At 40.9% G+C, this 72,089-nt stretch overlaps 1 non-coding gene across 1 annotated transcript; it reads left to right on the plus strand.

Moving 5' to 3' along the window:
- Positions 1–44,992: 44,992 nt before the first annotated feature.
- On the plus strand, positions 44,993–45,095 carry LOC133252191 (U6 spliceosomal RNA). The gene has a single exon (XR_009737820.1). It is a non-coding gene; the product is annotated as a U6 spliceosomal RNA (small nuclear RNA).
- Positions 45,096–72,089: the final 26,994 nt, after the last annotated feature.

A 72,089-nucleotide genomic window follows, 5' to 3' on the forward strand; every position in this document is an offset into this window, starting at 1 on the left:
CTGGTTGGATCTCCTTGCAGTCCAAGGGACTCTCAAGAGTCTTCTCCAACACCACAGTTCAAAAGCCAGCTTTCTTTATGGTCCAATTCTCATATCCATACATGACTACTGGAAAAACCATAGCTTTGACTAGATGGACCTTTGTCAGCAATCATTCAGTTCAGTTCAGTTCAGTCGCTCAGTCGTGTCCGACTTTTGTGACCCCATGAATGGCAGCACGCCAGGCCTCCCTGTCCATCACAAACTCCCGGAGTTCACTCAAACTCATGTCCATCGAGTCGGTGATGCCATCCAGCCATCTCATCCTCTGTCGTCCCCTTCTCCTCCTGCCCCCAATCCCTCCCAGCATCAGAGTCTTTTCCAATGAGTCAACTCTTCGCATGAGGTGGCCAAAGTACTGGAGTTTCAGCTTTAGCATCAGTCCTTCCAAAGAAATCCCAGGGCTGATCTCCTTCAGAATGGACTGGTTGGATCTCCTTGCAGTCCAAGGACTCTCAAGAGTCTTCTCCAACACCACAGTTCAAAAGCATCAATTCTTCGGCACTCAGCCTTCTTCACAGTCCGACTCTCACATCCATAGATGACCACAGAAAAAACCATAGCCTTGACTAGATGGACCTTTGTTGGCAAAGTAATGTCTCTGCTTTTCAATATTATCTATGTTGGTCTATGTTCAAAATTATCTATGTTGGTCATAACTTTCCTTCCAAGGAGTAAGCATCTTTTAATTTCATGGCTGCAATCACCATCTGCAGTGATTTTGGAGCCCCCAAAAATAAAGTCTGCCACTGTTTCCACTGTTTCCCCATCTATTTCCCATGAAGTGATGGGACCAGATGCCATGATCTTAGTTTTCTGAATGTTGAGCTTTAAGCCAACTTTTCAACTCTCCACTTTCACTTTCATCAAGAGGCTTTTGAGTTCCTCTTCACTTTCTGCCATAAGGGTGGTGTCATCTGCATATCTGAGGTTATTGATATTTCTCCCGGCAATCTTGATTCCAGCTTGTGCTTCTTCCAGCCCAGCATTTCTCATGATGTACTCTGCATAGAAGTTAAATAAGCAGGGTGACAATATACAGCCTTGACGTACTCCTTTTCCTATTTGGAACCAGTCTGTTGTTCCATGTCCAGTTCTAACTGTTGCTTCCTGACCTGCATCTAGGTTTCTCAAGAGGCCTATCTAATTCCAGGACACTGACATTATCCTGAAAAGAAATATCATACCCATTAGCAGTCAATTCCCAATCCCCTCCTCCCTCGGGAATTGACTGCTAATAGGTATGAGATTTCTTTTCAGAATAATGTCAATGTTCTGGAATTAGTGTCAATGGTTGCACAATGTTGTGAATATACTAAAGACCACAGAATCTTATCCTTTCATAATGTTAACTTTACGTTATATGGGTTACATTTCAATTTCTTTGAAGCACATAGGAGGGAAATTCAGGAGGAGAGGAACATTTGTATACCTGTGGCTGATTCATGTTGATGTATGGCAGAAATCAACACAATGTTTTAAAACAATTATCCTCCAATTAAAAATAGTTTTTTTAAAAAAAGTAAGCATAAAAAAAGCAGTGAGAAGAATCATCTTCTAAATGAACTTTCTTTATGTGTGTTTGTGTGATGTGTGTATCTGTTGAAAGTCAATATTAATTAAAAGACCAAAATAGAAATATGGAATGTTTGTGTTTCAAATAAGTACACCATTAAAATCACTTCTCTTTTCCTAAGCACTATAGCTCAACTTGCATTAAGCTTTTAAGGATTCATCATCCCTAAATAATCAATAAAAAAGATACAAGAAACTAATATGCAGTGAATAAACCTTTTCTGTAGAATGTTACCAGAGAGACACACATTCTCTCAGGTACATAGTTTATCTTGCCTGTGTTTCTCTGAAGCTTTGTGTTATCCAGGAAAGGGGAGAGAGAGAGGAGGTGGGGAAGGAAGAGAAGTAAGGAGAGGGAGCAGGAAAAGAAATGGAAAAAGGAGAGGAGAGGAGAGAGTCATTACTGCTCATCCCTGAAATTCAGGTTTCTGCCTTAGGGCTTTGAAGCTGCTACTGGTTTTCTCCAACACCTTCTTGAGATTAGGCATTTCGGCTGCATTCCGTAACATATTTTGCAATATTCACTTGTAGCTGTTGAGTTACATAGCCAATAGTTTGGAAGGAGACTACAAAACCAAAGAGAAAACTGCTTTGCATAAGAAAGAAACGAGAAACTCATGGGTGAGAGACAAGCGATTAGAAATAGCCTAAGGAAGGATGGAAGAATCTATTGAAAAGACAGGTTCCCAGTAAAATGGCCAACTCCACAATAGGGATTAGCCAATGAGAGGGCAGAGGGACTTTTTAAGAACAGGATTACCTAATACAATTGAAAGTCACTTTCTGTGTGGTGCTGTAATAAATACCACTCGTTCTCCCTTGAAGTCTGTCGAATGCACACAGCCTTGTGCCTGTAGTCCTCTGGAAGGTGGATAAATGCCAGGGCTCAGGAAGGGACTCCAGTGTACAGGGTGAGGTGATGCTGTGGGCTTGCAAAGGAACCACTTATACAGTGAGGTGAGAGACTGGAGCTGTGTAGAATCAGGGGATAAGCATGGTGAGGGAATACCTCTGCCATGTCAGAAGGATCCCCTGTGTTTCCCACTCTGTGCTCTGTCTCTTTATTCTTTCCAGAAGAGACTGTAACAGGCCCTCCTCGGAGCTAATGGAGAATAAAACAGAAAATATTAAGTTTATGTGTTTCTTACCCTTCGGATGATTGTGATGATTTCTGGTCTCATCTTGAGTAAAGACTTGTAAGAATTCACTGTGCAGAATGTCCCATAGAGGGAATGACACAAGTCCTTGCAAAAGACACACTTGAGCTGGTTCACCATGGCCTGATTATCTTCCCATATTCATTAGGCAAATACAGAGTGTTAGAGACCTTGATATGTGTTCTTGCCTAAAGATCAGTAAGGGATGGTCTCTGCTCTGAAGGAAACAGTTGATACCTGTTTAAAATGCAAATGTAGTATTAATAGTCCTCAATACAGTACTGCTGCTGCTGCTGCTAAGTCGCTTCAGTCGTGTCCGAGTCTTAGCGACCCCATGGACTGCAGCCCACCAGACTCCTCCATCCATGGGATTTTCCAGGCAAGAGTACTGGAGTGGGGTTCAATACAGTACTACTCAAAGTATAATCTGTGCACCACTGCAAGTCCACAAGTTGTTTATTGTGGTAAGATATGTACAGAAATTGAAAGTATTTAAATCTTTCATAGTACATTTGTTGCAGGAAGGCGGGCCCCTTCCAGGGCCCGAAACTGGGCTCTTGTCTAACACTCGGAAATGAATTGTCCGAGGAGACACATGCGCTGACAAAGCAAGAGATTTTATTGGGAAAGGGCACCTGGGTGGAGAGCAGTAAGGTAAGGGAACCCTGGAGAACTGCTCGCAGGCTCAGGTTTTATGGTGATGGGATTAGTTTCCGGGTGGTCTTTGGCCCATCATTCTAATTCAGAGTCTTTCCTGGTGGCACACGCATCGCTCAGCCAAGATGGCTGCTAGCGAGAGGGAAGTGGACGGACACGCGGTGTCTCCTTTCGACCTTTCCCGAACTCTTCCGGTTGGTGGTGGCTTATTAGTTCCGTATTCCTTATCAGAATCTCCTGTCATAAAACAACTCATGCAGATAGTTACTATGGTGCCTGGCCAGGGTGGGCAGTTTCAATCAGTGTGCTTCCCCTAACACATTGACAGAGTAACCTGCTATCTGTTGAATCTAATTATTCAAAATTGATATTGTGTTTTATATCTTTTATTTCTAGCACTTTTCTATTAATTTATTTGTATTGCATTTCATAAAATTCTTAGTCCATGATAGGTTAGAGTGAAATAAAATACTAGTCCCTCACCACTGATAAATTGAGAAGTTCTGTTCTAAAAAAGAGATATGGGGTGCATTATAACTAAACTTTCCCTGGAGTGTCATGGTAAACCTCCCAGAGGGGACAATTCTAGAGGAGAAACCTCAAAGATAAACAGATTTGTCAGACAGGCAAGGAAAGGAAGACATTACAAGAAAGGAGTGCTTATGTCAAGGCAGAGTGTCATCAGACAGCAAGTAGCTCAACATGGTTTATATGGGTGCTGGGTTGGGGGTGAGGGGGATTACAAAGGTGAAATTGAGAAACAACCTTATAGCAGTCTGAATTTCACAGGACAGGCAATGGGAGAGGTCACAGGTGGGGAACGTAGCTTGGTTTAGTCTGCTTGGGCTACCATAGTGATATACAGTAGGCTGGGTGGGTTAAACAACAGGCACTTATTTCTCCTAGTTCTAGAGGCTAGGAAGTCCAAGATCAGGTTGCTGGCAGATTTGCTTCTTGGTAACAGCCCTCTTCCTCGTTTACAGACCACTGCTTTCTCACTGTGTCTTTACATGGCAGAGAGAAGAAGCTTTGGTGTCCCTTCCTTTTCTTGCAGAAGCACTAATCCCTTTAGGTGGAGGGGGTGTTCTATCCTCATTATCTCATCTCACAAGGGCCCCTTCTCCTAATACCATCACCTTGGGGGGTTAGGACTTTAACATGTGAACAGAGGTGGGGCACAAATGCAGCTCTAAACATTCATTCCGTAACACAGCGAATGAATTGGCCACGTCTTGTTAGAGTAGTAATTGTACATCCAAAACTGCCCAGCAGGCAACTGCTGCACCAGCCCAGTTCTTTGCAGAGACTCACGTAGGCTCAAGATTTGGTTTATAAAGGCATCAACCTCAAGGTGGTTGTTAAAGTCAAGGAAATACTAAGATGCTACACATAAAGAATATAGAGTGAATAAAGAAGAGGGTCAAAAGTCGTGGGGGCTCCAAGGTGCAGACAAAGAGGAATGTGCTTAGGAAACAATAAGACTCTGTTTGAGAGGGAGGGGGAGAACAGGATTGCAGAGTCAGAGAAGCAACTCTAAGAGAAGAGAACTCTAAGGATTGGGAAGGGCTATCCAGGAAGCACCGAGAAATTGATGTACCCCCTAGGCCTTCCTATTGGCTGTCTCAGTTGCTTAAAATTTCATCTGATCACCCCATATGATGGCAACCTGGTGGTGGAAATACGCAAGAGTATCTTGACTCAGCTTAGTTTTGGTTCAGATGTTCTGCTTATCATGTTACCACCAGCAAATTCTGTAGCCCCTCAAAACCATAATGTTGTCATCTACAAAAGTCAGGATACTATTTCTAGCCACATCTTCTCCTTCACAGGGTTGTTGGTATTGAATGAAACCATATGTGTACTTATTAAAATGCTATGTCTGCAAAGTGATAATAATTTAAAAGTCTCCTGCTAAGCTGCAGCATCCTGACTGAGAAGAGTTTATTATCATCCATAATCACATTTACAAATGATTAATTCTCATCAGCTCCTCTCAGTGATGGAACGTATGCTTGGCTGATCCCAGGGAAAGTCCATGGCAGGAAATAAAAGCTGGGCATCAGAAAGACACTCAGGAGACGGGTGACAACAAAGAACAGGGGCTGTGGAAGAGGAAACTTGTCCTGGGCCAGGCTTAATGGAAATAGAACCGGTCATGAATTCACTGCATTCCAAAGTCACTGCAATCTTTGTGAAAGGAGAGGTGGCCCTTTGAACTTAAGTTACAAAGAAGTTACATTTAATCGGCACATGCAATAGAATAGGCCCTTTAAAAGAAATAATAGCTTAACTGTTGGCACAATTACCAGCAGATTTTCTAGTGTTAAATATACATTCTGAAAATAGAAAGGACATTTCAAAAAACTTCTAGCCAAACAATCAAAAGCAAGTGTTACAACTCTCAGACCTTTGGATGACAGAATCACTGAACTCAGGGAAGAAGAAACATTTCTCACCCTGGGACCTCTTGGTAACCTGACTGTGGAAAACGTGTCAAATAAACAAAAGCACCAACTTCAGACAACATAAGTTGCCAATTTCCCCTTGAAGACTATCAAATGTTTTAGACTGAATGGACCAAATGTATGCTCTAGTTAGGTAAAGAGAGTATGTTGTAATAGTTTTCATTTCTCTTGCTCTGCATTCATTATTAATGTATTACAACAAAAATGAAAGTGATAAGTAGGACAAAATATATACTACATGTCTTGATGGTCAAATTAGTTCTGACTAAGGCAGCTGCTATTAGGGAATTTCCCATAAAGGGATTTAAATCTTCCAGCCCTGGGCATAAGAAGACAAGGAATTATTGATGTAGAAATAAATAAAAGAAGAATAGGGAGATGCTCTGCCAAGTGAAAGATTCTAAGCAGAGCCAACTTTTCTTGAAATCATGTATTCATTCATAAAACAAATCCACACTGCAATTATTAACTGAGCCCTTTTATGTTCCAGACATGTTTCCAAAGCAGGGGAGAGAGCAGGAAGCACTTTGGAAGGGGCCCCTGCTTTTATGAAGCTCATAGTATAGTTGGGAAAGCTTAGATCATCAAGTTATTAAACAAAGCATCACCTGATTGGACAGACAATGCAGTGTTGGATGGAGATGAATGAAAGGTCATTTGAGCCTGTAAATACTGCTAGTGTATTTAGCATCTCCTTTCCCTTTGTTACTTCCCTGGTGGCTCAGATGGTAAAGCATCTTGCTTACAATGCGGGAGACCTGGGTTCGATCCCTGGGTCGGGAAGATCCTCTGGAGAAGGAAATGGCAACCCACTCCAGTACTCCTGCCTGGAAAATCCCATGGACGGAGAAGCGTGGTGGACTACAGTCCATGGGGTCTCAAAGAGTGGGACACAACTGAGCGACTTCACTCACTTCACTTCCCTCTGATTACTTCTTGTCTCACACATATGTGCATTCTAAGTCGCTTCAGTCTTGTGACTCTATGGACTGTAGCCCACCAGGCTCCTCTGTCCGTAGGATTCTCTAGGTAAGAATACTGAAGTGAGTTGCCATGCTCTCCTCCAGGGGATCTTCCCAACTCAGGGATCGAACCTGGATCTCCTGTATTGCAGATTCTTTACCATCTGAGCCACTAGGGAAGCCCATATGCCCCATACACTGTGACTCCATTCCAGCCTTCCTTTGGTTTTAAGAAAAATATTGAAAGGTTTGAGTTGATTGTCAGAAACTGAAGAAGCTCCTTGACTCAGCATAGAATCAAGTGCAAATTCCATGGCAGCCAAAGTTAATCCATCAAACTAACGACATGTGTAATCCATATTGTGCTTCATTGTAATTAACCTAAATGGTTCAGGTAAATCACTTTAATTTGTATTATATTGAAAGAATCTAATTACATTTTTTTCTTTGCTTTTCTCTTTGTTGTTGTTGCTCAGTCGCTGAGTTGTGTTTGACTCTGAGACCCTTTGGACTGTAGCATGCCAGGCTCCTCTGTCCTCCACTATCTCTGGAAGTTTGCACAAATTCATGTCCATTGAGTCAATGATGCTATCTAATTATTTCATCCTCTGCTGCCCTCTTCTCCTTTTGCCTTCAATATTTCCTAGCATCAGGGTCTTTTCTAATGAATTGGCTCTTTGTATGAGCTGACCAAAGTATTGGAGCTTCAGCTTCAGCAACAGTCCTTCCAATGAGTATTCAGGGTTGATCTCCTTTAGGATTGACTGGTCTGATCTCCTTGCTGTCCAAGAGACTCTCAAGAGTCTTCTCCAGCATCACAATTCGAAGGCATCAGTTTTTCAGTGCTCAGCCTTCCTTATGGTCCAAGTCTCACTTCTGTACATGACTACTGGAAAAACCATAGCTTTGACTATACGCACTTTTGTCAGCAAAGTGATGTCTCTGCTTTTTAATGCACTGTCTAGGTTTGTAATAGCTTTCCTTCCAAGGAGCAAATTTAATTTCATGGCTGCAGGCACCATTCACAGTGATTTTGGAACCTAAGAAAGTAAAATCTGTCACTGTTTCCACTTTTTCCCCTTCTATTTGCTATGAAGTGATAGGACTGGATGCCGTGATCTTAGTTTTTTGAATGTCGAGTTTTGAGCCAGCTTTTTCACTCTTTCACCCTCAACAAGAGGCTCTTTAGTTCCTTTTTGCTTTCTGCCATAAGGGTGGTATCATCTGCATATCTGAGGTTGTTGATAATTCTCCCAGCAGTCTTAATTCCAGCTTGTTATCCAGCCAGCCTGGCATCTCACATGAGGAATTCTGCATACACGTTAAATCAGCAGGGTGACAATATACAGCCTTGTCTACTCCTTTCCCGATTTTGAACCAGCTCGTTGTTCCATGTCTGGTTCTAACTGTTGCTTCTTGACCCTGGTTTCCATGGTGGCTCAGTGGTAAAGAATCCATCTGCTAATGCAGGAGATATGAGTTCAATCCCTGGGTTTAATCTTCTCTATTGATGACATCATAGCTTATGCTAGAAAACATCACTATTTCTCCAATTTTTTATACTCTCTGAAATTCCTTCCAAAATGATATGAGAAGGGAGTGATGCTTTGTATCCCCGTCAGCAGAGCTGGAGTGAATGAAGGTGGAGTCAAGACTCTATTTGCATGGGCTCTTTTCAAGCAACTTTTTGGATTTATAATTATGTATTCTTTTTTCTTGAAGAAGGGGGTCCCCCAAGCTGGAACCACCCTCAAAAGAGATTTAAACTAAAAAACTATATACCCATGAGAATAAAAAAGTTAACTAAAGTATGTTCCTAGTATATCATCATGGCATCACAGTACAAGACATATTTGTTTGTGGGACGAGACTGTCCAGGGAGGAAGGGAAAAGTATATAAATAATCTTTACTGGTCTTTTTTACTTTTGCTTGGAGTGGACATTGTTTAAACGTTCAGTAATTCAACAAATAGTTCCTGTGTGCTCAATCTGTGCCAATAGTGTTCTAGAAAACTGGGATTTATCAGGAAACAAAACAACTAATAATACTCCACTTGTGGAGCTTATGATCTTATGATCTAGAAAGAGGGGAACGGACAATATACAGTAAGCATGATAAGTAAATACCTATTACCTTAGAAGGTGATAAGTAACGATGGGGGAGGGGAAGGTCAGAGCAGGATAAGTCAGATTGAGAGTGTAGGGTGAGAGAAAAGTCACACATTGTTAGAAAAAGACAGCAGTCTCTTGGAGTAATCTTGTGTCTACCAGTGAATTCATGCCTCTGAAATTCTGCCAATCCTTAAACTTCATGTTCCCCCACACTATACAAGATTAATCTAAGAGTCTGTTCTCTTCTTGGCTTGGAGAGGCTGTGTGTGAGCTGCATAGCTCTCTCTCTCTCTGACCATAGAAAGCAAAACAATTCAGCTTGGTCTTTTTAATCTCTGAGATGCTAAGGAATTGATACGTGTACAGTATCGGGTAGTAGACAGTTGGACAGAACAGAACAGCATTGAGAAGATGACATTTGAGCAGAGACAAGAAAGCTGAAAAGTTGGTCAAGCAAATAACTGGATACAGTTGTAAGAAGGGATGAAAGAGGACTTCACTCTTCCCTAGATCAGTTCCTGAGTGCTTTCTCAGTGTGAAGTTAGTGTTTAAAAACATGACCTTCTTAATGATGTATTCCTTATATCGTACTTGGTATTTGATCAGGGAAAAAGGAATTTTTGTTCCAATACAAAAGAAAACTTGATGGTACTAGACATACTGAGAGATGGGCTGTGGTCTCCCAAAAGATACCTTCCTGAGGAATTTCAAGGAAAATTTGATTATATTCAAATATCACTTTACTTACTGATGTTCAAATCATATCATCAAGTAGCATGCAATTCCACTTGTATACAGGTGTAATGCTACTGGGCTTCCCTGGTGGCTCAGTGGTAAAGAACTCACCTGCCAACTCAGGAGACATGGGTTTGATCACTGGTCCAGCAAGATCCCTTGGAGAAGGGAATGGAAACCCACTACAGTATTCCTTCCTGAGAATCCCATGGACAGAGGAATCTGGTGGCTACAGTCCATGAGGTCACAAAAGAGTTGGACACAATTTAGCAACTAAAACAAAATTTAAAAAGTTAATTTAATTAATACTCATAATAACTCTATAAATTTATATACATGCATCCCTATACACATGCATAGAAATTATATAAAATTTTTCATTTTACATATGAAGGACCTGAGGAACAGAGGGGTTTAGCAACTTACCAGAGTTATACATTTGGTAATAGCAGAGCCTGGGTTTCAAACTCAGGGAGTCCTGCTCTGGAGTCTGAACCCCACAAGAGTAGGATACTACTCTATGAATGCTTTTATGATTAAATACTGACATTTGCAAACTCAAAAATAGTTACTTTCTTCCAAGCAAAGGAAAAGTTTCTTCTCACCTTCTACCTATTGATTTGAAGTCACTGCATCACTATGTAGCCAAAAAAGTGGTTAAGTGTTGAGTGATTCAAAAGAAATGTCGAATACACAGACCCCTGATGTTGAGAAACACGAGACACTCTAACACGATAGACAAAACTTCCCTGGCCTTCTCAGGTACACAGAGTTAGCACTCTCTGGGAATTAATGATTTGCCTGTTGCAGGAAGGTAAGGGGACTCAGAGGACTGCTCTGTCACATGGCTTGCAGTCTCAGGTTTTATGGTGATACCATTAGTTTCTGGGTTGTCTCTGGCCTGTCATTGTTATCCAGGATCCTTCCTGGTGGCATGGGCATCACTCGACCAAGATGTATTTCAATGAGAAGGATTCTGGGAGGTTGGTAGGACATATGTACTGGCAGTTTCTCTTTCCTTTTGACTGTTCCTGAATGATACCGGTTGGTGGCAGCTCATCGGTTCCACGTTCTTTATCGGTACCTCCTGTTGTAAGCGGAGAAGGCAATGGTACCCCACTCCAGTACTCTTGCCTGGAAAATCCCATGGACTGGTAGGCTGCAGTCCGTGGGGTCGCACAGAGTTGGACACGACTGAGCGACTTCACTTTCACTTTTCACTTTCATGCATTGGAGAAGGCAATGGCAACCCACTCCAGTGTTCTTGCCTGGAGAATACCAGAGAGGGGGGAGCCTGGTGGGCTGCCATCTGTGGGGTCACACAGAGTCGGACACAATTGAAGCAACTTAGCAGCAGCAGCAGCAGCAGCCTGTTTTAAGAGAATTTATGCCAGTGGCTACTTGCCTGGCCAGAGCAAGCAGTTGCAGTCAGTGTTAACTAACACGCTCATTCACCATTCTCCATGCCCTTCTACACGTGCCATAACCAGAAGGGAGCATCTATCATAAGATCCTAGGTGCCTAGTATGATGCCTGGCACATAATGGTGTCTCCAAATTGTGCCGAATGAAGCAATTTAATGAATGGGTAGGGGGGAATAAAATTGTTATTTACATGATGGTTGACCTTTTGTTCCTTTTTCTACCTATGTATGAGTCAAACGTGCAACCACATATTATTCCGTAACCTTGAGGCTGCTGCTTATCACTTTCCTGGAGCCTCAGGTAATTATGCTGTCCTGAAAATGCCCATTACTTATGTAAAACCTTCTGATGTTTATTTCTAGGGGCAGTCAACTTTAGGTGACCTAACGCAATTTTTGGAGGCAGTAGCTACTAAAACTAGTAGAAAGTAGTCGTTCTCTTTTATGTACATGGGAAATTTGCTGCCTTTATTGTTGCTTTCAGAGTAAGAGAAAGTATACGCTTTCAGGCTGAAGAGTGGAGATAATGAAATGATGAGGGACAGGCCGAATTCTTTGCTGGCTTCTAGTGATTAGCAATAAAGACAGTTTTAAGTTCAAGGGTGTGCCCTAGGAGGCAGAGTTTTTCACCTCAGGGCAGTCTTTGCTTCTGTGAAACCAAACTGGCTAATTGGTATCCTCTTCAAAAAACTCCCACATTGGGGTCCCCAGAGACCAGTAAGTATCTCGGCTCGCAGCTATCTAGCAATAATGGGGACGAGAGAGGAATAAATTATCATTAAAGACTCGTTGTCCTCCAAAGCTGGGAGTTTCAGCATTTGGAAACATAAAAATGTGCTAGGTCATTTAATAATTCACTTCCTGAAGTGCAATCTAATTCTAATTGAAATGTATGTTCTAATTAGCACTTTGTGGGAAACTTAAAATAGAACCACACTTCTAAGGGTATCTCTTTGAGAAAGGTTGGCTTTAGTTTTATTGAACAGTTCTCCCTTCATCTTCGTAACTTTGTAGTTCGCATAGATTTTATAAAGATAACTTTTCTTGTAAATCTGGTGTAAGGGTGGTTCCCCGCCCCCCACCCTTAGGATTTGTTCACTCTCAGAATTCAGATGCCCAACTCTGGAACAGAAAGTGAACATGACTGCTTTGCTGATGATTCTTACTTATACATATGGCTATTATGGTGTACATTTTAAGTATATTTAATGCAGTGAATTCAAGTGCTTTCCATGTGAGTTAGTTCTCCTTCTACCACTTCATAACCCTGTTCTATGTGCCGTGTGCTCAGTCGTGTCCAGTTCCTTGTGACCCCATGGACTGCAGCCCGCCAGGCTTCTCTGTCCGTGAAATTTTTCAGGCAAGAATGCTGGAGTAGGTTGCCATTTCCTCCTCCAGGGACCCAACCCAGGGATCGAATCCAAGTCTCCTGCATTGCAGGTGGATTCTTTACCCACTGAGCCATCAGAGAAGCCCCTCATAAAATGGAGGTATGTGTTAATAAGCCAAAGAATGACCACATACCAGCTTCAAGTTGTATATAGTTAGGATTCTTTAGGCTGTAAGTAACACATGACAGTTTAAACCATTAGGACAAATATTGTCTCAATAAATTTTAAAGCCCAGAGTCAGGGCAAACTCCAAGTTTGATAAGGAGCCCAGTAATGTCACCAAAACCATAGGTTCTTCCTTTCTGTCCTCTCTGCTGAATTCACCGTCAATGTCGTCCAAAGGCTAGCTCCCCTTGTAATACCAAGAAGGCTGAGAGTGATAACCAGGCCTTTATCCTTTCTTCTTCTTATCTAGGAGGAGAGAAATAAGAGAAATTCTGCCCACTTTGCTGTCAGCCTGGCTGGGAACCTTAGGCAACAGACGAGTTACAGTTACCAAGGGAATACAGTCAACTTAGACTCTCAGTGATCGATATGGTGGCTGCTAGCCACATAAGGCTGCTGGGCACTTTGACATTAGGCTACTGGGTGCTTTGAAATGTGGCTCGTCTAAGCTGAAATGTGCTGCAAGTGAAAAAGATACTCTGGATATCAAAGATTTAGTATCAAAAGTACATAGCATCTCATTAATAATTTATATATTTATTATATATTAATATGTTAGATAAGATATTAAAATGAATTTTATCTGTTTATTCTTACTTTCTAAAAATTTCTGACTACTAGAACATTTTCAATTACATACGTGACTTTGTATTTCTATTGGATAGTGCTAACTGATCTGGGTTCCTCTTGGAGGGGTGAGGGGCAGATACACATTCAAACAAAATTCAAGGATTTTTTAGAAAGAGAGAGAATTGGTGTTCAGAATATGGCCTACTACATCTGGAGAACTATTTCTTTAATTACTCTCTTGCTATTTTGATTCTAATTTTTAATTAGTGGCTAGAGGATAAGGCAATGGCACCCCACTCCAGTACTCTTGCCTGGAAAATCCCATGGACGGAGGAGCCTGGTAGACCACAGTCCATGGGGTAGCTAAGAGTCAGACAAGACTCGGCGACTTCACTTTCACTTTTCACTTTCTTGCAATGGAGAAGGCAATGGCAACCCACTCCATTGTTCTTGCCTGGAGAATCCCAGGGACGGGGGAGCCTGGTGGGCTGCCGTCTCTGGGGTCGCACAGAGTCGGACACGACTGAAGCGACTTAGCAGCAGCAGCAGAGGATATAGGAAAATCGATAGCTATAGGTGGGCTTTGCTTTGGACGAGACAGTTTTCTCTAAACATTCTAGGAAAAAAAAAAACCACTGCCTTGCCTGAAAGTTCTGAGAGAGCAGAAATTTCCAATACTCTTCCTCATTTCCCTGCAAAGCCACTTACACTGGGATGAAAACTGGATTGATCTCAGGCTTGAGTTCTCTTCCACTACTCAGTCTTAAACAATTTTATTTTGTTTTTATGCAGTATTTATTATTATTATTAGAGCAATATGCCCTGGCAGCCCCAAATGCATAAAGCTGATTGTAAAGCTGTGGGGACAGGAACATTGTTGAAAGCATTGCTCCCTGCATTTCTGCTGGGCACTGTTTCTCTTTCTCCTCTTCTGTTTGCTCTCTCACACTCATAGGAAAAGAGTTCTTTTCCACACTCATTATGAGGTTATCCTTGTCTCTCTGACAGCTATTTGCACAACTCTTCCAAGAACAAGGATTCAAAAGGATTTGTAGAGTGATCAGGAGGACTTTAGAAACTGGCAAAGAAAAATCAAGGTGAATTCTCAACAAATTTTATAGTCGAGGTATCTCAGTCATAAAGTGAAGACTCTTCCTTTGAGAAAAAGTTTCCTTCTCTCTTCATTCAAGGAGTGCACGTGGGGCAGAACTACCTTCTACCTTAGAGTCAATTACACCCAGAGCTGACATTCCACTTGTGCAGAATATAGCATAGGCCGTAGCATAAGCTACAGTACTGGATGCTTGCATGGTAATCAGTAAGCAACCATAGCCTCAAAGCCCCAGATACCTTTCTCGCCACCCTGGCTCTCCTGGTCTCTCCTCTGCAACCCTGTTTTTTTTTTTTTCCCCCCAAAAAACATAATTAATTTCCAAAATTAAAAGAGATCTAGTTAACCATGTGCATATGAAGGCTGTATACTCAGAACATGAGGCCATAATGCCTGGGTGACCCTTACCTGCTAAAAGCTTCCTCAAAGAGCAGGCAGACAACTCTAAGTACAAGAAAAGAATCAAGCTCTACAAGTGTGCATGCCAAACTAAAGCTGCAAAATGATGGCCGGCATCCCAACTGTACTTTAGCTTTATAGTTGGATTGAGAATGAAGCAGTCCTTTGTGAAAGCCAAGAGCAGAACAAAACTTTTTTTTTTTTTTTTTTTATCATGCTTGATGTAGATAACAAAAGAAATGAATCCAAACTATAGCATTCGGTTGCCAGTTTTTGGGGTGAAGGTGAGGATGGGAGTTGTTGAGCATAGGCTCTCCAAATGCGTATTTGTTGCTTAGTAATATAAAAAGTGGCTTTTTACTGCAAGGAGAGGAAGAGGCAGGTGGGGACGGCTTGAATCTACTTTCCATAGGAACAGACAGAATGTGTCGTCTCTGACCTCTTGCTACTCTATTTCTGTCAGGCCTTTTGGGTGATTGTGCTCAGATTCTTATTTAAATCCAATTAAATCTGAGGCTTGAATAAACACACATGTATATCATCCAGAAGATAGTATTAAGGGATTCTACACATAGGCCAGAGCAGCTGTATCTTTTCTGCTGTTAAAGATTTATTCTTGTTCTTAGGATCTTTGGAGGGGGAAGAAATTGGCCGTAAATATTGGAGGTTTTAATTTCATACAGAACCAAAGTGTCCCTCTTTTCTGTTCTTTCCTCTTTTTTGACCTGGGCCAGACTCATTGTCTTAAAACAGTGTGGTCAGGCCTCTCTTTCCAGAATCTCTCCATCACCCACAGGATAACATCCAGCCTCCCAGGGGGACTTCAGATCCCTTTTATGATCTGATCAGCCCTGTCTAGCTTTATGTCCGGCCACTTCTCACATAGAATATTCCATCAAATCTAGACTCTTGCAGTGTCCCTACCTCAGAGTATTTTCATACCTGCCTGCTTTACCAGCCTTGTTTATCTTGCCCACGTTATCGCCATGTGTTTGTATGTGATTAATCCTCATCTAGCTGGTGAGCTCTGTAAGGGATGCTCCTCCCTCCTAATGACCTTGTTCTCCTTACTGGGTAGCACAGTAACCAGCATGTCCATGCCACTATCTATGAACATCTAATGAAAGAATAAGGAACTGTATTCCTGAGATATAGGAACCTATCGACCCTCTTTCATTATTATTGAGTAGTTTCTAGGAAGATGATTGAGGAATATGCTGTGAAGGGCACGACTGAATTTACATTTCTTGCTTACTCAATCTGTGCCAAAGTAAAATGATGAAAGGTCACCAGAAATTATAAGACTTTACTTGGCATACAACAGTTTTGCCCTTCATGGACATGGATGTGGAAGGCGTCAATTAGTTGAGGACTGAACTGGGAGCATAACCATCCTGAGAACCAGTGAGGTGGCCATAGGCAAACTGCTTCATCTCAGTATCATTTAATTTGTAAACTGGGAGCAATAATAGATTATTTGCATTCCCTACCTTAGAGAGGTTTTAGAAAATGAGAGAATATAATTTTTGTGGACATTTCTGAAAATGTAAACTAAAGACTATAAGGCAGTTCCCAGCAGGGAGTGACTTGGCCTCATCCCTGCCCCTCAGGAGATCTTTGGTAATTTGTGGAGACATCACTAGTTGTTGCAACTGGGGCGGAGGTGGCTCTTACGGGTAGTAGTCACTGGTGCTGGTAAAAAAAAATCTACAATTCACAGGACAGTTCCTAGATTCTCAAGAAATAATTGTGTGCTCAGTCGCTCAGTCATGTCTGACTGTGCAACCCCATGGACTGTAGCCTGCTAGGTTCCTCTGTCCATGGAATTGTCCATGCAAGAATACTGGAGTGGGTTACCGTTTCCCTCTCCAGGGAATCTTCCAGACCCATGGATCAAACTCACATTTCTTGAATTTCCTGAATTGGCAGGCAGATTCTTTACAGTGGCACCTGGAAGCCCCAAGAAACAATTACCAGACCCCAAATACCACTATGCTAGGACTGAGAAATCCCTGTGTAAAGTACACTGTGACATTTCTTAGCATTTGGTTCTGTTAATTTTTTCGTACATTTTTATTGAAGACAAAAAGGATGATATTAGTACTTAAGTTCTACAAACTATAACTTGGAGACTCACAATGGATTTGTTGAATTGTGGATAATCAACATGCCACTCTCTGCCACCTTGGTTAATTAGCTGCTATCATTGAGCCAGGTGCTGTGTTAAGCACTTTACCTGTATTAACTCATGTAATTCTCACAACAACCCTATGAGGTAAATTTATTACTCCTATTTGACAGATGAAAAGACTGAGGCAAAAATGACAAAACCAGATTTGAGCCCAGTCTTGCTCCAGGCCTTGTGACAAAGATTCAGCTAAGACTAAGCCTCTCCATCCTCCCCTACATATATCTCACTTCTGGTCTTAACTTTTTTTTTTTAAGCATGTGTGATTTTCTTTTCATTGTCAACTTTGGCAGGGAAATTGACTCTGGTTTCTTGGGTCTTCTTAACAGAGGACTTACTGGTTTAGATGCTAGACAACCGCTCAGCACAGAAAAGGACACAAGGAAACAAATCTCTCGAGAACCTGGGGTTTGAGCCTGGCCATCTATGGAAAAGCACTTGGCAAGTGACAGGGCTGTGCTTTTCAAAAGAGAGCATATTCAAGAATTACCAGGGGAGCTTGTTAAAAATGCTGATTTCCCAGCATCACCCTAAAAGCTTCTGACTTAGAGGATCTGGGAGGCTCCCAGGAATCTGCCTTTTTAACAAGCTCCCACGTGAGCCTGATGCAGGTGGTCTAAGTGTACACCTTGAAAAACACTCTGGTGCAAGTGGGGATTGGGGACAAGCACTGGCGGATCCCAGAAGAAGATTTGGGTTTGCCTGCCCGTTAATTCAAACCACTTGCGTGGGAGCCTATGCGTGCTGTTCTGATCCCTGTAATTTGCTAGCTTCAGGCCAAGGAGCTTGATTGAGAGGGCAGGGATGGGGAGGATGGAGAGGAGAAGAGAGGGGAAGGCCAATTACAACCACTCCCAGGGAAGTGATTGTTTCTCTGTGGACAGAGGAGGAGCTGTCACTGGAGGCACTTCTCCCTTCAGTGTCCCCCTAATTGGCTGTTGTGACTATCATTCCGCCCCGAGGGAGTTTAATAGAATCAAGAAAAGAGAAGAAAAGGATGCCAAATAACTTGGAGCAGGAACAAAAGAGGAGTAGGGCTCATTTCCACCAGCGCAGAGAGAAGCCCTGATTCAGTCCCTTTCCCCAGGGTCCTCTTTCACACCGTCTCCTCGACCTTTCCCCTGCCTTTTTCTTTTGTCCCTCCCAGAGCCCAATAAACTCAGGTTGTCTGGATAAGCAGAGCTTTATAATTATCTAGGGAAGATTCCGATGGCCCAGAATTCTGCCATAAAGTCATGTTGTGCTGTTGCAGCAGCAAAGCAGGGATGTTTTAACTTTCTCAGTGAATCACATTCTTTTGCAGATGAACACCAGGCAGAGGCTCTTTTATTCTGAGCATCTTTCCAAGGGACCAGTTATTTTGATTTTAATATCTGAGCATTATGCCTTCACAATGTAGTCAACTTCTCTGTCCCTGAACTGAGTAATTTAAATCCATTTCAGCAATATAGTGTAGCGTAGTGATTAAGATTGCCTGGCTTCATTCCTAGCCCTGCAAAACCACCAGCTGTGTGACCTTGAAGGTTACTTTACATCACTAAGCTGCAGGTACTAATCTGTAAAATTGAGATAATAATAGGACCCCACTCCCAACACACATGCACATGCATATACACCACACACACATACACACAAACTTCAGTGGATGGTTGTTGACCACCAGATGAAACAATATATTTAATATTTTGCCTCTTCCGCAGCAAACCCACAGTGTTTTTCTCCACTGTTCAACTTTGTTTTCCCTGGATTATTAATGTTTGATATTTTAAACCTATCTCTGGACAAAAATCAGCAGAAAAACACAAGGAAAAGAGAAACCAGGGAAAAGATGTTTCCACTCTCTTCACATTGAATTTCAAATGCTTGTAAGTCACTGTGAGCGGGACAACAGATGACTTCCATCCGAAGGGAAGTACACAGAACTCGAGAAGCAGACAGAGGAGAACAAGATAAATCATTCAGTTGCCTACCACACACGTTGTGAGATATTAAACGTGGATTAGAAGCTTCTTACCAATAGTTTGGCCTCCATTTCTCGAGTGGTTTATGTTACCAGACTGCAAACAAATGATTATATGTGTGACAAAAATATGTAATAAGCTGGAGGACAGATTCAAGTAAGCCAGGCTCTGGAGTTCTGGTCTGCTCGCTTGCAGCTCTCTGCACAAGAAATCCTCCAAGTGCAGCTTTGCTGACAGGCGTCTTCTTCCAGGCAGCTTCCTTGGGGTTGTAGCTCTGAGAGTAACAGCCTCAAGTCCGTGCTGGGTTACCAAGCAACTCATTTCCCACTGAGGTATTTGAGGAAACAAAGTCTTGATTTTAAAAACAAAAGAAAACCAAAAAGCCCTGCTGAGCAGACCTAAACACACACACACACACACACACACACACACACACACACCCCCTCTTTCTCCTTAAGCCTCAAGGTATTGTACCTTTACCAAACAGCACAACCTCCCAGAAATAGAAAGCAAGCTGCAATTTGTAAAGTAACTTTAAGCACTGTTCTAAATTACTGCTGCTACTGCTAAGTCGCTTCAGTCGTGTCCAACTCTGTGCAACCCCATAGATGGCAGCCCACCAGGCTCCACCGGCCTTGGGATTCTCCAGGCAAGAACACTGGAGTGGGTTGCCATTTCCTTCTCCAATGCATGAAAGTGAAAAGTGAAAATGAAGTCTCTCAGTTGTCCCCGACTCTTAGCGACACCAAGGACTGCAACCTACCAGGCTACTGCTAATAAATTTTACTTTATAGTGAAACCTTTTATAGTAGAACCTCTTATAGTGAATTATATTGTATGCCTTGTCTCTCAGTTGGGTGCCTGAATGAAAAGCAACTATCATTTGAATAAGTCTTAGCAAATAAATTACGGAGAAGGCAATGGCACCCCACTCCAGTACTCTTGCCTGGAAAATCCCATGGTCGGAGGAGCCTGGTGGGCTACAGTCCATGGAGTCGCTGAGGGTCGCACACGACTGAGTGACTTCACTTTCACTTTTCACTTTCATGCATTGGAGAAGGAAATGGCAACCCACTCCAGTGTTCTTGCCTGGAGAATCCCAGGGATTGGGGAGCCTGGTGGGCTGCCGTCTGTGGGGTCGCACAGAGTCAGACACGACTGAAGTGACTTAGCAGTAGCAAATAAATTGGCTAGTTTTTCATACAAGAGGTGATGGAAAGAGGAATGAGAAAGCTCTTAATTATTATGTTGTAATTTCCTGCATTGGAGAAGGAAATGGCAACCCACTCCAGTGTTCTTGCCTGGAGAATCCCAGGGACGGGGGAGCCTGGTGGGCTGCCGTCTATGGGATGGCACAGAGTCGGACACGACTGAAGTGACTGAGCAGCAATAATTGAAATTACTAGCTTCAAAGAGTCAAGTAATAGTATCACTGTTGTAACCTTTCCCAGGATAGGGCAGGGGAGCAGCAGAGAGGAAGTTGAAGAGCATTAGAACTCCTAATTAGAAGTGAGCCTGGGCCTGACAACAGGCTGTACCTTCTGACCTTTTCCACATCATAATATATTATGTGAAACAAACAAAAAAACTATAATTTCATTTTTACAAAGCATCAGACGGAAGGACTTGTGTTGGAGAAGATTGAGACATCGGTGACCCAGGTCTTGTCCAGATGCTTGTAAGTCACCTCTGGAGCCAGACATACCCATGGGAAGCGCTGTGCTTCTAAGACATGCTGTTTACATGGCTTTGCCCACTGGGGAGCTAAGATTTTCTTCATAACATGAAGGAATGTTGCCCCTACAGAACTAACTACAGTCTGTGGGATGTAATGCGCTTGGCTGGACAAACAGAGCTGTGGTAGAACCCCAGCCTGAACACTCACTAGTTTCCATGAAGGTAGCTCACATCTCTAAATTTAGGAAAATAATATGTAGTGCTTTGTTTGGCCATGTTGGGGCCTGAAAGTAGAGGAAGAGTACACCCCTCCTCCTGCTGCTGCTGCTAAGTCACTTCAGTCAAGTCCGACTCTGTGTGACCCCACAGACGGCAGCCCACCAGGCTCCCCTGTCCCTGGGATTCTCCAGGCAAGAACGCTGGAGTGGGTTGCCATTTCCTTCTCCAATGCATGAAAGTGAAAAGTGAAAGTGAAGTCACTCAGTCGTGTGCGACCCTCAGCAACCCCATGGACTGCAGCCTACCAGGCTCCTCCATCCATGGGATTTTCCAGGCAAGAGTACTGGAGTGGGGTGCCATTGCCTTCTCCGACCCTTACTCCTACATACACTTATAAACACACAATTCCATATTTTGAATCACGTGAAAAAAAGCAATAGAAGCTCTCCAGCAAAAAAATAAATAAATAAAATTGTTGTAAAAATTCTGTGTTTCCCAATCTGCTCACACACCATCACCAACTCTAATCAAGTGGCTGATGTGGACAGGCTGACCGGGAGTGACTGTTTTTCTGTTGCATAATAGTACACGGTTGTGAGACACACAGCTCATTTTTACTTCAAATTACTTTTTATTCTTCATGGAGTTTTGGTATTAATTTGGATTTTTTTTAAATATCACATTAAAATATTTTGTTGAGTACTGAGTTTTTTGATGCCCCCTTAAATTTTGCTCCTATAGTGATTATATCACCTGCCTCACCTTGGTCCTGAAAATAGGGACTTTGAAGGACTATTATAATTAGGAGTAAAGATTATAAAGTACCTTCACAAAACTGATACTTAAAAAGGGTAGCCATTGGGATCGTATTTTTACAAGACCTGCAGAGAATCCGTAGATATCACAGGACATGCTGGCTGGGAATCCCTGAAGTGGTAGTATGAAAACCTGTGGCTTGTTAACAGGTTGAAAGATAGACAGTGAGTTCTGATCAACCCCCAGATCCTGCTTATCAAGGAAGTGATAATCCTTGATCAGAATGTACAAGAGAAGGGTGCTGGCCCACCTAGAATTTCTCTTCGGTTCTGGGGAGTCCCTTGTGGATCTCACCTGTCCCTTGACACCCAAATGATTACACTCAGAGAGTTCTCAGTCTTTGTCTGCAGCCAAAACAGTCTTAAGCACTGAGTTTACCAGTAGTTAGTCACTCAGTCATGTCCAACTCTTTGCGGCCCTGTGGACATAGCCCACCAGGCTTCTCTGTCCATGGGATCCTCCGGGCAAGAATACTGGAGTGGGTTGCCATTCCCGTCTCCAGGGGATCTTCCTGACCAAGGGATCAAACCCAGGTCTCCTGCACTGGAGGCAGATTTTTTACCATCTGAGCCATCAGGGAAGCCCAAATTTACCAATAGACTTCCATAAAAAGCTCTGCTTCTATCCTTCATGTTCAGCAAAGTGCCACCAGCCTGCTTGGCTGTGCTTTTGGGTTTCTGTCTCTTCAGGTAGAATTCTTCTCTGTAGCCCAATGTTGGATCTCAGTGGACAGACCTGGGGGTTTTAAATCCCTCTCTGGCAGGAAGAACAACTTCTTGCTGGGAGTCTGCCCCTAAACCTTCCCTGTTAGTGACACTGAGCAGTAGAAGCAGCAACTCAGCAGCTCTCCTGTCAAACAACATCACTTCCGATATTGTGAGACCTACAGAAAATAAACTGACGTGAAACACCACTCACCTCTGCCTCTGAGAATATATTCTGGGGGAATTTGATGGCAAGCACAGTGAAAGCACCAGTATACAGTTAAATTCAACAAACACTGAAAAATTAGCACATCGACTGCCTCAAACTATCTCCACTTATTCTATAATGTGGTGTCTAGCAGAACAACTCCAGGGTAATTTTGCTGTGTGTTACTTTCAGCTTAAGAAGGAAAATAAATAGGTACTTTAACTTTTTCATTCCCTGGGTTGTTCACAGAGAAGGGGAAAATTAAAACAAGCCAACCTATTCAACATTGAAAAAAATTTAGTCATCAAGAGAAAGCGCTTACAAAAGGAAGGTCTTGACAAAAAATAATATCTAGACACAACACAGGGCTTCTCACTTCTGATGCATTTGTAGCCTAAATAGTAAAATATGCTTATTCCCATTTCACCTTGTTTCCCCAGAAATCAGGCTGACGAACAGCCCATCACCCACAGTTATCGCCCTTTGTCTGCCCTGGACGCTGAAGGCTCTGTGAGCAGACAGTGAGCAAATGCGAGATAAATGTTAGCTGCTGTTTTCATTCTCACTCAAAACCGTCTCTCTCTCACTTCTGAGTCACTAAGGAGCTCTCAGATTTGCCTCAATCTGACTCATTTTACACCCTGGCTTGTCTTTCTACTTTTTCCCCTTGCTGTGCAGTAGAAACAAAATGCCCTACAAGATGCTGCTGTGTTCCGCATTTGCTTGCTTAGATTTTCAATTCAAGTTCCTTTATTATTTATTCTCATTACAAAGACAATCTATGTGCTATAAGCTCCTCTAATACAGAAAGACGGAAAGCAAAGCAAAAAATGAAAAAAAAAAAAATCACTCATACTCTCATCATCAAAAAATAACCACAAGTAACATTTTGATGTGACTTCTTTCAGATTTTTCCCAGCTTCCCCTTCATTTATTTATTTTCTATCCATTTTCTTCCCCTGCTTATTTGAAATGTCAATTACGTGTGTGTGAGAGAAAGTTGCTCAGTTATCTCTGACTCTTTGTGATGCCATACAGTCCATGGAATTCTTCAGGCCAGAATACTAGAGTGGGTAGACTTTCCCTTCTCCGGGGGATCTTCCCAACCCAGGTTTCCCACATTGCAGGCAGATTCTTTACTAGCTGAGCCACCAGGGAAGCCCAAAGCCAATTATAGTACATTGTAAATTCCCAAAGATTTGTCACTGTGTTTTCTAGACTCAGTCCCAGGATATCTTTTTGTATTGACTCAGAGTTCTGAGGGTTCTTCAGAGCCTTTGAGGTGTGGTTTAAGAAAGAGAGTGTGCAGTGGGCAGGAAGCAGATCTGTCTGCTGAAAGATAGAGATTCTGGGTCTCCCAATTCTCCTTTTACCAGGCCAATTTTTTTTCCCCAGAAACGTGGGCTTGTATGTGAAATTTTGTTAGAATAAAGAATTATGTGGCAAAAACAAGATCAAATTCAAACTTCACATATTCTGTTCCATTTCCCTGTCAGGATGGAAGATTCTGATACTGTGCTTTAGAGGCAGTCATTTTAGTGTGACTGTGTTTATATGACTGTTTTGAAGTGAGAGTATTTCCATACGACCTAAAAAACAATCATTTCATGGGTAAGCAATCATTTCATTAGTAAGTACTGTGTGAAATAGACATCCTCACCAAATTCCTGAGCCATCCGTGATCATTCTGATGTTCCCTGTTGGTGCCTCAATCCGTCCCAGGGAGAGAACAGGGTTCTCACAAGGTCTCTATTCATTCCTGGCTGCGCTCTCCTCCCATTCATGGTGGTGTGAAAGCTAGACATGCTGTCTAGGACTAGAGAGCTCCACGATGGCTGAACCTGACTTGCTACCTAGGGACTGCCCACGTAATATGCTAGAATTCTTACCACAGTAGCTGCTTCCATGCAAAGATGGAGCCACAGTGCCCGCATAGCTCCTTGTCTGCCTTTATGGGCCAGGAGAGCTCACCACCCTCGTCCAACCCTCCCCCTCACATTCCCACACACACTAATGAAAGCTCTCCGTGATTCACATCTGCTCCAGGAGTAACCATTTCCCAGGATTGCTGAGAGTAGGAAAAACCCCACTTCGATTAATCAGGATGTGGCCTGGCCTCATGACCAAGAAGGAAAATAACACAAACATTTTACATTAGTATACAATATATATTTAAAATGTGGGTTGTCTGTCCTACTCATGACTACTTCATCATGTAAGCAAAGTAAGCAAAAAGTTTGTGCATTTTCTGAGAATTCATTTATATATTAAATGATCTGCCTTTCAATACTTTCATTTTTCTATTTACTATGGCCTTATTCATAAATCAATGTAAAGTGGATACTATAGGAGACTAGGTGTGAGAAGGTGGGGATGTTCAGACTTAACAATAACATTTATATAATGTTCTCAATGATATATGTGGGTTATATGAAACTTACAAATGTAATTAGTAGAATAGGATAAATTTATTTGGGGAGGCTGGCTTACTTATAACAGACTTTTGAAGTATTTTATTGAATTGATATGACTGCAAAATTAATGCAGTGATTAATTAATTAACATGTGATTTAAAAATCCCAACAGAATAGCACTGTATAAAATAAAAGTTCATTTTTGCTGTCAGGTTTAGAAATAGAATAAGTGTCAAGGACATCTTTGGTTCAAGTTTCTTGGAAGTTTTTAAAAAATGTATTCATACTTTTGTAGGATCATTTTGGTGTGATTATGCAAAAAATATCTCAGATTAGAGATCTACACAAAAACCACAGTTTTCATTGCTATAGCTTTATAAGACAATTCAATATGTGCCAGGTCAAAGGCCCACTGATTATTCTTTTTTCCTCCCTCCAAATTTTATTGATGACTCTTTGTTGTTTATTGTTCATTTGGTCAAGAACTGAATTAAACTTTGACTTTACTGAAGCAGCAGTTTTAGCAGCTAAGAGAAACGACAGTGTCCAATGGCATGATCTTTCGATGCAACTCTGTTATACGCTGTAGTGTTTTGTTTCTGCAAGGAGCACCAGAAACTATGTTGACCCTCAATGCTTAACATTTGTCCTCGTGGCAAATTAGCATTTGTGAACACACTTGGTTCATTCTATTTTTACACTTCTTCCCAGTCGTTGGAGGGGGGGCAGTCTGAAAGGTGTGAATGTGTTAGCTGATCTATTAGTACCTTATTGGAACAGAAGTCAAGTGCAACTCTCTTAACAGGAATGGTACGGTATAAATGATGGTTAAAAAAAGAGACAAGTAGTTGTGAGAAAGAGGAAGAAACTTCACATTACAATTACAAACTAGGAAGCTAGCTCTTGAAGACTAATTTTGTTTTTCCTGCAGGCTGCTCTTCGTAACTTCAGCAAATTAATTCAAAGGTATCTATACACACAGTTTCCAGGTGGCAACACAAACTTACCACCCATTCTTTCTCTCATGTTCTTGGAGGTTGGGGTGAGCAGAAGACCTACTCAAGGTATTCAGGTCTGGGGATTTTATTTTAAAGATATATAGCAAAATGAGGACTCTAAGCTCTTTCAGGTTACAAGGAGCAGAGAACCTTGCAATGACGGTTAAACACAAGATGTCCACTGAAATAGTAGTAATGGGGAAAAAAATGAGTTTTACATTGGCATATATGGCATATTTTGAAGCCTGGATTAACTGTCCCACATATGAATACTTTTCTACACAAACAAAACAAGCAAACAAAAGCATGCATTTTTCTGTATATTAAATGATCTGCCTCTCAAATACTTTGATTTCTCTCTCGAGTTTACCATTTATACTAAATAATAATTTATAATAAGTTGTTTGAATGTTTACTAACAGCAGCTGCCAATTCAGGCCTCAAGGAACTAGAACATAATCTGTTGAGCTGGCCAAAAAGTTTGTTTAGCTTTTTTTGTAACATCTGATGGAAAAATTCAAATGAACTTTTTGGCCAAGCCAATAGAATGACATCAGAATATAATGCTTCCTACTGTTACACATCCTCCTAATAGATCTCAAGTTATCTCTGCTTTCCCTTCTTCTGAGATTACTTTGCCACTCTGACCAGCACTCTCTGCTCTTAACCTCTTTGCTTCTGAGCATCTCCTTACTCCTGATACGTGACATCTCCCTATTGCCTCCTTTCTCTGTGTCCCTCATCCCATGCCACTGCTCTGCCAAATCTCTTTGGATATCTGGCATTCAAATTCACCCAGAGAGAGAATCTGATTAGTTCAGCCTGTCACCATCCGTGCTCAAAAGCTTTTGTAGTAGCCTCTAAATGGACTGCTTTTGTATCAAGCATCAGTCCTTGGACCAGTTAACTGTGACCAGGGCGGGGTCACCTGGCAGAAAGCATGAGTCTCCATGCCCAGGGAATCCCCCATGCAGCTGCTTTTCTCAGAAAGACATCATGCATATGACAGACCTTCAGGGTGGAAGGGCCTAGTTAGTATGGGAAAGTTTTAGATTTTTATTCATGCTCACTAAAGGGGTCAACACTTGTATTGCCACAAATACAGGTCTTGACATTGGTCATTGAAATGACAGAGCACCACGAATGCAGCTCAAAGTAGCATGCGTTGGCAGCAAAGATTTCTTGGCCTTTACACTCAAATACAACAGTGAGTGACTCCAGCCAGAGAGGCGTAGCTGGTGGGGCATATGGTATGTGACCTAGATTTCCCAAATCATTTCAGCCTGGAGATAGAACATCAACATCAATAGCTAAATAGCATTTGTCAAAGTTTATCATGGTGTGCTCAGAAGGAACCATTTTTGTTTTTTTCACTGATGGAGCTTGCATGTCCCAAGGGGGTTCTCCCTTGTGCTTGGAGAACTAACCCTCTTGACTACCATGGCGTGTCTGAATTCTCTCCCTCTTTTGTCTTGATTCCTGGTGATGAAGATCCTGGTGGCAGCTGTGCCTCCCACAAAAAACACCACCACAGCTGCCTCTGCCGCCGCTGCTGCCTACAGAAAAAGATGTCACAAGATCTACCCCAAGTGTAACTCTGCCCGAGTAAGGACATGACAAACAGCCGCAGCTGCAGCAAACTCTGCTTCCACTAATGTTGCTGCTTTCATGGTCAGTAATGTCACCACGATTAGTGCCACTCCTGGTGCCTATGGGCCAGCTGCTTTGCACCCGTAATGCCCCAGAGAGATTTTAGAAAGACTAGCTTTTTAACTTCTACTTGTTCTTCTGCTCAAATTTTATCCTCCACAAACTTGGCCATGAGGCTATAGGAGCCGAGCCAGAGTGTAATCTAGGTGACAAATTGTGTCCAGACTCATCCCTCCTTTCCAATATCAGTTCATTGGCTCTTCTCCATCTCCTCATGGCTTTGGAATGAGTTCTTTCTCGCAAACGTCTTGGTACCTCCTATGTATAGGAATAAGGCCTCAAGAATCCTACCAACTGCAGAGTAATTAGCTACTTCTCAGGAATTAGCTATACCTTGTTATGTGATTAAGTAATTTTTAGAGGTCACCCAGATTAAAAGATACAGTCTATAAGTATGTGTTTAGGGAGATTAGGGATATCTTAATATATATGATTGAGCAAGAATTCAAATTCCATCAGTTGTATTCTTTCCAGTCTAAAGAAAGAAAGAGAAGGTAGGTGGTCTTCCTGGATTACAGAAATGGAAAGACCAAGATGCAGAAATGTTTACATGGACTCAGCATCATCCAGAGCAAGGAGATGCTGAATCTGGCAGACAAAGATATCCCAATCATTTCCAATGAATAGTCTATTTTAGTATAAAAAATAGCTCCTCCTTCTTCACCAGGTTGTTCATTGTTCAGTCGCTAAGTCACGTCTGACTCTTTTGTGACCCCATGGACTGTAGCCTGCTAGGCTCCTCTGTCTATGGGATTTCCCAGGCAAGAATACTGGAGTGGATTGCCATTTCCATCTCCAGGGGATCTTCCCAACCCAGGGATCGAAATCGTGTCTCCCACATTGGCGTTACCACTGAGCCACCAGGGAAGCCCTTCACCATAGCCTGAGTAAAATACTTCCTCAAGATTTTTCATGTACTTGCTCTATTGTTATGTTCACCAAAACATTCTTGTGGATTTTTAAATACATTTATTTTGGACATCAATAAATTGAGGACACTACAGGGGAATCTGTCCTCATCTTTAGGGTTGGACACAGAAGTAGTTCTCTGTATAATATTGAGTAAATGCACACTATATTTACTGACTATCTCCTACTTTAAAGTTTCAGAAAGTTACTCAAAGTAAACTCTACTGGGAATTATGGGCACTCTCAATTCATAAACATCGTTATCTCCCTAAATTCACATTTTTGTATATGATACTTACTTTAAGTGGGAAATTAGAGAGACATCACTGTTTCTTTGAAAATAATAATTTTTCTAAAACTACAGAGAATGTGCCTTTTGTGAAAAAAACATATTTATGCTGTCTTTTTATTTCCCCTAGGGCTATTAAACACTGTGTGCTAGTCCTTTATCAGAAGTGTTTATACAGCGTGATTTTGTTTATTTAGATGCTTGTAGGGTGTAAAATTATGGGTTTGGTGGTTTGCAGCTAGAATTTGCTTCTCCACTTCCATTCTTGCTTTTACTCGAATTTTGAAGGTTTTTTTTTTTTTTTGGTATATTTTTGTTTTCGTCTGTAGAGCCGATAAAGAGTATGTAAACTCCCCAACAAACTGTACACAGATTGATAGTTGGGAAGAATTCCTCTCCATTTCAGAGCTGCACCATTTTCAAGTCAAGTCACATAAAAGGAGCATGACTCGGGTCAGGCTGGGAATTGGCCTTGAAACGTCTGTAGCTTTTCCGCAACACAGTAGTTGTCTGCTTGCCCTTCTCCTGTCCCAGAAGAGATTCTATTCTCTTTTTAATTTAGGATGCATCTTAGGAAGGCTGATTAGCTCAGTGGAGAATATCAGTTTGAATTCATTTTCTTTACATGAGTCAAATATAAACCTACTTTGGAAGAAAAATCTAGAGCTGAGCTGTTTATTCTTCTCAATGGGTGTGTTGCTCTGCAGCCTCCTGACTGTGACTTCTACACTCAGACTCTTCAGAGCTACAGTTAATTTGCCTTTCAGAAGTCTACATCAAGTTACAATTATTGAATTTAACTCAAACATGCACAGCTTTTATTTTTGTTTTGTTTTGGAGGGTTGAGAGGTCTGGTTTTTTTGTTTTGTTTTGTTTTCAGTTTTTGGTTGCAACTAACAGAAAATGATGTAGAACTAAGCCAGGCAACCAAAATAGGAAAGGGGAGTTACTCGTTCATTGAGGCTAAGGATTGAAGAAACAGAAAGGATACAAATGCATCTGGGCCGGAAGTCAACAGGAAATGTCCAGTCCACCTGGGTTTTGCAAGATCTCTCTCATTCTCCTCCCCCTTTTCCTCTCCATGACTCTGCTAGGCTCCTCTGGGGGATTGCCTTCATTCTCTTTCACTTAAGTCTTAACTTCTCCATGGGGCAAGACACCATGCTGCTGCTGCTAAGTCACTTCAGTCGTGTCCGACTCTGTGTGACCCCATAGACGGCAGCTCCCCAGGCTCCCCCGTCCCTGGGATTCTCCGGGCAAGAACACTGGAGTGGGTTGCCATTTCCTTCTCCACTGCATGAGTGAAAAGTGAAAGTGAAGTCGCTCAGTTGTGTCCAACCCTCAGCGACCCCATGGATGGCAGCCCACCAGGCTCCTCATCCATGGGATTTTCCAGGCAGGAGTACTGGAGTGGGGAGCCATTGCCTTCTCTGCAAGACACCATTATGGCTTTTCATTTCCCATTGTGGGATTCCTATGTACCAGAAGGGTACTGAGTCTCTGCTTGGTGGTTAAAATTGCTCAGGGGAGAGTTTGGAATGGCTCAGCTGGGAAGGTACCCATCTCTGGACTAATCAAAGTACTAATCAGCAATGCTGCCTTGTAAGAATTTGGTGGTTTCTATGGGAACCATGGGTTGGATGAGGAGGGAAGGAAGGAGGAGGAATAAGTCTCCCAAAAGGGCGAGGAGTATGGGTGCTTGGCATCCTCAGAAAGGAAACAATGTATGCCTGTTTGAGACTGTGGCACAGCTATAGGTACATGAGGGTATTCCTTTTCCTTATTTGAATGAGTTAACTGGCATATGTTTGTCACTGCCCCGCATTCACTTCCAAGACTGGATTTTCTCCCTTTGAAGCCTGTGGGGGGAAAAAATAGGCTTACTTCTCTTTTCAGTTCAGTTCAGTCACTCAGTGTTTGACTCTTTGCGACCTTATGGACTGCAGCATGCCAGGCTTTCCTGTCGGTCACCAACTCCCAGAACCTACTCAAACTCATGTCCATCGCATCAGTGATGCCATCCAACCATCTCATCCTCTGTCGTCCCCTTTTCCTCCCACCTTCAATCTTTCCCAGCATCAGGGTCTTTTCCAATGAGTTGGTTCTTCGCAACAGGTGGCCAAAGTATTGGAGTTTCAGCTTCAACATTGGTCCTTCCAATGATTATTCAGGACTGACTGCTTTTAGGATTGACTGCTTGGATCTCCTTGCTGTCCAAGAGACTCTCAAGAGTCTTCTCCCATACCACAGTTCAAAAGCATCAATTCTTCGGTGCTCAGCTTTTTTTATAGTCCAACTCTCACATCCATACATGACTACCGGAAAAACCATAGTTTTGACTAGATGGGCCTTTGTTGGCAAAGTAATGCCTCTGCTTTTTAATATGTTGTCTAGGTTGGTCATAGCTTTTCTTCCAAGGAGCAAGCATCTTTTAATTTCATGGCTGCAATCACCATCTGCAGTGATTTTGGAGCCCAAAAATAAAGTCTCTCACTGTTTCCATTGCTTCCCCATCTATTTGCCATAAGGTCATGGGACTGGATGCCTTGATCTTAGTTTTCTGAATGTTGAGTTTTAAGCCAACTTTTTCACTTTCCTCTTTCACTTTCATCAAGAGGCTCTTTAGTTCTTCTTCACTTTCTGCCATAAGAGTGGTGTCATCTGCATATCTGAGGGTATATTTCTCCCGGCAATCTTGATTCCAGCCTGTGCTTCATCCAGCCTGGCATGATGTACTCTTCATATAAGTTAAATAAGCAGAGTGACAATATACAGGCTTGACATACTCCTTTCCTGATTTGGAACCAGTCTGTTGTTCCATGTCCAGTTCTAACTGTTGCTTCTTGACCTGCATACAGATTTCTCAAGAGGCAGGTCAGGTGGTCTGGTATTCCCATCTCTTTAAGAATTTTCTGTAGTTTGTTGTGATCCACACAATCAAAGGCTTTAGTGTAGTCAATAAAGCAAATGTAGATGTTTTTCTGGATCTCTTGCTTTTTCAATGATCCAGTGGATGTTGGCAATTTGATCTCCAGTTCCTCTGCCTTTTCTAAATCCAGCTTGAACATCTTGAAGTTCACAGTTCATGTACTGTTGAAGCCTGGCTTGGAGAATTTTGAGTATTACTTTACTAGCATGTGAGATGAGTGGAATTGTGCAGTAGTTTGAACATTCTTTGGCATTGCCTTTCTTTGGGATTGGAATGAAAACTGATCTTTTCCAGTCCTGTGGCCACTGCTGAGTTTTCCAAATTTGCTGGCATATTGAGTGCAGCACTTTCACAGCATCATCTTTTAGGATTTGAAATAGCTCAACTGGAATTCCATCACCTCCACTAGCTGTGTTCATAGTGATGCTTCCTAAGGCCCACTGGACTTAACATTCCAGGATGTCTGGCTTTAGGTGAGTGATCACACCATCATGGTTTTCCGGATCATGAAGATCTCTGTTGTATCCTTCTTCTGTGTATTCTACGATAATTAAGATCTTTTTTGTACTGTGGGATAAGTTATTCAAATAAATTAACTGTTTTTACTTCATGAATTTTTCAGTTGATTGGTTGATCCTGTACCCACAAAGGAGTTTGAAGTGGTTTAAAGGAAACACATTCAAGGCTCCTTAAATTGTGTGTGATATTACAAAAGTAAAACAAATTTTCCACATAGCCAATGCTGAAAATAAACTGTGATCTCAATCGCAGAATCGTTCCTGAAACCCACCCTTCAGAAGTCTCATAAAACTGCCATTTGGGTTACTTTCTATTTTTTCTGACTTTAAAGGTTATGTAAGCATCTGCAGCCCATGGCTCATCCAAATATTGGACAAAGGAAAACTTCAGAAATCTCCTAGGAATTTCCTCTGGTTGTAAATTAATAGAAAGGATGGAATTTTTGACAGTCAATGGATAAATTTAACAAATGATTACTCATTAAAAACATAAACAAAAAAAAGCCAAAGCCACCCTGGCTTTGGGAATTGGCCTCACTAGCAAGAATTTTTTCCCCCATTTTCTTCCCCTTTTGCTCTTATTTAGATGGCTTTAGACCAAAACACACTGTTGGGAATGGAACAAACCAGTTATCTCTGCACAAGCTTCTTGCTTTCCTTTCCGCAGCATCCATTCATACCTTCAGATAGGCAGAGGGACATTTTCCACCAGAGGGCAATTTGGCAATGCTTCAGCCATGCAGTCTACAGACATTTATTGAAAGCCTGCTTGGTACCAGCGACAGTACTAGACGCTGGATTACAGTGCTGAACAGTCAGGACAAGGTCCAGTCTTCATAAAGCTCATAATATTCTCTAGCTTCTTTTCCTCCTCCTGCTATAGAAATTTTGCCCTTGAATTTCTCTTTTTACTTGATCTCCTTTGATCATCACACAATGTTCCATGTGCATACCTTCCTAATCTACAGCTTTGTGTTTTAGAGTCCCACAGATCTAATAGCATGTAAAACATGCCTGCATTTCTGGTTACCACGTCACATTCAATATGTCCCCCAAAATGAATCACCATCATCTACCTTCAGTGTCCTCCTTCCCTCACTTTTGATAATTTCAGTCCCATTATCCCCAGCCCATCACTCAGACTTAAAATCTCAAACATCATTGCAATAGCTTTACCAGGTCCTTTTGCTCCCAGTATTTCCTCTCTCTTTGATCCCGATTAAATGTTGGTGTCAGAGGGAAAATGAAAAAATTATGAAAAAATTGGTTTTCATAATGAAAACCAATCAATAATTCAGATCACATATAGAAGCGAACTTAGTAAGTTATAAAATTGTACTATGTTAGCTCTTTTCCATGTTCATTATTATGTTACTACCCAGCTGAGGAGTTTTCAGTGACTACCTGCACTTTTTTTTAACAAAGGCTTTTTTTTGTAATTGAACTATAGTTGATTTTCAATGTTGTGTTAGTTTTCAGGTGTATGATTCAGTTATACATACATATATATGCATACATACATATTCTTTTCATTATATTAATAATTTATCATAGGATATTGAATCTAGTTCCCTGTGATATATAGTACCTATGCTTCTCAAATAAATTCTAAACTCTTGGACTGGGCATTTGAGACCCTATAAGATCCACCCCTTGAGTATTTTTCACTTATTTGCTTTTTCTATGCATTGGACAACTGAAATTTTTCACTGTTCTTTCATAGCCTCATTGAAGAGCCTCCTCACTCATGCTTTGCTTTGTCCTGGAACACCTATCTTCCAATCCACCCTTCCATGTCTCTCTCCTTGGGACTAACAATTGAATTCTGCCAGGAGGAGAGCCCCTAAGTGTGGGAGTAATGGAATTCCACGGGGCATAGGATAACTGTGGCTTCAGGGACTAGTTAATATAAATCTTTGTTTGAAAGTGCCAGACATGAAAAGGCTATGAAGAAGTATTCTAATTTAGGGGGAGGGGGCGGGCAAAAAGTTTTATGGAATGTGAGCAGTAGGATGCCAGTGAGTACTTTCAAAAGTGGGAATAATGTTGTTGTATGGCAGAAACCAACACAATATTGTAAAGCAATTATCCTCCAATTAAAAATTGATAAATTTTTAAAAAATAAATAAAAATAGAGAATCTCAAAAAAAAAAAAAAAAGAAGTGGGAATAGAGGATCTGAGGTTGGAGTCTGGATGTTTAGACAATCTGGAGTTTTGATGTCAAGAGTCGTGGGAGGATGAGTTAGGAGATACAGTCATTTGCAAGAGGGGATGGGGTGAGGGGAAGAACAGCTGCAGTGACAGAGGACATTTGAGAGCTGCTTTGGAAAATTCTCAAGCCTCGAGTCCTTCCGAGTCTCTCCCAGTAGACTCATATCTATCTCCATTGTGGATTTGCCCGAGATTTGAGAGCTAATAAAGCCTCCTCTGAATAACATAAACTGGCTACACCATTTTCAATAAGGAGAAAGATGAATAAATTAAATTCTACCCTTCTTTGTTTGTGTGGTTCATTTAACTTGCACAGACAAAGGACAACTGAAATCTGGAAAATTCCCAAGGATTTATTTTTTTTGTGCTTGTCAGCACACCTGAGTAAAACCAAACTCCTAAGCATTATCTAATCTAACTTTACAGGTGGCTTCAGGGAGAAATAAATATCTAAATGCTCAGGGGCAAGTCAAGTGTAAAATATGCTTTGTGAATATGCCTGGTGAATTTTGACATGACATGCTTTATTATAATAATGAATGATCTGATAGTAAAGGGCCCTCAGGCTTTTGAGGCTCATTGGTGTCAATTTGGGGAAGAAGGGTAAAGGACTGTATTTTCAAGCTTTGCTGTTATGCTTTATTTTGGAAGTCTTTTTAGAAGTGATCATAATTTATTATTCAATAAGAGCAACAAAAAATAGATCTGCCATAGAATTTTTATATGAAAGATCTAAAATTATCATCAAGATATAAATTTATCTCATGATATTTAGTCTGTGTCAACTCAACTTTGAAAATGAATATAGAAAAGTTAGAATTTTACTTCCTGGTTATTCATATCAACTTTGTATTAATATTTGTAACAGATTCTCAAATTTGACATTTCTTACACTGATCTCCTGATCTTCTTCCACTAGCCTGCTTTACCTGAAGACATACATGTCCGGCTCAGTAAATGGTGACTCCATCCTTCCAGTTGTTCAGGCCATGATCATGAAGTCAGCCCTGACCTCTCTTTTGTATGTTCAACATTCAAATGATCAGCATATCCTATTGATTCCACCTTCACAACAGAGACAGAATCCAACCAATCATCTTTCAGATCCTTCATCACCAGCTTGCCGGTCCAAGCAACCATCATCTATGGCCTGTTAATTACAGTAGCCTTATCCTTCTTTTGGCCTTCCTGCTTCACTCTTCCTCCATATAATCTACTCTCAAAAGAGTAGCCAATTCAGTTCAGAGTTATCCTTTAAAATCTCGTATTCTTCTACTTAAAACTTTCCAGTATTCTCCCCCTTCTCCCAAAGTAAAGGTCCTTCAGAAACATTTTTCAAAGCCTCCCAGCTCCTGCGAAATCTACCCCCTGATCTCATCATCTCATTTACCTCTCTGACCTCACCTCCAGGAGCTCTCTCCCCTGCTGAGCTATAGCCACATTGCCTTCCTCACTCCTCTCTCTTTTCCACATACTAGTAGTAACCTCTGTGACTCTTCCCTCCGACCTGAGTTTTCTGTTCCTGACCCCCTAGAAGCTCCATCCCTAGCATCAGAACTGCCAACCTTGAAGCTAGCAGTGGACAATCATCAGGAGAAAACAGCTCCAACCATGCTCCTTTAAATCCTTCTATCAAAGTCACGTGTTTCCGCTAAGCATGACAAACAGCTGAATCATATGTGATATTTGAAATAAAAGGGAAGATGGGGAGACCTAGTGGAACTAAAAAGTTATGAGAACAAAGCCTTAAGCCACTGATGACATTAATTCCAATAGTACTTCATGTTACTTTATATTCTTAAGTTTCATTAAAGCTAGAAATTTCATATGAACCTTTCTGTACCATTTAGAAGAGATGCTTCCCAGGTGGCACAGTGGTAAAGAATCTGCCGGCCAATGCAGTAGACACAAGAGACATGGGTTCAATCCCTGAGTTGGGAAGATCCCCTGGAGAAGGAAATAGCAACCCATTCCAGTATGCTTGGCTGGAAAATTCCATGGACAGAAGAGGCTAGTGGGCTACAGTCCATGTGGTTTCAAAGAGTAGAAGAGAAACACAAGTATATATACATGTACGCTTACTCCTTGGAAGGAAAGTTATGATCAACCTAGATAGCATATTGAAAAGCAGAGACATTACTTTGCCAACAAAGGTTCGTCTAGTCAAGGCTATGGTTTTTCCTGTGGTCATGTATGGATGTGAGAGTTGGACTGTGAAGAAAGCTGAGCGCCAAAGAATTGATGCTTTTGAACTGTGGTATTGGAGAAGACTCTTGAGAGTCCCTTGGACTGCAAGGAGATCCAACCAGTCCATTCTGAAGGAGATCAGCCCTGGGATTTCTTTGGAAGAAATGATGCTAAAGCTGAAACTCCAGTACTTTGGCCACCTCATGTGAAGAGTTGACTCATTGGAAAAGACTCTGATGCTGGGAGGGATTGGGGGCAGGAGGAGAAGGGGACGACAGAGGATGAGATGGCTGGATGGCATCACTGACTCGATGGATGTGAGTCTGGGTGAACTCTGGGAGTTGGTGTTGGACAGGGAAGCCTGGTGTGCTGCGATTCATGGGGTTGCAAAGAGTCGGACACGACTGAGCGACTGAACTGAACTGAACTGAAAGACCATAGTTCCTAGGAGCCCAACTAAAGCTCTTAGAGTGAGTTCTCTTCCAGATTTTGGGAAATACTGGTCAGCTTTGGCAGACAGAAATATTTTGTCATTGATATCTCTAGCCTAAGCAAACAACTAAATTAAGATTATGAATTTTAAGGTCTTAGACACTGACCAAAAAATAAAAGAAATCAAACAGCCCCCAAAAATGCATGTTCTATGAGGTCCAGATTAGGAAGCAGTGATGAAATTCACCAAAGCAAGCCTTGCTATTTTAAGTATGTATTATACATTTCCTTAATAAAACAAGACTATTCACATAATTCATCTCTAGTGGCTTTTGAGCAGATTCAGGATAAAGATCAGATTTCCAAGACTGACCGCAAATATGCTCATCCTTTGGGAACACAGAAAAGGAAATCTAATGATGCAGAATAGTCATACAGCAGCCAGGAAAGAAAGAGAATTGGAGAAGCCCAGTTCAGTTCAGTTCAGACATTCAGTCGTGTCCGACTATTTGCGACCCCATGAATTGCAGCATGCCAGGCCTCCCTGTCCATCACCAACTCCCGGAGTTCACCCAGACTCAGGTCCATTGAGTCGGTGATGCCATCCAGCCATCTCATCCTCTGTCGTCCCCTTTTCCTCCTGCCCCTAATCCCTCCCAGCATCAGAGTCTTTTCCAATGAGTCAACTCTTCGCATGAGGTGGCCAAAGTACTGGAGTTTCAGCTTTAGCATCAGTCCTTCCAAAGAACACCTAGGACTGATCTCCTTCAGAATGGACTGGTTGGATCTCCTTGCAGTCCAAGGGACTCTCAAGAGTCTTCTCCAACACCACAGTTCAAAAGCATCAATTCTTTGGCGCTCAGCTTTCTTCACAGTCCAACTCTCACATCCATACATGACCACTGGAAAAACCATAGCCTTGACTAAACGGACCTTAGTTGGCAAAGTAATGTCTCTGCTGTTCAATGTGCTATCTAGGTTGGTCATAACTTTTCTTCCAAGGAGTAAGCGTCTTTTAATTTCATGGCTGCAGTCACCATCTGCAGTGATTTGGGAGCCCCCAAAAATAAAGTCTGACACTGTTTCCACTGTTTCCCCATCTATTTGCCACGAAGTGATGGGACCAGATGCCATGATCTTCGTTTTCTGAATGTTGAGCTTTAAGCCAACTTTTTCACTCTCCTCTTTCACTTTCATCTAGAGATTTTTTAGTTCCTCTTCACTTTCTGCCATAGAGTGGTGTCATCTGCATATCTGGATGGCAAAAGTTACGCCCAAAGAGCTTGAAGTCAGTAATCAAACACCTCCTTAAAATATGCTTGATGATTTCAAGGGGTGGGAAACTAAAAGAGTGACTGACATTGATCCTCACTTGTTTTTCAGATATATTGTGATTTTTTGCTTGATTTCATCAGTAGAAGTACATATTACCTTTTTTATTTTATGGTGAATTACTAAACTATTTTAAACTGATAAAATTTTGTCCAGAAATTGGCATTTTTTCTATGATTCTATATTTCTCAAACTCTTGGAGTTTCCTGAAATTCCTAGTAAGAATTCTAGATATCATAGTGTTAATTTTACTTCTTATTAAAAAATGTTTGCTTCCTCTATACATTCCAGATACCTTACATTCCTTTTTTTTTCTCATTTGTTTTATTGTTTTCCATTTTAATGGATGAATAAAATTTTAGGATATTTAAAGATAAAAATATTTACCTTTCTTGATTCCTCAATAGCAATACTTTTATTTATTTTTTGGTTCTTCTGTTGTTTCTTTCTATATCTCTATATTATGAATTTATCTATCAGCTTTTGTTTTATTCATTATAGTCATAATCTACTATTAGCTTATTTTGTTCTGTGTTAAGAAATACTTCTATTTTTTATGTGGTTTGTTATTGTTTAACTAATATCTATTGAGGACTTTCTGTGAGTTAAGCACTGTTACAAGTACTTTGTGTAAAATAACTCATTTAAGCCTCACAAAACTATAAAATATGTAATTATTATTATTTCTATCTTATAGAAAGGAAAATGAATAAAATAGAAATCAAGAAAATTTCTAGATTCATACAACCAGTAAGAATTTTAGAGATAGTGCTCCTAACAAGTATGTAATACTATCTTTTTAGGTAGTCTATTCAGTCATTAGGAGAAGGCAATGGCACCCCACTCCAGTACTCTTGCCTGGAAAATCCCATAGACAGAGGAGCCTGGTAGGCTGCAGTCCATGGGGTCGCAAAGAGTCGGACATGACTGAGCAACTTCACTTTCACTTTTCATTTTCATGCACTGGAGAAGGAAATGGCAATCCACTCCAGTGTTCTTGCCTGGAGAATCCCAGGGACGGGGAGCCTGGTGGGCTGCCGTCTATGGGGTCGCACAGAGTCGGACACGACTGAAGCGACTTAGCAGCAGCAGCAGCATTCAGTCATTAACCACTTTTCACATTCTAATAAGAATACAAATAAAATCCATACAATACTAAGTAGTGTGCTATGGTTATACTTAGCTTCTTTTTTTTTGGCTACACCTTGCAACATGTGGAATTTTAGTTCCCTGACCAGGGATCGAACTCACACCCCTTGCATTGGTAAGGTGGAGTCTTAACCACTGGACCACTGGGGAAGTCCTATACTTAGTTTCTTATCTGGTTTGTTTTTTTAGAGTTCGTATGTGTTTTGTTTTGGTTTGTTTTGTTTCTTACTTTGCCCTTTCTGTCTCCTAGATTGTTTTAGTATCTCAAGAATAGTATTAAATATTTTTTCCTTTAAAATCTTTTCCCAAGCCTTCCATTATCCTGCTCCAAGTTTTTCTGATCTCTCTCTAGGATGGATCATCACAGTCCTCTCCTAGACTGGATCGTCTGTTAGACCTTACCTTTTGTTCTTTTCTTGGTTTACTGTCTCATTGTGCTATAGTATATCCTCAAGCAATATCCTAAGACATAGGATAGTCCCTTTCAGGGGAGCTACATTTTTTAAGGTTTTTTTAAATGTGTCCTTCTTTGGACAGTTGGCTTGACTGCTTTTAGCATTTTAAGTTGAACAGAATTTCCACTTAAAGCTTTGAAGGCATTCCTCCATTATCTTCTAGCGTTCAAAATGGTTGACTGGATAACCAGTGCCAAACTTACACTTGTTATTTTGTTGATGTGCTGTTTCTTCTCCTTGGAAATTACTAGGATAATTTTTCCCCATGATATTCTGAAAATCTATGACAATATAACAGTGTGGGCTTTAATATTTGATGTACTGGGGACTCCCTGGCCTTATTTAGCCTGAAGACTTTTTGTCTTCTACTCTAGGAAATCTCCTTTCTTGTTTCTCCCTTCTGTCTTCCCTGTTCTGTTTCTAAAATGCCTATGAGCAGGATGTTGAGCTTTTGAATAAGTGCATATGTGAATATATGTCTTACAACGTTTCTCTCATATTTTCTGTCTTTTTAACATTTGGGTTTTTATTCTAGAAAGTTCACTCAACAATCTTCTAACCACTCATTTTTTTACTTTCTATGTTTTAGTTTCAGACAACATATTTTAAAGTGCCTAGAGCTCCTTTTGTTCTCTCATTTTCCTTTTTCATTGCATCCTGTTTTGTTTATGGGTGCAGCAGAGTCTTCTCTAATTTCTCTAATACAGATTAGAAGAGTTTTTTCCTGAATTCTGAATTAACTATCTCCTCTGCTGCTGCTGCTGCTAAGTCGCTTCAGTCGTGTCCGACTCTGTGCGACCCCATAGACGGCAGCCCACCAGGCTCCCCCGTCCCTGGGATTCTCCAGGCAAGAACACTGGAGTGGGTTGCCATTTGCTTCTCCAATGCATGAAAGTGAAAAGTGAAAGAGAAGTCACTTAGTCGTGTCTGACTCTTAGCAACCCCGTGGACTGCAGCCTACCAGGCTCCTCCACCCCCGGGATTTTCCAGGCAAGAGTACTGGAGTGGAGTACCATTGCCTTCTCCGAACTATCTCCTCTAGGATCATTTATTTTTTCCTGTTTGTTAATCTTGATCTTTCTCTTTTTTGTTGTTGTTGCAAGCTTTTCTCATATTCAGTGTCCCTTGTTTTTCAATTAGAGTTAAGCACGAGGCCACAGAAGTCAGTCTGTGAGCTCTCTGGTGGTAGTGGGGCTTGTCAACTGGCCAGCCTTCACACTGGGGACTTTAAAATGACAGAACAGGGGCATTTGCCCCAGGGCCTGTCCTGGCTGTCTTGGTTCTCCTTAGATTGTTCATTCAGTACAATGAGAAAATATCTTCCCCGTTTTTCCTTAGTTTGTTTGTTTAAGGAGTGCTGCCTGGCTTCTAGGACCTCTGTGTGCAGGGGAAGCAAAGGCTATGGCAGGGTGGTCAATATTCTGTACTTTAGTTAACCCCCCATTCTGTGTCCCTGCTTCACCCCTACTCTCCCCTGTCCCTGTGATCCTACGAACCACATTCTCCAGTGCTGTGCAAAACTAACGGTTTTCCATCTGTCCTGTAGCTCTCCCCTCCCCTTTCAGGCTTCAGCATCCTCTCCTTCAAATCAACCAATCCCAATCATCCTTGTACTTCTAGGAAAGTATTGAAATGTCAGGTCCGATGATGGTTCCCTTCTCATTCTGTCCAATGTTGGGAGTTTATACTTTCACTATCAGTGTTCCGATTCTACAGTCTTCACTAACAGAATGTGCTAAATGTTGTGGTTTGGCTGTTGGACATTTTATGTAGGCCCATTTTTCTCCAAAATATACCTCTCTTCAGCCTTTCAGTACTGAAGATATCCCTTTCCAGGTCTTCTGATTCTTCCCCCACTATGTAATGAGGCTCAGTTATGGGTTTTTTTAGGAAGTTCTGAGTGATCAGAATATGAAGACAGTGCTAGAAGGACTGCTCTTGCCATAAGCACAGGGGAGGCAAGCTGTAGTCCATCTCAGTGTTGATAGGTGTCTCTGCATGACCTATTTCAAAATTTTCTGCTTTGGTAGACATTTTTGAAAGACTTACTTGGTAATATATTAGGTCACTAGCTAAAGTTGAGAAACTGCCATATCAAGCAACTGAAGTGTTATCATCAAGTTCTTCTACTTGTCACATACAAGTAACTGTGTGTGTAACAGTCATAGAGTCAGGATGTTGCCAACTCCTGCTTTTCCATGGTGCAGTGGGACAGAAAATCCTCCTGTGATGCTCATCCACAGGAACGCGGGTCTCTGTGGCCACTAAAGCAATAAAGTCATGTTATATCACTTTTAAACTTCCCATAAGGAGAAGTATGTATTCCTACATTAAGCATCTATTCCAGTTCAATTAATCCTGCCAGTAAATTGCGCGTGTGCTCAGTCGTTTCAGTCTTGCCCAACTCTTTGTGACCCCATTGACTGTAGCCCACCAGGCTCCTCTGTCCATGGGATTCTCCAGCCAAAAATACTGGAGTGGGCTGCCATGCTCTTCTCCAGGGGATTTTCCAGACCCAGTGATCGAACTCCAGTCTCTTGCATTGCAGGCAGATTCTGTACTCACTGAGCCACCTAGGAAGCCTGCCAGTAAATTGCCAGTATGATAAGTATCCATAAAATACTATTGGAAATGTGCATTTTTAATGTGTAAGTTTATAAAACTTCTTCTTGAAGTGTGATTGTGTTCCCTTGGCATAAAAGCTCTAAGTTCCCTGCCCATGCCCCCTTTTACATTAAAGCTTCCACTCCCTAGAAGATACGTTTTCCCATTTTGAAAGAATCTGGAAATTCTTGTGTGTATCGCTTGATGACTTTATTAAAAATGCAAAATCATGGGCCTCAAGCTCAGAAAAATTGATTTGGAAAAGGTGGACTATGGCCCAGGAATCTGCATTGAAAAAACTGTGCAGATTATTCAAATGCACGACGTGCTTGGATCTTCCTTTAAGAATCTCACTCTAAGATGTACAGGAGAAAGAGGCAGATTAATTAAGAAGCCAGTGTTTTGATAAATAAGAGAAAACAGGGCAGGGAAAATCAGTATGCAGAGGTCTCTAAAAGACTTGAGTCCCACTAGAGCGAAATAGATGGTAATTCTACACATTATACTTGTAAATGTATAACCAAAAAGGTACAAAAGTCATTCTCAGGATAATTTCAGTTTTTAAAGAAAAACTCATTTACTTATATAAAGAACTTTTAATTATCACAGTGCCAAACTGTGAAATGACAGTGTTTTCATTCTCTTTGTGAAATACTAATTCTACAGAATCATGTTTCTTCTGCATACTGGATTGACGTGTCTCACCAAACACAAAAGACACACAACCTCAACCTGCCCTTTAAAAATAAATAGTAGTTTTCACACTTGTCTCTTGCGCTCAGTCTTTCCCAGCATCAGGGTCTTTTCCAATGAGTCAGCTCTTCCTATCAGGTGGGCAAAGTATTGCCGCTTCAGTTTTAGCATCAGTCCTTCCAACAAATATTCAGGGTTGATTCCATTTAGGATTGACTGGTTCTATCTCCCTGCAGTCCAAGGGTAGGAGGAGAAGGAGGCAACAGAGGATGAGATGTTTGGATGGCATCACCGACTCAATGGATGTGAGTTTGAGCAAACTCCAGGAGATAGTGAAGGACAGGGAAGCCTGTCATCCTGCAGTCCATGGGGTCGCAAAAGCCGGACATGACCTAAGAGGCTGAACAATAACAATACATGTCTCTTCCCAAGAAAATCTCTTAGTCTCTGAACCTCTGTATATTTGTTCATTGTGTCAGGGCAAACCGCAATCTCAGACAGAAGTGAACAGGTAAACACGTTGAAACTAGCAGCGCTCCTTAGCTGTCAACTGCTTCACTCAGAGGAAAGATCACCAAAGGGAGCTATCTGGTTGAAGATAAGTATTCAAATAAAGTCGGTATTACATTCAAACTGTTCATTTTATCAAGAACTTCAGCTATTTTTCAATATGTTATCATAAAAGTAAACAGGTAGAAACCTGCAGACTCAAACTCTGAGGGAAGTAAAATGACAGGAGCCTTTGTTAGCTCCTTAAGTAGCTTGCCCTCCTTCTTCCTCTTGTGTGCATCTACTGACAAGCAGTTATGATTGCTTTACAGATATTAAATGCTGCTGGAAAGTTACTCTGATTGAAAAGCCTAGCATGATGGAGCCCCAAGTAACCGTGGCCAGATGCCAAATGAAATTTCCCCTAAACATGACTGTCTTGCCTATTTCCACAATCCCAGACAAGGCTGGCCTCAAATCTGTTTACCACCCATCCCATCCTTTTACTGGTTATAGCAAAAGCCCTTAACTAACTGCCCTTGTTCTCTAAATTGTCCCTTCTGACCTGCATTTCTCACCTGGCTATCAATCTGTGGCCACTGTTTGCTGGCTGACCTGTGGACTGACCTAGCAAAGCTCACATGTGCTCACCTTGCCATTTTAAAGATATTTTGATCCCAAAACGATTAGCTTCTTTTTATATTCAATAGGTAGAAATGTCCTCAATCATTAGGCTTGTCACACAAGAGGGAGGAGAAAATAGAGGTGGTGAAGGGAAAATAAAGGGGTCCCTGGATGTCTGCTGTGAGCCAGCACTGGTTCTGCATTTGAACCCTCCACCCTCCTCCTTCAATAAGGATGGAAATGGGTACAAGTCTTTTCATTCCATTATTTATCTTGTGATTCAGACTTCTTTTGTTTTTGGAAAAATGGATCAGTTTACTTATAACATATTGTGGCCAAAAATAAAACTAAAATCAAGAGAAGCGCTAGTTCACTTACATTATATAGGGAGATGAGAATATACAACACCTTATGCCAAGTATCAGTGTATCAACCATCTTCATCCATTCGGAATGCATGTACTGATGGCCTATTCTATGCCTGGCACTGAGTTGAAATGAAGGTCCCACTCTCCTCACTTTGGCAGCACAGATAATAAAATTGGAATGAAACAAAGAAGACAAGCATGGCCACTGTGCAAGGATGGCATGCAAACTTGTAAAGCATTCTGTATTAAAAAAGGAAAAGAGAGAGACCCCACTATTACATACATATCAACCAAACTTTAAAAATGTGGTCTTATTCTACCTGCCATTTGAGTTTATTTATTGTAATTAAAAAAAAAAAAAAACAGTTTGTCACTTCTTGCCCTTTAGTATCACAAAAGAAGATTTTCTATGTTTTCAAAATCTTCTATGATGGTTCATATGTCATCATTTCTCAAACTATGGTTGGTTCATGCTGGGATGAAACTGCCATTACAGGGACTTAGAGTCTAGTTGTCAAAATATATTAATCAGAATACGATGATCTAACATTATAACCATGTTTATGATCCTATGTTGAGCTTCTTACCTAATAACAATAATTATTTCCTCTTTTTTTCCCCTGGATACTAATGGTCAACTTTAGAGAGATACTATATTAGTATAGTAACTGAAAACATTCAAAATCAAAATATTTCCCTTAGATCTTTTTTAAATCTTTATTTGTATTTATTTGTTGGTCTGTGCCAGGTCTTAGTTGCAGCCTGTAAGATCACTGATCATCATTGTGGCACACAGGATCTTGAACTGTGGCATATGAACTTTTAATTATGGCACATGGGATCTATTTCCATGACCAGGGATTGAACCTGGGCCCCATGCACTGGGATCATAGAGTCTTAGCCACTGAACCACTAAGGAAGTCCCTCCATTAGCTTTTTATTTTTTCTTTTAATTACAATAGAACATGAGTTTAGCTTTCCTCATTTTACAATACTTTAAATTATAGGACATCTAATGAATGAAAGCAGGTGATTTTCTTGGCTATGATTAAGTTTTTTGGGCCCAGGAATAGAAATAGGCTGCTCTGTGCAGACAGGTGAGAGCACCAAGCAAAGGAAGCTGAGAAGGGTAATAGAGGAGATAATCAGGCCTATGAGAATGAATAAAGCAATGTCAAGTAAATAATTTAATTCAAGCTGTTTTCATTAATATTTAAAAAGCTAGAGGAAAGGGGGGTTTGGGGCCGTCTCCTTCTAGTACCCATAAAGTACATGTGCAGCATTAAAAATTTCTGTTGCCTGTCTAGACTTTTAAAAACATAGCTCAGGGATTAGTTTAGCCATAAAAGGTCTGAGACTAATACCTAGGATTTTGACTCCGAGGTCAAAATGTTTTTTCACAACCATATACAATAGCCTGATCTTCAGCAAGAGCTATTTTGCTGAAAGGGACTTTTTTATAGGACATAAAGGCAAATAATGATCTATTCTGGAATGCCCAATGGAATCCTTTAGCTTTAGTCTTCAAGATTCAAGTGTGAGCAGCTGTCATAAAGAGCAAGTTCTCAGCAGAAACAAGGGCATGAACACAGGGGTGAGCAGAGGTGGAGGGAGTACGCATCGTCTCTCTCTTCTCTCCTGTCCTGCCTGAGGCCAAAATGTTCCCAGGACTCTCATTTCAGTGATGAAGTCTGAGGCCGCAGTTGTAGACTGGCCGAATACTCACAAAAGCACTGCTCTTCTTTTCAGTACCCATCCAATCTGAAAACCCGAGACATTGTCATCTTTGACCTCTGGATTCAACCATGGGGTTTAGAAAGTTGTACTTTGGACGCTAAGCTAATCAACTATTTTCCTGTCATTTTCTAACACTCATTTGATAAATCTCATGACAAGACCTAACACAATTTAAACACAACTTTAAAAACTGCTTTTAGATATTATAAAAACACATCAATAATTAGTTGATAAAACTAATTCTGTAATAGGAAGGTCAGAAATTGAGCCTTTACAATTAATAATAGAAATCATATTACGCAAAGAAAATAAGTGCTACTTACCACATTTTTCTTCTTTTCTGGAAATGATGGATGAGTCTCAGAACTTCAAGAAGTGGAGGTAATTCTGTGAAAAAAATCAATTAGATGGGTCAAATTAGGCTATTAGTCATTTACATCTAAGTATCCCCTTTAACGTTGACAATCTGATCAAAGTTTTGGCTCTCCAGCTGGTCCTCATAAATTATATTCACTACACCCCAAATTTGTAGTATTCAGTCTCAATTAAAAATAATTTGAAATTAAATTGGCAAGGGTGTACTGGGTGACGATTAAAATGCAAAGCAATGCGGGCCAGAGGGTAAAGTTAAATTTGAACCAAAGCCATAGCATCTTGTTATAAATATGCTTAAAATGTTAAGACTTTTGTCTTTGCCAAATGATGTGGGAAACTGAGGAAATTCTGTGGAGATAATTAAAAGAAAGTAAAGAGAAATCCAAACTTGCCTTTGATTTGAGGTATTCAAAAAATATATGTAAAGATTTGGGGGTTTGTTTTGACTTGAATTATCTACACATAATTGCTTTAAATTTCTCCATTTCAGTTATTATGTTTCCAGGGGTCTTTAAAATAGATAAAGGCTACTATTTAGAAGCATGTTTGCTGAACAACAGCTAGAGTGAACTGACAGGTATAATCTATACAAACACACAAATCCCCACCATATTTCCTGTCTTCTTCTGACTTCTTTCTTGAGAATATCTAGAATTTTAATTGCCAATTATTCTTTTTAAAGCAATCAAATACTGTTTAGACTTAACTATAAGTTTTACAGTTTTCTTTGCTCAATTATTATTATTTTTTAATTCATAGCTTTTCCTTATATATTTTATTCTTTTTTCCTGTAACCTATCCTCTACAAATTCTTTCTGAGAAACTCTGAGTGGTAAACTTCATGACTCTTTTTAGGCCTTAATATTAGTCTGCTTTCTTGGTTCAAAATTATTTTCCCACAGAAATCTTAAAGAAATTGTTTCACTATATTTTTTTCATTCAGTGTTGCTGATGGAAAGTCAATAGAATGTATTGATCTAGCACAAAGTAGGTAGATTCTGGAATTTAAAGAACGAAAGACATAAAGGAGCTCAGGATTTTTCAGTGAGTGATTAATCTGAGCAAGGAGAGAAGGATGGACAAAAGAGAGATGATGAGAGTTTGAAAAAAGTAGGATCAATGGATTGGACTTCTTGACAAGGTCAAAACATAGTTAGAGTGGGCAGACAGAGTAGATTTGATGGTTAATTTTATGTGTCTATTTGACTGGCCGATAAGGCCCAGATAGTTGGTCAAATATTATTCTAGATGTTTCTGTCAGAGTGTTTTTGGATGAGATTAACATTTAAATTGGTGTACTTTGAGTAAAGCAAATTGCCTTCCGTAAGGTGGCTGGGCCTCATCCAAGCAGCTGGAGGCCTTTGGACTTAATTGCAACATCAGTTCTGCCCTGGGTCTCAAATCTGCCGGCCTGCCCTGAAGATTTTGGACTTACCATTTCTCTGTAATTACATTAGCCAGTTCCTTAAAGTCAATCTCTCTCTCTCTCTCTCTCTTTCTCTCTCCCGTATCTATCTATCCACCTAGGTTCTCTGAAGAAGCCTGACAAATATAATGGGTGAGCCGGAAGTACACAAGGTCATGGTCAGAAGGTAAAATTGAGGCTTGCTGATTGACTTATCTGAATGATTATATGTAATCTCTAGTCGGTTAAAAACATTAGTGAATTTTGTCCAAAATGCTTAACCCATTCACAGGGCATTAATAAAGCAATGGGAGTGTTTAGTCATACACAATATCCCACTTTCTTAGGATATGCTTAAGGTTAAGCTTTGTTCTTAAGGATAATTTAGATTATAAAAATAAATAATAGTAATGGTGATAATGATGAGGACATTGGTGGTAATAGTGATATTAACAGGTAACAATAACAAGCACTTTGTGTCAGGCTCTTTTAAACACTCCATGTGTATTATTCCATTTAAACTTTACAATAATTATAAGTATATTGGGCTGAACTGGAATGGAATGCTCAGTCATGTCCGACTCTTTGCGGCCCCATGAATTGTAGCCTGCCAGACTCCTCTGCCCATGGAATTTTCCAGACAAGAATATTGGAGTGAGTTGCCGTGCCCTCCTTCAGGGGATCTTCCCAACCCAGGGATCGAAACAGCATCTCCTGTGACTCCTGTGTCTCCTGCACTGGTGGGTGGATTCTTGACCACTAGTGCCAGCCGTGGAGCCCGTACAAGCACACTGGTTGGCTTTAGTTCGCTCTTGTTGTGTAGTTGGTAAGTCATGTCAGACTCTTTGCAACCCATGGACTGCAGCATGCCAGGCTTCCCTGTCCTTCACTGTCTCCCAGAGTTTGTTCAATCTCATGTCCATTGAGTCAGTGATGCCATCCAAACATCTCATCCTCTGTTGCCCCCTTCTCCTTCTGCCCTCAATCTTTCCAGCATCAGGGTCTTTTCCAATGAGTGGGCTCTTCGCATCCAGTGGCCAGAGTATTGGAGTTTCAGCTTCAGCATCAGTCCTTCCAATGAATATTCAGGATTGATTTCCTTTAGGACTGACTGGTTTGATCTCCTTACTGTCCAAGGGACTCTCAAGAGTCTTCTCCAGCACCACAAATTGAAAGCAGCCATTCTTCAGTGCTCAGCTTTCATTATGGGCCAATTCCCACATCTGTACATGACTACTGGAAAAATGTCTCTGCTTTTTAATATACTGTCTAGGTTTGTCATAGCCTTTCTTCCAAGGAGCAAACATCTTTTAATTTTGTGGCTGCAGTCACCATCCACACTGATTTTAGAGCCTGAGAAAAGAAAATGTGTGACAGATTTTAGAATCTGTTTCCACTTTTCCCCCTGTCTATTAGTCATGAGGGCTTCCCAGGTGGCGCTAGTGGTAAAGAATCTGCCTGCCAATGCAGGAGACATAAGATAAGGGGTTTGATCCCTGAGTTGGGAAGTTCCCTTGGAGGAGGGCAACCCACTCCAGTATTCTTGCCTGGAGAATCCCATGGACAGAGGACCTGATGGGCTACAGTCTATAGGGTCACACAGAGTTGGAAACGACTGAAGTGACTTAGCACAGCACAGCATTAGCTGTGAAGTGATGGGACCAGATACCATGATCTTACATTTTTGGATGTTGAGTTCTAAGTCAGCTTTTTCACTCTCCTCTTTCACCCTCATCAAGAGGCTCTTTAGTTCCTCTTTGCTTTCTGCAATTAGAGTGGTCATACCTAAGGTTGTTGATATTTCTCCCCACGATCTTGATTCCAGCTTGTGCTTCATCCGTGGCATTTTGCATGTTGTACTCTGCATATGTTAAATAAGCAGAGTGACAATATATAGCTTTGATGTACTCCTTTCCCAATTTTGAACCAGTCTGTTGTTCCATGTACAGTTCTAACTGTTGCATCTTGACCTGCATACAGGTTTCTCAGGAGATACACACAGCTTTATTTTAGAGACGAAGAAACAAAACCATATAAAGGTGAAACAAATGATCTAAAACCATACAACTAAGTGACGATGTGGTGCTGGAAACTAGATCTGCTTTACCACTCTACTTACTCTTTGTATTTTAATTTGGACACTACTGTAGACTAACAAGCTTCCTGGGTAGCATAAAAAGTCTGCACACAATGTGGGAGACCTGGGTTTGATCCCTGGGTTGGGAAGACCCCCTGGAGAAAGGAATGGCTACCCACTCCAGTATTCTTGCCTGAAGAATTCCATGGACAGAGGAGCCTGGGGGCTATAGCCCATGGGGTCTCAAAGGGTCAGAATGACTGAGCAACTAACACACCCACAGTGTAGAATAATCTAGAATCATTACTTTATTCTTCTTTTCCCCTCTACAGCATCTTGCTCACACATTACTCTGTCCGCAGTCTTCTTCCTGGATGCTGGTGAGGCCATGTCACTACCTGGATGTTCGTGGCCGGGCAATTCATGTCAGCCCTGAAGACCTCAATGTCTCCTTCTACTCTGTGAGGCCGTCTGCCTCTATGCTCCTTCCTGCCCCTCAATGTGTGAGCTTGTGCATTTGCTTAACATTTATTTCTATAGTTGTACTTGTTTTCTATGGCTGTGTAACAAATCACTACAAACCTGTCTTAATACAACACAAAATTATCATCTCAGTTTCTGTGGGTCAGGAATTTTGGTACAATGTGACAGGATGCTCTGTTCAGGGCCTTACAAGGCTGAAATCAAGAGTCACTTGGGTCTGTGAGCTCATCTGAGGCTCAGGGTCCTCTCCCAAGCTCACCAGTTGTTGGCAGAATTCAGTTCTTTGCAATGGTAAAGTCCCTGTTTCCTTGCTGGCTTGTGGTCAGGGATCATGTTTATCTTTCAGAGGCCACCTATACTTGTCTGACACATGGCCTCTTCAAAGCCATAGTGTGTGTTTTCAAAGCCACCAGGAAAATCTATCTGATTTGTTTCTCTGTCTTCTAGAACAGCTATTACTAGGGATCATCTGATTAGATCTGACCCAGTCACATTCAAGGAGATTTTTTTCCCCTAAGCAATATATTTAGAGTGCCATCCATTCTGATACCTGTTACTATTGCTCTTTTATTTTTAGCTGCTACATTGCATCCCATTATATGAACATAATAATCATCCTTTGGATCTTAGTTCACACATTTCTTCAGGAAGGACTGTTCTGATCTGACAAACTTCCCCCAGTATATCATTACCTGTAAATATATAGAGATACTGATAGATAGGAAAATAGATAGATTGATCAGGACCCCCAAAGAGGCACTCTCATAGAACTTGATATTTTTCTTTGTAATTTTTTTTTCTCTTCATCATTATATGGATTACTTGGTTAATTTCTCTTCCCCACCAGTTTATAAGCCCCATGAAAGAAACAATCATGTTTATTTTGCTCACTACTGTGCCCTCATTTCATAGCATGAAGGAGTTCAAGACCTATTTGTTGAGTGAAGACTGTTCTGTTGCAAACATTTCTAACAGTGTGGTTTTAATAGAATTACATGGCTGTGGGCATTGGTGAAACATGGAAGAAAAGTTCAAAGTCAAAGCCTCTATCAGTGAGAGCAGGAAAGTGGAGGTCGTGCACACAGGGCAGCACACTTTGGAGCTGCAATAATGCTGGATTCCTGCAGTGGAGGGACGGATACTGCTTCTCTTTTCTCTGTCAATAAAGCATTAAGTGTGTTTACGGGGCTCAAGGTTATTTTCTTTTAAGAAAGTTAATTGATGGAAGGTTAAATAAAGCCACAAGTTTTTACTTAAAGGAAACAGAGAAAATGAAGACTTGCTTTAATTATGAGCAATGTGTCAAAAGAAGTGTTTCCCAATTTAATCTTTTCTGGGAGTAAAACAATTCTTCCTGTAATACAAATTTTAAAAAGGAGGGGAGGGGGCTACATTCTACTTAATCCTTCTCTTATAGACACATACACACACACACACACACACACACACACACACAGAATAGTCAGTCAGCTCCCTCTTAGATTACGACAAACAACATGAATTAATTACATGTATTAAAGCTTTTCTTTCCAAAGTATTTGCTTTCCAAAGATTAGTTTTCCCATGTTAGCTGCAGAAGGCACCCCTTTCTGGTTAACGAAGAGTCTCATTCTGCAAAGTGACTATAAAAGCCTTAGTACTGCTCCCCCACCGAAAAAACACCCCAAATCCGAGGCCAAGGGTCAGAAATGTTACACATCCAATTGTGTCTTTTAAAGGCAGCTCAACTGAAATTCTCCTGGAGAAAGAGAGCAGAACAATCTTGGAACAGATTGACTGTTAACATTTGTTCTTAATCTATCAGAATTCTCCTACTCTTGTTCACAGAGTTTCTTAGTATCCTCTGAAGCCTTTTCAGTTGGAAATCAGTCCAGTCCCAGTAGTAAGGGAGGATTTAAAGGGATGGAGGAGGTGTTCTGTTGATTTCCCTTTTTCCTTCAATGTCGATGATTAAGAAAACTCTATGACTTTGTTTCTTAGAGGTCAGTATCTGCTGTTGTTTTTTTTCCTTCTTGGTCTCCCTAAGGGGAATGTGCTGGTAGGGGAGGGATTATAGGAAAAATAGGAAGGAGAAAGGGAAGGGTGGGAAGAGGAGGATCTAAGACTGAGGATAGTAAGTGTAAGGTGAAATTGGCAGGATTTAAGTAGCTTCTTCTAACTAAACTGCCATGAGCTCCATGTGGTGACATTATAATGGTCCTGAAATCTGAAACCCAGGAAAGGCAAGGGAAAACAGTGGATGGGGAAATTTGAGGTTTCCTATATAATAAATTCTGGCCCAGGGCCAGAATCTTTGAGGATTTTGCAGTCATTTTCAGACTGGCCATGGTTCTTGTTTGTTTTAACTTTACACTCATGTAGATTTTCAGGAAGTTCAAGAAGAGATTTCACAACAAACTGGCTGTGCCTGGTATGATTTGTGATAAACAGTCACCTTCTGAAGGGGTAAACAACAATGCGACAAAGCACACTCCAAAGAATACAGGGTAACTTCACATAGTATTGAGAAGTTGTCAACATACAATTCCATGAAATGCTTGGTCTGTGAGCATTGGCAGAGCAGCACAAAAGCAGTTACAGAAGATAAGTGGCTAAACCGAACATTGGATGGAAGGCAGGCAGCAGGGGATAAGACGTCAAAAGAAGCAGGTCATAGACCTCTATCCCTTGGCTCAGCAGAGGAGGTCAACCAGATGTATAAAAGAACAACCAAGGGTTTGGAAAGAGACCAGCAGGTCCTTTCCTTCTCTTCACATGCAAGGGAAAAGGACACAGTTTTAGAAATAAGAGGAATAGAGATTTCCAGCTCCCCACGTACCACCCTGTAGTACTGATTCAGGGTCAGATGAACATCTTTAGAGGCTCTTTGCATTGAAAATATTTTGAGGCCCTCCCCACTGGCCATTTAGAACAATACCTAAAGAGTGAAACACAGCTTGCAAGAATGCTGAAGTTAAATCGCTTCTTTCTAGATGTTTCGATGGCAGAACATGGCTGAGTTCATTGGAGCTTGACTTCTCTTATTGGTGTGGATTTGGTGGCTCAGTTTTTTTTTTGTTTTTTTTTTAATGCCCTGGACCCACACTGAGTCTGCCTGTTGGTTGATCCACCTCCAGACTCCTTCTATTAGGGGAAGCATACTGACTGAAACCGCCCACCCTGGCCAGGCACCATAGTAACCATTTGCATGAGTTGTTTTATGACAGGAGGTCCTGGTAAGGAACATGGAACTAATAAGCTGCCACCAACTGGAAGAGTTCAGGAAAGGTCAAAAGGAGACACCACATGTCTGAATACCTCCCAGAATCCTCTCTGGCATCCAAGTTGGCTGAACAAGGCGTGCACCACCAGGAAGGACTCTGAGTTAGAATAAAGACAACCCAGAAACTAATCCCACACAGCAGAGCTGTTCTCCTGGGTTCCCTTACCCTGCTGCTCTCCACCCGGGTGCCCTTTCCCAATAAAATCTCTTGCTTTGTCAGTGCATGTGTCTCCTCGGACAATTCATTTCCGAGTGTTAGACAAGGGCCCAGTTTCGGGCCCTGGAAGGGTTCCCCTTCCTGCAACACTTCCAGATCCAAACAGGGGCTGGAGAAGGCAGAGGGAGATAGGCCAGGACACAGAAACAGATGACTGTAGAAAGCCTTCCAGGATTGTCTTCCTTCAGAAGTGACTGCAGGTCCCAGGCCTCAGTGCTCCTGGCCAGTGAGGAGGGTGTGAAGCTCCACTCTTCCCCACCTGGGCTGGGCTGCTGTGTCTGAGGTGGGATAGGCAGAGCGGAGCCCTGATGGTGCCATGGTGGTCACTTAGCAGTTGAACTTCCAGGCTTCACAGTCAAGCCACTAAAGGGAAAATGTCTGTACTTGAAGTAATCATAGGCTTTCTTCTCTAATACCAGCCTGCCCTGCCAGAGTGTCAGCAGCACAAAGGCCCCAGTATTCTTCCCCCATCAGAGAGTAAGCGGTGCATCCCCCTGCTGCTTGGCTCTCAGCTCCCTGTCTGGACAGGAACACAGCTGGGCTTTCATCTAATGAGGGGTGGATTCAAGCTGATTACTTTTGTTTGGCCTTCACTGAAGACAACAGAGCAGGAGGTATTTTGCATTTGTCTTGTATTCGAAGCCCCAATGCGGGATGACTCAAGAACATTTTCTTCTCAGAGCAAAGGCTGTTAGTGAAAGATCTCATAAAATTTTCTTCTCAGAAAGGAACATTAAGAAAATATTTAGAATTTTGTACAGAAAGTGTGTATTACTTGCATTATCAGAAAAGTAACACAGTATTAATTTAAAAGAGGCAAAAGGAGAAAGTTATCTGAATCTTTTCAGTAATTGTCTGAAAGATAAATTCCTCTTTTTTCCTCATTCTCTTGTTGGCAACCTCCTCTACCCTCATGGCCCCAAAGTTCATGTATAGGCTCATGGTTCCCTAAATCTATACCCTTAGCCCAATCTTTTACATGAACCCCCAACTCATATATATCTAACTGACTGCTTGTCATCTCAATATATAAATATATCATGTCTTCCTCAAACTCAGCACCAGAGACACTGAAATTCTTTCATGACCTTCCCCAAATCCTTACCTCCTTCTTGATTCTTCTCCCATTTATCATGCAATCAACCAATAATCCAGTTGTTCAAGTTATCCTTCTTTTTTCATTTCTCTTTATCCTATATTTTCCTATATCCCACCAGCTTTGTCTTCCTGGTAAAGTCATACTTTCTTGTATAATAATACTGATACTTATTTAGTGCTTGTGTTGTTCCAGATACTATTCTAATCACTTCATATGTATTATTTTATTTAACCTTCACAATGACTCTAAGAAGCAAGTACTGTCATAATCCGCATTGTATCGGTGAGGAAACTGAGGTACAAAGATATTACATAACATCACGTGCACGTGTGCTAAGTCGCTTCAGTTGTGTCTGGCTCTTTGCGACTCTGAACCATCCTAGCTCACCAGGCTCCTCTGTCCATGGGATTCTTCAGGCAAGAAGACTGGAGTGTCACCATGCCCTCCTCTAGGGGATCTTCCTGACCCAGGGATGGGACCTGTGTCTCTTAGGTCTCCTGCATTGGCAGGCGGGTTCTTTATCACTAACATCACCTAGGAAGCCCATATAACATCTTGCAACAGGTAACTAAAGGAGTAAGGGCTCAGGCCCAAGCTGAGTAATGCCAGAACATACGCTCTCAAGCCCAGTGCTGTTCTGCCTTCTCAAATTATTCATTTTATACATATGTATACACCTTGCCCTTCATCCTCACTATTTAGATAAAACTCCGATCATAATGTATCTGAGTGATCCCTCCTCCAGAATTAAGTCCCTAAAAGACAAATGTGTCACACATTCTCAATCATTCCCTGATTAGTCCTTTATCACTTAATCATTAACTGGTTGTTCTCACAGATGTGTTGTCAAATTTAAGGCAACATGCATGTGTTCTGCCTTATCAGTTCACCAGGACTAATACTGTGGCTGCTGCTGCTGCTGCTGCTGCTAAGTTGCTTCAGTCCTGTCCGACTCTGTGCGACCCCATAGACGGCCTCCTACCAGGCTCCTCTGTCCCCGGGATTCTCTAGGCAAGAACACTGGAGTGGGTTGCCATTTCCTTCTCCAATGCATGAAAGTGAAAAGTGAAAGTGAAGTCGCTCAGTCGTGTGCGACCCTCAGCGACCCCATGGACTGCAGCCCACCAGGCTCCTCCATCCATGGGATTTTCCAGGCAAGAGTACTGGAGTGGGGTGCCATCGCCTTCTCCGAATACTGTGGCAGTGACATCTATCACACAGAAAACTGAATTGAGGTGACCGTGAGATGACAGAACAGGGGGGCAGGTTGCTAAGAAGCCCAGAGAAATGTCAAGTTGGGCCAAGGAAAGCATATGTCCATGGAACATGAGGAAACTTTTCCATCTTTGTGTAATCCAGGCAGGATGCAATTCTACTCAGTTAGCAAAAATGATCTGCGATAAATGCATATGCAAGTCCACTTCTCTCGTGTGCCACCAGCAATCCAGTATACAAACAGATATGAGGCACTCAGACACGTTAGGGAAAACAAGTCTAGAGGATGAAGTTCAAAGTCCTTCTCACATCGATAATGCCTCGCGTCTATTCTCTGGTCCCATCTCTCATCACCCCACTTCTCCCTTCACCCCAAACTCTGCTCCAGCTTATGTCTGAGCACACATTCCTCCTTCATACCTCCCCACCTAAAGATTCTCTCTCTCCTCTGCCTAGATGGCTCTTTCTTACCTTGTCTTTCTGGAAGATCTTTGTTTTTTAGGTTCACTCAAAGATCATCTCCTGCATCTCCCCTACTCTTTGTACCATGTAGATAAGCTGCTGTTCTCCCCCAGACTGGTTCATATGCTCAGCTAAATCACATCCTATCACAGAACATTGAAATCATTCATTTTTCTGCCTCCCTCACTAGACCCAGGTGGCACTAGTGGTAAAGAACCTGCCTGCCAACTCGGGAGACGTAAGAAACGTGGGTTCGATTCCTTTCGGGAAGATCCCCAGGAGGAGAACATAGCAACCCACTCCAGTATTCTTGCCTGGAGAATCCCATGGACAGAGGAGCCTGCGGGCTGCAATCCATAGGGTTGCAGAGAGTCAGACACAACTGAAGCGACTTAGCCTGCACGCTTGCTAGACCAGGAGCTTCTTAAAGATAGGGTCTTTGCTCTGCTCATCTTCATACAGCAATTCTAAGCATACTTAATAACACATTGTAGGTGCCCCATAAATACTGGAATGAAGGAAGATACACTGTTTCTGAACTATTCAGTCAGGTCACAAGTGTGTTGTTTTGGCTGAATGACCTGTATAGCACATTCTCTTTGACTTTATAATTTTTATGCTACCAAGGAGAAAACACCAGAAAGCTTTATTTCAGCTAGTTGTCCTTTATCCTCAAGTAACATGGAAATGCCTATTATAAAAAGTGTCAGTAAAGGGCCAGAGATGCTTTAATGGAATTTCAGGATGAAGGAAAGGAAAGGAGTTTTTGTGTGCCAACAACTTAATATTTTCCTGCTTCAGCTGTCCTGCCAGGGATTGCAATTCAGGAATGGATTTCAAGCTGAGCAGAGGAAAAAATGAGATGCTTAATGAAAATGGCCAAATGTTATCAACAGCTATTTTGTGAGAGGAGCTGTGTCAGGAGCCATCCCCATGTAAAATGGACTTCTGCTGAAAACCAGCCATCTGCAGGCCCATGAAGACTCACACATACCTCTCCTGAGGGAGCCTTTTCAGTTTTGTGCTTTTTCTGATGCTAAGAAATCAGACATTTGTGATTTACTACAGGCCAGTTGTAGGCATGAAGTCAACTATTTCCTGGGAAATCTAAAAACTGAAATGAGAAATTCAGAAAATAAAAATATTTTCTATGTTAAAAAAATATATATCAGAAAGCTTTTCAAATCAAAAAAGCAATAACTCTGCTTAATAAAATGTAGACCTATGAGAGTCTGAAGATCCTTTTGTTTCCAGTATATTTTTGAAATTTCTAAGCTATTAATTTTCTTTTTTGCTAGGGAATTACAATGACTGTATGGAAGTGTCATTCTAAATAAATGTTATTAATTTCTCTGAATATATCTCTTTGAAGACTTAGTGTTTTGATATTTGACATCTCCATAGCATATATAGAGAAGGAATATAGTACAGAAGGAGGATTAAAGTGCTCCCAGTAAGAAATGCTAGAGTCTGGTTTTATCATTTATAAATGACCTTGAGCAAGTCATTTAATCCCCCTAAAGTTTCAGGTACTTCATCTATAAAATAATTTTTAAAGGTATCTGTGTCTTTCTACTCCCTATGTTCCAATCTCAACTCGTAAGAGGGAAATTGACCAATACTTCTCATCTCAGAGGCAATTCTTTGAGGCCCAACACAACTATTTTCTCTGCATTTACTTTTCGTGGAGAGTCTAATATCTATCAGTCTTAGTTCCTTTTTTGGAAAGGATAATGCATTTATTTTTTTCTGTTTAAATGTAGTTTTTTTTTCAAGGTGGAAGACTATTATCTTGGTTTTCAATTGTTTGAGAATCAAGAAAAGGGGATACATAATTAACTGGCAATTTCCAGTGATCCCAACAGTAATACTTGTGATGTTAGCTGTGGATCAGGAAGACAGAAGTGGTAACAAATTTCCCATGAGTCTTAGGATTTGATGGAAATCATAGTAATTTTAAGACATCAAGTTGTTTTTGTTTAGTCATTGACATGTCCAACTCTTTGTGACCCCATGGACTGTAGCACACCAGGCTCCTCTGCCCATGGGATTTCCCAGGCAAAAACACTGGAGTGGGTTGCCATTTCAGCAGCATAAAAAACTTAATCTTGTTAACAAAGAAGATAGTAGAATGGAGGATAGGGAATGGAGGTGGTATTATCAGATCAGAGACACTAACAAATTTTTGAAAATCTGAAAGGGTATATGAGGTAATTGACATATGAAATAGAACACAGCAAAATGCACATCCAAATCCACTAACTGCAGGCTGCATGGAGATGGAGGTGGGAGTCAGTCTTCCCATTGGAGGTCCCAGGTTGAAGGCGGGAGATAAGGAAGAATGTGGGAGACAGAAGCAGAGCAAATAGGTCTGTGAACCGAATCACTGCCCAATGTACTTCTCATCTCTCCTTCCTCACACCAGAAGAAGAAAGTCAAGCAGCCTAAACTGGTTAGACTGCTAAGGCTTATGTTGTGGTATACAAGTTTGAAATCTCTTTGTTCTAGCTTTAGAGAAACTGTGACCTATCCAGCTGATGTCTAGATCACTCACCTGTAAGCAAATCATTTTATTTGACATGCACTTCCCCACATATATAAAACTATCAGTCAAGTTTCAATACAGTAGCGGGTGGTATTGTCACTGTTCAGTTGCCAAGTCTCGTCCAACTCTTTGCGACCCCATTTACTGCAGCATGCCAGACTTCTGTGTCCTTCACTATCTTCTGGAGTTTGCTCAAATTCATGTCCATTGAGTTGGTGATGCCATCCAACCATCTCACCCTCTGTCATCCCCTTCTCCTCTTGCCCTCAATCTTTCCCAGCATCAGGGTCTTTTCAAATGAGTCAGATCTTTGCATCAGGTGGCCAAAGTATTGGAGCTTCAGCTTCAGCATCAGTCCTTCCAATGAATATTCAGGGTTGATTTCCTTTAGGATTGACTGGTTGGATCTCCTTGCAGCCCAAGGGACTCTCAAGAGTCTTCTCCAGCACCACAGTTCAAAAGCATCCATTCTTTGGCCCTCAGCCTTCTTTATGGTCCAACTCTCACATCCATACATGATTACTGAGAAAACCATAGCTTTGACTATAGGGACTTTTGTTGGCAAAGTGCTGTCTCTGCTTTTTAACATGCTGTCTAGGTTTGTCATAGTTTTCCTTCCAAGGAGCAAGCATCTTTAAATTTCATGGCTGCAGTTACCATCAACAGTGATTTTGGAACCCAAGAAAATAAAATCTATCCCTGTTTGCACTTTTTCCCCTTATGGTCGCTGTAAAGTGATGAGACCTGATGCCACGGTAGTTATAGGGGAAAAAACCTAGTCACACACCAACAGGTGAAACTTATTCCAGTCACTTAAAGAGCCTCATTCTTTATTCTTAAAGTGGTTGAATAACAAAAAATATAGAACTGGAAGCACAAAAGAAAAAGGCCAAAATAATAAAACAGAAAAATCAACTGCAGAAAACAGAAGAGAGTTTAATAACAGCATTTGTATAGCACTTATTTGATGTCAGGCATTGTTTTAAGGACTTGATAGATATTAACTTACATATTCCTCACAACTACTTTACCGAGTAAGTGTCATCACCATCCTCATTTTATGGATAAGAAACTGAGGCACAAAAAAGTATAACAAGTTCCCTAAGGCTCACAGCTGGTAGGTGATGGAGGCATGGTTCTAATACCAGGCCAGGGAGCCTGGCTCCAGAGTTTGCTCTCTTAATCAGTCGGCCAATTCTAATTAACATCTTACCATTTTGTGAGAAGACGTTATGTTCCTGTAGTCAGAATAGAATGCAATATTTTAAAGGGATCTCCCCAAAAGTTGTTTAAAGATATAGAGGTAGTTATGAGCGAGAGACACTACAGCTCTGATCTATTTGCCCAACTTTCAAAGTGTAGACATTTTAGAAAAATTATGAAGTACTTTATTTAAACCATTGTACACAAGTGGAATCTATCCTAATATGGAAAGATTCCCACAGAAGGAAATTCCACAAATTTCCTTTGTAAACCTCTGCAATATTTAACAACCCACATTATTAAGAAATTCTTCTTTATATCTAACCTAAATCCCTCTCGCTACATTTTTAAACATTTCCTTGTTTCCTTCTTTGGTGGAGATGGAAAACAGCTGGCCAGCATTTTGCATATTTCGCCTTTAGGCCACAATACTGCCAATTGTTTTAACCCTTTCTAGAAGTCTGTTCTCTCTAGCCCTTGATTCCATTTTCTTAGATCTCTTCTGAATCCCCCTTCTATCTTGTCTGCAGTTTCTTCTCACCTTTAGGGCCTCCCTGGGAGTTATGCAAGGCCAAAAAATTAACTCAATCCTTTTTCAACATTATCAGCAGCAATTTCTAATTTGTAAACAATGCTGTCAGAAGTGCTAAATTCATACTGAGTTATGGTGAGTAAGTTACATCCTAAGAACACTGATAATGAAAGAGAAATTATACTGAGGCCTCCAGGACACGCAAACATGATTAAGGGGCAACACGGACTTGGGCAGCGGGAAAGAGCAAACCGTGGGTGTAGAGCAAGGACAGTGAGTTGTGTTGGGTGAGGCTCTACTGAAAGGGGGAGCAAAACTACACGCCTGTGTCCTGGTTGTGTGTCCTTGGGGAGGAACGCTCTGTGTGTGGTGAGGCAACTGGGTCACCTCCCTTGGGTGACAGCGTCTGCACACAGCAGATGGGAGCTGGAGGAGGTGGGATGAATGAGCCATTTGATTGGAAAACACCAGTTCTGAGCATGACTCTGTCTTCCGGCTGCCAAGTAGAGGGCTCTGCTGCTCTGATGGGGTGAGAACAGGTGCAGATGTTAGTGGAGTGGGGAGACTCAGGGCAGTCAGGGCCAACCTCTGTGGAATCCCATACCAGTAGCACCTGGTTTGTGCCCAGCATGGTATGGCCCACAAAACACTTCCACATTCTTCCTTAAAAAAGATATATATACATATATTTGGCTATGTTTGGCCTTAGTTGCCTCATGTGTGATCTTTTGTTGCTGAGCACAGGCTTCTCTCTAGTTGTGGCGCATGGGCTCCAGAGTGCTTGGGCCCAGTAGTTGCAGCTTGCGGGCTTAGTTGCCCCCATGGCATGTGGGATATTGGTTCTCAGACCAGGGATCGAACCCACATCCCCTGCATTGGAAAGCAGATTCTTAACCACTGGACTACCAGGGAGGTCCCCTACATTCGTGATTTATGTCATACTTCACCCTATGAGGTTAGCAGGCCATGTGTATTATCACCAGTCTACTGGAAAAGAGACGCGCACATGATCACATGACCGGGAGAAAAGTTAGGAAATCCCTTTGCCCTTTTGCCTCCTACTTTGGTGATCTTTGCTCCATACCATTCAGCCTTTCCTTTGAGAGGTCCCGGGGCAGGTATCCGTGAGCATTTTGTTGTGATTCTTCTGTAAGGAACAGCATACTGCCTAATTAGCTAAAAATTATCTGTACCCGAGCCCAAGCTATGCAAAGAGCATGCTCCATAAACACTAAAGGGAGGTAATGTCAAGGAGGAGGAAGCTGTTTCATTGGCACATTGAATGGTAGTCTGTAGACACCCCCAAATAACTGATTACCCTCAGAAAACATCTTTTACTCTGGTTTAGGGTTGGATGAAGATCTCTTAACCGTTGTTATGTGCCTTGATAAATAAACACTGAACAGAAAAAAGACAAGTTCTTTAAATACATGTGAACTTTAATCATATAAAATAATATATTCAAAGAATTATTAATGTTATTTCCTGTTCACAGTACCCTAAAACCAAACATTCACCCTATCAGAGTGAGCTATGTACTTTGAATTGTTCATCAGTCAAACAAGAACTTAATACTGTCTTGAAACCAAAGCAAAATTAGGTTGTTTTTTTTTTTTTTTCCTCTCAGTAGAAGGACTCCTTCTTCCCACTCCCAGAGCTTCCACACAGATTAGAGAATGGTTCATTTTATTTTAACAAAGCTTTTGGCAAAATGTTAGCCAACCACAAATGTGGCCTCCAAGCCCAAGCACCAAGAGAAACTGATAACTGTTTATTTGAGAAATATATAGTCTGTGTAACAGAGAAGAAGAAGTGGAGAACCATAGTTGTGTCAAAACTAGTAAGTGAGTAAATTATACAGTGAAATTTCTCATAAGTCAGCTTCCATTAAATCACATTGCATAGTATCACTTTTTAGTTTAGTTTTTTTTTTTTTTTACCATATTTTGTGATGCTCCCCAATATAAATTAATGGCTAGCTTAGTGTGCTCAGTTTATTCATTCAATACTCTTACAGGAACATGGAAACATTTGACTTGTACAAGTCAGTCAGACTACATGAAGCCACCAGTAAAGACCAAAACACATACCTCTGGTCTCTGCTCCACAGGCCAGTCATATAGGTGGCCAGTCAGAAAGAACAGTGTTAGACATATTGGACCCAACCATGGAAGTATAACTATGAGCAATAATAGAATAGAAAACTCATTCTAAATCTCATGAGTTGTCCATAGAAAACATTTATTCTTGGTCCTAGGAATACAACTTCTCTCAGTGATATTCCTCATTCTATACAAATGTTCTTTATGTGTTCGATTATTATAGGCTTAAAAACATGGTCATGAGATGATGGGTGTTTAGAGTGGTTTGTAGCCTTACATTCTCCATATCATATGGAGAAGAATATTCAGTTTTATTTGCTCAGGGCCTCAGTAGTTATGGGCTTTCCCTGGTGATTCAGACAGTAAAGAATCTGCCTGCAGAGTAGGATACCCAGATATGATCCCTGGGTTGGGAAGTTTCCCAGAGAAGGGAATGGCTACCCACTCCACTATACTTGTCTGGAAAGCTCCTTGGGCAAAGGAGCCTGGCGGGCTACAGTCCATGCGGTCACAAGGAGTCAGACATGACTGAATAACTTCTTTGACTTTCAGTAGTTATAATCTGTCTACACAGTGTATCAAAGCATTCATTTATCTTAGTTCATGGTGGATATTAGGCCATGAAGCATATTTGGTTCCTCTAAGGAATCTTGCATTTTACACAGTGATAGACTGCTGCTTGGTCACCCTTGAACAGACCATAAAGGGAATTGGGCATTTGTAGATGGTTCAGACCAAGAGCTATTGCCTAGCAATGAAAAATGAGCACTTGGGATCCACTAAACGTGGGTTCTGTTCCATTGTCTTCATCTGCAACCTCCTAATCTATTTGTCTAGCCCTTGAATTGACTATGCCAAAGCCTTTGACTGTGGGGATCATAATAAACTGTAGAAAATTCTCAAAGAGATGGGAATACCAGACCACCTGACCTCCCTCTTGAGAAATCTGTATGCAGGGCAGGAAGCAACAGTTAGAACTGGACATGGAACAACAGACTGGTTCCAAATAGGAAAAGGAGTATATCAAGGCTGTATATTGTCACCCTGCTTATTTAACTTCTATGCAGAGTACATCATGAGAAATGCTGGGCTGGAAGAAGCACAAGCTGGAATCAAGATTGCAGGGAGAAATATCAATAACCTCAGATATGCAGATGACACCACCCTTATGGCAGAAAGTGAAGAGGAACTAAAAAGCCTCTTGATGAAAGTGAAAGTGGAGAGTGAAAAAGTTGGCTTACAGCTCAACATTCAGAAAATGAAGATCATGGCATCTGGTCCCATTACTTAGTGGGAAATAGATGGGGAAAGAGTGGAAACCATGTCAGACTCTATTTTGGGGGGCTCCAAAATCACTGCAAATGGTGATTGCAGCCATGAAATTAAGACACTTACTCCTTGGAAGGAAAGTTATGACCAACCTAGATGGTATATTCAAAAGCAGAGATATTACTTTGCCAACAAAGGTCCGTCTAGTCAAGGCTATAGTTTTTCCAGTAGTCATGTATGGATGTGAGAGTTGGACTGTGAAGAAAGCTGAGCGCCAAAGAATTGATGCTTTTGAACTGTGGTGCTGGAGAAGACTCTTGAGAGGAGATCCAACCAGTCCATTCTAAAGGAGATCACTCCTGGGTGTTCATTGGAAGGACTGATGCTGAAGCTGAAACTCCAATACTTTGGCCATGTCATGTGAAGAGTTGACTCATTGGAAAAGACCCTGATGCTGGGAGGGACTGGGGGCAGGAGAAGGGGATGACAGAGGATGAGATGACTGGATGGCATCACCGACTCAATGGATGTGAGTTTTGGTAAACTCTGGGAGTTTGTGATGGACAGAGGGGCCTGGCGTGCTGTGATTCATGGGATCACAAAGAGTCGGACACGACTGAGTGGCTGAACTGAAATATTTACCTGTTTCATGCAGACAGTGACTTCACAAGGAAAGCCTTCGGAGGACCAGGCAGTCTGTGTGGGTCCAGAACTTCCATAAGAGCCACCTTCACTGGCTGTACCACCCCCTGCCCTGGCCGGCACTGGGTACCCTTGTTGGAACGTAGGCGGGGATAATAGAGTTTCTCATGCCCTGTGATCCTTTTTCTACACAGCTTTTATTAACTGAACAAAGCAGAGAAAGCAACTTATATTAGAGCCAAACTAACATGTGGTAGAAATTCCCTGAGGGATTCAAGTGACCAGGCTGACCCTTCCCTCTGAGAGATAAAGTCAAGTTGGGAGAGTGACAAATCTGAGTTTTCCTTCATTATGTAAAATATACAATCCCCCAAGGCTTTATCTGAAAGGAATCTAAGGACTGATGAAATATCATAAAAGTTCCACCCTATAAATGAAGAAACTGGCAAACCAAGAAGTTAGCAAAGTGATTAATGCAGGTCAGTGGTGGAATAATATGTTAGCTTCCTATCACCATGGGTTTAATATACAAATTTATTTTCTTAGAGTTCTGGAGGGGAGAAATCTAAATTAAGCTGGCAGGGTTGCGCTCCTCCTGTAATCTCTACAGAAGATTTTAGAGGCTACTGGCATTCCTTGGCTTGTATCCCCACTGTCCATCTTCAAAACCAGCAGCACAACATTATCAAGTATCTTTCCTTTCTAACTTCTCTCGGCATCTGTTGTCACATCCTGTTCTCTGAGTCATCCTCTTACAATCACCCTCATGTTTAATAATCTCCCAACTCAAGATCTTTAACTTAATCATGAATGCAACGTTTCTTTTACTGTGTAAGGTAGTATATTTATAGATTTTGAGTATATGGAATGGGGCAGAGAAGGAGAGACGTGGCATATTATTGTACCTACCACAAATAACAATCAAAAAGTCTAAACTTCATTAGTAACTAAGGCTCTAGCAAAGATATGTGTTAATTTTGTTTAAAAAAACCTCACAGGATACTGTGATTAACAAATATGGCAAAGCAAATAAGAGACCTGATATTCTCTTTAATTAATTTGCAAAAATATACTTTAAATGTAATTCACAAGTAGAGAAGCCTTCTTAAGGTCCTTTAGAAAGAAAAAATATTAAGACTAAAACTGTGCTGATGTGTGAGACAAAGAGCTCATTATAGCAACATTTTAAAAAATGGTCTTACAAATCAGAAAGAATGGAATGAACAACAGGATGGAAAAAATGAGTAAAATGAGCACTTTACATAATAAAACATATAAACAGAAAAATGCACATATAATTAAAAAAATCTTCTTCTCAGATTGGCAAGATTAAAAAGACAGGTGAGAATGGTCTTTACAATGGCCTGCAAGTCCCGCATGGTCCTCCTCTACTCCCTCTCTGATCCTTCTCTGTCCCTCTCTGATCTCATCTCATCTCAACCTCACTTGTTTGCTCCATCCAAAAAAAAAAAATAAAAATGCCTTTTTCATCCTGTAATAGAACGACCTTAAAATATCTACTAAAACTCAAATCTATATGCCACTTGACCTAGCAATGCACTTAAAGAAATCTAACTTTCATAAATATTTACGAAATGAAGTATATATAGCAATGAGATTATATTACAAAAATGAAATTAGAAAAACTTGGAAGCAACCTACATGTTCCTAAGTAATGCGTGCTAAATTCAGTAATGTCTGACTCTTTTCGACCCTATGGACTCTAGCCTGCCAGACTCCTCAGTCCATGGGATTCTCCAGGCAAGAATACTGGAGTGGGTTGCCATTTCCTCCTCCAGGGGATCTTCCTGATCAATCAGACATAGACTGAATCCATGTCTCCTGCGGCTCCTGCATTGCAGGTGGATTCTTTACTGCTGAGCCACCGGGGAAGCCCCTTAAGTAGAGCTTTGGTTAAATAAACTGATGTATGTTCATAAAACAAAATATGATGGGACAACTAATTTAAGTGTGTGTGCCTGTGTATGTGTATGTGTGTGGGTTAAATATATCTCAAATATACTGACATGGTAAGATTTCTGAATTGTGTCATTTAATATAAATAGTAACATGTATGCTTTTGTCTGTTGGCTCCTCAGGTGGCGCCAGTGGTAAAGAACTGAGACGTGGGTTCCATCTCTGGGTTGGGAAGATGCCCTGTAAGAGGGCATGGCAACTTACTCCAATATTCTTGCCTGGAAAATCCCATGGACAGAGGAGCTTGAAGGGCTGCAGTCCATGGGGTCACAAAGAACTGGAGATGACTGTAGCAACTTAGCACATACATGCTTTAGTCTTTCAGACTGCTATAACAAAAATATCATAGTCTGGGTGGTTTATAAACAACTGGATTATTTCTCACTTTTCTAGAAACTGGAAGTCTGAGGTCAGGGTACCAGTGTGGTTGAGTTTGTGAGAACCATCCTCCAGGTTGTAGACTGTCCATCTTCTCATTGTCTGCTCACAGACAGACAATGTCTTACCATTGTCTGTGGTAAGAGAGATGAGCGAGCTCCCTGGGTTCTCTTTAATAAGGGCACTAATCCTATCATGAAGCCTCTGCCTTCATGACCTAATTAGCTCTCAAAGACATCTCCTCCTAATATTATCACATTAGGGGTTCAGATTTGAAATTATGAATTTGAGGTGGGGATACAAGCATTCAGTTCATAACAATCTAAGTTATGCATTTTGTATACATTCATTATATTTTGTATTATTTATAAAATAACTGTATCCTTTGGTCTCTCCTTTTGCTTTCAATCTTTCCCAGGCAAAAGGAGAAGAGGGAGGCAGAGGATGAGATGGTTAGATAGCATCACTGACTCAATGGACATGAATTTGAGCAAACTTCAGGAGATAGTGAAAGACAGGGGAAACCTGGCATGCTGCAGTCCATGAGGTCACAAAGAGTCAGACACAACTCATGACTGAATAACAACAAGCTATCCTAATACGCATCCTTTCAAAAATACCTGAAAATGCCTGGAAGAGGAATAAATGTTGTTTTCTGTTTAGCTGATGATTAACATCTTTAAACTGTCTTAGAACATTCAAGTTACTCTAACAAAATGTCACAGAATGGGTGGCTTATAAACAACAGAAACTTACTTCTTTCCATGGTGGAAGCTAGAAGTCTGAGATCAAGGAGCCAGCACGGTTGGGCGAGGGCCCCCTTCTGAGTGGCTGATTTATCATTGTATCCTCCCAGGCAGAAGGGGCTGGAGATTCTCTGGAGCCTCTTTATAAGACACTAATCCCATTCATGAGGATTCCACCCTCATGACTGAAGCATCTCCCAAAAGCCCCATCTGGTAATATCATCACATCACTTTTTGGGGATTAGGATTTCAACATATGAAGTTTGGGGGGACACACACATTCACACCATAGCATAAACCCAGAGGAAACATTTCTTCAAATCATTTTTTTTTTAATTCTCCCTTCCAGTCAGAGAGAAAATACCTAGTGAAAACTGGCTTTGTCAAAATATTGGAAAGTCTCATTCCTTGTAGTCTCTGTTTTAGGAGTCAGAATCACCACCGTCTGCTATGTACATTATACTCAAAGCCCTTTGGATGTTTTCATTACATTATGTATTACATAGAGAAGACTTAGGCATCCTTAGAATTTTTATAAGCATATGGTCTCCCTTCCTTATGAGGAAATACAGATCTCATTAAAATAAATTTTTCTAAAATGAAATACTTTAATGTATAAGCTTAGTGAGACTGCATCTGAAAGCCACAAACTTTGGCTAGAATTTTAAATATGGCCAAATTAACCTACAGCTAATTTTATTAAAAACAGAACAGTAACAACTTTGTCTTATCCTTTAAGAAAACTCAAAGACAATGGTCTCTACCTACTTTCTTCTGGTTTTCACATGAACATCACTTTTGCTCTCACTAAAATGGTTCCTGATCATTAGTGCCATCAGATAAAATTATTTTAAATAACCAAATTCTCTATTTTTACACTTAACAGGGTCATTTCCAAACAATCATTTTCCAAGGTTATTTTTAATTTTTTTCTCTGCAAATCCATCCATGCAATATTATAGACACTTCCCCTATGGACAACATCCTCCTGGCCATGAACATTTCAGTTTGATCTCAATGTCCAAGAAAAAAAAAGCACCGCAAAAGGACAAATTGAAGCACATTAAATTCGAATTAGAAGCACGTCAGTATTAACATGGAAGTGTTAGTCATATTTTCCCTCTTCTACTCTTGGAAACCAAAGAGACGAGAAATATAAAAAGAACCTGCGAACTCCATTTTGGCAAAACTAGGTGGCAGATTTAAATTATAATCTCAAAAATAAATGCAAGGGCTACAAAAAGCAGCCAAGATCAGGCAGAAGCCACACATAAAATGTGAGGAAAATAGCAAAGAGAGTCTCAAGACGATCCAATGGTAGCAGATTTCAAAAGAACCCCCCGCTCCCCGCCACACACACATACTTCCTGCAGGCGAGAGATTCAGTTGAGAGGTGAGGAAACTATTCATGGGGGCAACAATGGATATAGGCCTGTGTGAGCAGGGCTGGCAGGGGAATTCTTCATGAACACAGTAAATTTGAGAGAAGCAGAGAAGGTGGGGTTACATAAAAACCACCCTGCTAAGCCATGTTAGAAGAAAGAAGTGTGAATCTGAGGAAGCAGAGTAAGAGAGAGCAGTGCATTAGGAAGCCTGAAAGGCTACGGTCATGTTTCTTCTCCTATAGGAGCTTTCTAGGAAAAGTTGCTCAGGAAAATTCAAATTGTTCATTAATAAAGGGAATTGATACAGTATTGAGCCAAAGATTATATAAGAGAAGATATGGAAAATAGCTCTAAAACCTTCAAATATGAGGAACGTTCATCAGAAAGTGTTACCACAAAGCAAATGAAAGTTGGAGCCGAAGGCTTCATTGTGAATCTAAAATTTTAGTAAATTAGTTTTCTCAATGAAAGCAGCAGAAATAAATAAGCAAATAACAAAGATGTGGAAGACTGCAGTAACAGGATAAATAAGACTTCTCTGATTGTTACATACATTCTCTTCATTCACAGTACATGCTTACAAAATTTAGCTCTAAATAATCTCATGGGTTTGCTTATTTCTGTTCTCATTGCTTTTAGATTGTTGAGAACTCCATGGTTTCATAGTTTAGGGTAATTTATTTTCTAAGTCATATATATATATATATATCTTTATCAAATCAACCAATAAAGTGCTATGCAAGAAGAAATTTCTGACGATAAATGACTAATTTTTCTTTTACATTATTTAAACATTTTTTCAAACATTTTTTATTCATTAGATTATTTAGTTTTCCAACAAAGAGAATTATTTTTAAATAGCTAATATTTCTGTTTGATTTCCCATCACTTTGGGCTTCCCCAGTGGCTCAGTGGTAAAAGATCTGCATTGCAGAAAATCTAGGTTTGATCCCTGGGTCTGGAAGACCTCCTGGAGAAGGGAATGGCTATCCACTCCTGTATTCTTGCTCTGGAAATCCCATGCACAGAGGAGCTTGGCAGGCTACAGTCCATGGGGTTGCAAAGAGTCAGACATAACCGAGCACACACACAGCACAGCAGTACCATCACCTTGAGGAATTTGGTACACCTAGGTCAGTGTTTCTTAAATTTCAGTAACAAAACATTTTAAATGAAGAGAAAATTTTATGAGCCATTAATGTTTCCTATAATTTTCATTTTTTTAAATTGTACATATACCAAAAATTCAGTGCAAGCTCTGTTGTGTCACAATTGTGCTACAACTACAAAATCAAAGTAAGCACATCAATGCAAACAAAATTACAAAAATGAAAAAGTAAAAATTGAAATTAACAGATTATGTGACAAATTATATTTTATAGAAATGAAGTCAGTGTTCACAGACCAATAGAGAGTTCACATGCTAACACCTCTGCAGACGTTTTGGAAGATTCAAGTTTCCTTCCAAGTTTTCAGTTTCAAATTATGCCTAATGATGTAATTTGTTCTTTGCTTAGTGGGAAGCCATCATTTCCAAATTAAGTTATCTTTTGTTCTTTTTCTAACTAGCACACAACAATGACATGGTACGTTTTGGTGCCAATAAGAAAGCTGAAAAAATGCAACTGTAAGCATTAAAATCAGATGGTATTATTCAGCTGTGATCATTCAGAACAGCAAACTAAAGCTTCTACTAATTTTATTTTAGGTTTTTGGTGAATGCAAATCAGAATTTTGAAAATTGTTTTCAGTGTTTTTTCCAATTCCTTTATTCTAAATTTTTAGAAATCTAAAAATTCCCTATAACCATCTCTAGACAACCATACTTGGTATGTTCCTGGAAGCCACATCTGATTCTATAACATCCCAGAACTCTTGGTCTTTGAGTCCCACATTGCACACAAGAGTACTATTTTTGTAGCCCTGTTTTAAGATTTACATTGGTGTGGAAATCTCAGGAACTGAGAAAATGTTTCACCTTTTCTGAGAATAATAAAGACTCTAGAAAAGGAAAAACTCAAGATATGATTCTGTAGATTTAAAGGCAGTCAATTAGAAGACTTCAAGACTCTAGAATGTAGAGTTGGGGGTCAGAGTCTGAACTCCAGTGGACAGATGGAGAATGTTGAAGCT

This window comes from Bos javanicus, chromosome 7, assembly GCF_032452875.1.
Source record: "Bos javanicus breed banteng chromosome 7, ARS-OSU_banteng_1.0, whole genome shotgun sequence".
Taxonomy (NCBI): Eukaryota; Metazoa; Chordata; class Mammalia; order Artiodactyla; family Bovidae; genus Bos; species Bos javanicus.